Genomic DNA, 60948 nt, shown 5'->3' with positions numbered 1-60948 from the left:
TCTGCATCTACGACTTTCACACCTCTGGCACACAAATCACCCTCCTCAGCACTGCTTGGGGCACCTACTAGTGAGTAATAATCCATCATCCTCACTCTCTGAGGACCTGCTTTCTCCCTCAGCAGTAGATCCTGTCATGCCTGGGTGCGGACTGATTGTCCACCCTTTTTTTTCTGCAGTTCACCATTCACTGAAACTATTTACGAGGAGACCCAACGTCCTTCGACTTACAGAAAGATGCGTGGTTTTATTCAGGCTCCGTGCTCAGTGTTATTGGGCAAGGTTTCAAATGCTGGGCAGGATTATGATAAAGAAATAGCTGTACCACCCTATCAGATCCTATGCACAAGAAAATTGTAAGCGTTGACAACAGATCATGGTCCTTAAGAAGTTGTCACCCACCTGTTGATAGCTGCAATCTTGAATGCCTATTCTGATTAAAACTAAAGCTGGTAGGCAAGGATCTGAGGATCATAATAAAATCAAAACTGGTTGAGCAAGAGAAAATAAGACAGTGGTTTGCAGCAGATCCATTATAGCTTGGCCAAAGCTTCATTATTCAAATAATTTGACCTTTCCAACAAGGTTTCAGGTAGAAGGAGTTGTTCCTTATCACTCAGAAGTTAGTGAAAAATGTCCATTTCTTCCTTATCACTCAGAAGTTAGTGAAAAATGTCCATTTCTTCTCTCTTATCTGGAGGTAACAAGGATTTTTTCTCAAAATTCTTCATGAAGAGATAAATTTCTACAGCTAGAAAAGAAGGAAAAGAGCAGCTATTCTTTACTCAGTGTACAAATTTTTAGGCCTACTAGAAAATGCATTATTCCTTTGGTAAGCTCAAAAGTATGAAGAGGTAAATTTGATCTACCACACTCAGTTTGAAAACACAATCTTAGTTCAAGATGAATCCTGCAGTGCAACGTGAAACTAAGAGTGAATGCCTGTGCCATATTTCTTGAAACTGATAAAGGAAATAGTTCTGTTCAGACCATATTATCTGCACTTTTCAGGACACAGGAATTTTAGTAGATACTAATGAAAATTTTGTAACAAATTTTGCTTGTAAGATTTATCTCTGTGTGCTCAGCCTAACTCTTGCTGTGGTTTTATATGTATCAAAATGGTACTGTCTAAATAGCAGAATAAAGTATAATAGGATCACAGATTCATAGAATGGTGTGGGTTGGAAGGGACCATAAAGCTCATCTAGTTCCAACTGCCCTGCTGCAGACAGGGGCACCTTTCATTAGGCCAGGTTGTTCAGAGCTCCATAAACACTTCTGGAGTTGGACATCCATAGTTTTGCTAGGAAACCTGTTTCAGTGTGTCACCATCCTCAAGAGTAAAGAATTTTTTCCTAGTATCTAATCTAAAACTACTTTCTCCTAACTCTGAAGCCATTCCCACTTGTCCTGTCACTACATGCACTACAGTCCAAGCAGGACCTACAGTGTGGTCCTCCCAGTCCGTTATTTACTTACCAAACGGGGAAAAAACCCCCAGATAGTTCCACAAAATTATTAGTCTATTTCTTGAAAATTTGAGTGTGGGTTTTTCTGTTGTTGTTGTTTTGTTCTTTTTTTACTGTGAGACCAGGAATATTTTGCTGATAGTGAGCTAGTTTGGCAACAGAAGCGTAAATCCAGACAAAAGAAAAGTTTCCATTCAAATGAAAAGGAGGTATTGGCACTTTTGACACTATAGGCAATTATTGATAAGAGCCTTTAGGTAAGATGCAGGAATACAGCATGACAATGGATTCAGTAGGTTTTACACAAACCCAGAAGCACTTCCCCTTTGCTAAATCAACAATTTTAAAGAAGCACATACTAGAAAAACCTGCAAAAAGAGCATGAGAAGCAATGTTTTAGGATGATAAATAGAAATGCCAGATTTACCAACCACGTTGTTGAGAATAATAATTTATTTTCACATTTACAAGACAAATATGAATAATATTTACAAATATATACAAATATTAAAATAAGCTTGTGATTTCAAAAAAAGTCAAAGTATTTTTTAGCAGTACAGCCAACATACAGTACTTTTTTTTTAAAACTTGGAAAAGGTTCAAGAAATGAAGGAAGAGCAATTTAAGATTCACATAAGGGAAGCCATCAGAGAAAATGGTATTATGAATGTCCACATTTTAAAATCAAAGATAAAGCTTTGAAAAACCATAAAATCTAGTCTCCCTCATTTTCACATTAAAAGGGGCTTCACTCACCTCACTCAACAGCACTAGAAATGTTTTTAAAACCTTTCTGAGCAGGATGATTAAATAGTACAGAGGAATAACAGAATTAACCATTTTTCTGGATATGGAATAGCAGAAAGCATTCTCTTTGTGGACAACTGAAAAAACTTTTATGGGACATTTGCCAATTTGTATTGGGGGGTATGGATCACAATCTCTTTAGATTCTGCTTGCTTTTCTTAGTCCCAGGAAGCGGCCCTGGCGCAGAATTTTGTTTCACTGGTTTGCTGCTCACACAGTCACTGGAGCTGTGGTAGCTGCACATGCACTTAGTGCAAAAGTCAAAGCCACAACTTTCACGACTGCACGTTGCTCTTTGGAGGTAGGAGTCATACTTGGCAGGTGAGCCACAGCGATGGCAGGCTTTAAGGCTTTCAGTGTTTTTCAAGTTCCTGGCAGCCTGTTGGAAAAAGCACACACAGAAAGTCATAAGTAGAGGTAAATACACTTCCCTAACACTTCCCCATATGATCTGACTGCCACAAAACATTATAACTTCTCCTAATGTAGAGAGACATACTAAAAATTTAGCCTAAATCTTGGTGATGTAGTTGTGTATAGATGCATATATCGGAATTAAATTTTAGGACTGCTATTGATCAGTTGTGCTTTTACATTCCTAATGCTGCTAAGTCCTATAGAGTAGTATTACAGCATCTTGATTATATATTCCAGTGACATTTCACCATCTTCTCTTATTGCATCAATTTACAGAATAAGATTTGAGCATAAAACTTCTTTCTAGTTATGAAAATCTTTTGCTTACTAACAAGCAGTAACTTTCAATAAGCACTTTTAAAAATCTTATAAGATATAGGTGCAGGTCTGCCTTGCAAGTATGTGAAAAAAAGACAGCTTAAGAAAAAAAAAACAAGATGAAGGGGAAACAGGCTGTTTGCAGTTCTTAACAACTCCAGATGTGTGACACACTATAAATATGTAGTTAAAAAAGACATTTTCATACCAGGTAATTAGTTGGCAAAAAACCCCCATAGAATGATTAAAGGAAATAGTTTCAAGTTTTTTAAAAATTAGAAATGCACAAGAACTATTAAGTCTTTGATTTTTTTCCCTAACTGTCCATCAGTTTTGAAGCAAATTTGACAGCTTTTGTGATATTGATTATGTGGAAAACGTGATTCATTAAAAACCCATGGAAAATAACAGGAATTGACTATTTTTTTTAATATCTGACAACATAAAATTTAAGAAAAAAAAAAGTTCACTAAGTGAAATTCTTAAGGGAAAAAAAGAATGTAGGACATCCCAGTTATATCAGTATTCTCCACTTAGCTTCTGTTGTTAAAAAGTCTTACTAAGCAAAATCTGGCAGCCATACTAACAAGAATTACAAACACTTGAAATTGGAGACGCCACTTTCAAAAATACGCTTTACAGGTTGATTGCTTTCCAGACAACATGAGAGAAATTAAAGATTAGTGGAAATCACCACTCACCTCAGAAAACTCTGTGAGCCTGCTGTGATTCCTAGATACTTTGGATCTGGTGCTTTTTTTGTTCAAGGTTTTTGGTGGGGTTGCTTTCTGAATGGAAGCTAGGGACATTCTGTAGGGAATGTACTCTCTTGTTGCAGCATGCTCTGGTGCCTTAGTGACATTCTAATGAAAAGCAAAACAAAGACATAAATTTGGGAAGAGAACTTACCTTACGAGTTTTTTTTGTTTAATAGAAGTCAATAAATAATTTCAGATACTTCCTCTTGGTTTCCCATAATAAAGCATCGCACCAAGGAGTACTACTGATTTTACCATAACTTTCACAATCATTTCTGTTATAAATGCATTGGAACTGCTCCCTAGTTGCTGGTTCAAAAACTAACCAAGTTCTATTATGTAATCCTACTTTTATATTAACAGTTATTTAGGCAGAGCACCTAACATATACATCATAATTTTTTAAAGCAAAAATCAGTTTTTCCAATTCTTCATGGTGAACAGCGGTGCTTGAAGCATTCTTCGTGAAAAATAAACTCCACCCCCCAATTTTCCAAGTTGCCAGTTCAAGTTAAACAAAAAAGCAAATAATAGTATGGAAGAAATCAAAGTTTATGGATGAATAATCAGTACGAATGTTTCACCCTGACAGCACTGTAAAATACTCGTAAAACTCAAACTGGTTATAACCTTATTCTGCGGCAGATCCTAAGCCTTTGTTTGTTCTGTCTCCCATCACTCAAGAAGGAAAAACACAGCTAGTGTTTTGAGAGTCCTGACTTAATAAAACACTAGTCTGGTGTGGATGGATCTAGTATTTTTATTTCATAGGACAGAGGCATTAGGAATAGCTCATAGTGCACAAAGCTTTTCAGTTTTCTGTAGCAGGCATGGTGGACTTCAGAGACTACTGCTATAAACAGAGACCCTGATTCACAGAGCCAGCTGAGTGTTTTATCTCAGTCTTCCTCCCTTCTGAATCAGTGAGGATGCTGAAGCATGCAAGCCTCTGCTGGGACACTCTAGGGCTTGCCCAGTGGGCCGTGCTGGAAATGACTCTTCATGCCTTTCTCTGTAACACAGGACCTTGTGGAAGCTCTTAAAACATCTGTATCTCTCCTTGGGTCACCTTCTCAGTCAATCTTCCTTAGGGTGCCCGAAGTCACTGATGTAACTAGCCATGCTTGAGACAAGGCATCCTAACAGGACAAACTCAGACACTCCAGTGACAGTTTTCAACCTAAGAAACTTTTCTGTGATCTCTTCAGCATAGGAGGAGACCTGAAATAGTAGAAAAACACTGATGGTTCAGGGCATAAACTTACAGAAAGGTTTTTTGCAGCTCTGCTATACATTTGGAAAATCCATTTATCTTCTTGTAGAATCTTCTGCCATGTTGTGCTGACTTTGGCAAAACTGAAACAACAATACAAATATATCAGTTGCCTCCTAGAAAAGGGATTCATTAAATAGCAAGAATAACTGTAATCATTTTCTTTTATGTAAAGATAGAATATAATATGTCTTTAATTTGCCTTTTCGGGAAGAGACACATTCTCCATAAGTATCATGGCTTACAATGTCAGTTCATGTTTTAATATATTAACACATAATACTAAACATTGAGTAACTGTCACAAGCCCCACATCTAAAACATTAAGGCATCCGATTAGGTTTTTTCCTTTCCCAGTGAAATACAATGACATCAATATACTTACTTTACTAAATCCACCTCGCTGAGATGCCTTAAAATATTTGCTAATATATGTTTCAGGTTCTTTTGGAAGAGTTCAGCAAGAATGTCTATTCTATCCAGCCCCATTTTCTTTCCAATTAAGTTACAAAGTTCAAATTTTCCCCTAGAAACAATTCTGTCTATAGCAGCCCAAGACTTGAGATTTCTTTTACCACTTTTTTTCAAAGTTGAGCAAATCACTTCTTCATAATGAATTACTGGCAACAGGGTCTTCTTTGAAAACTGTTCTTGGTTTTGGTTCTTCACGTGACATTGCTCTGGTGTACCATAGAGATTCCCAGCCAAAGGCAAACTATCCTCATGTTCTATAGCATCAGCATAGTGAGTACTTAACAGAGAGGAATAACCGCTGTCCTCATTAAGCTTACTGCTTTCCATTGCCTCCATTTCACAGATACCTTCAAGTCTCTGAGTTACTTGGTTATTTTCTTTGTTATGCATGGGTCTTTTTCCATTTTCAAGGTCTAGATTTCTGGTGGCTGCATGGTATGAGTCACTAAGGAGTATTTTCTGATGTTCTTCTGCACAGTTTTTACAAAAGCTTTCCTCATAATTCAAGGGGCAGGATTTTTCCAGTCTTATTTTCTCCACAGGACATTTCAACCCAGCACGAAGAGACATGCAATCAAAATCACGTTTCATTTTGCAAGAGCGGTTAAGGTTTGATTTCATTTCGTTCTTTGTATCCTGCAAGAAACAACAAGGGCAGTATGAAAACAAAACATAAATAGATCACAGATACTTTTTTTTCATAAAGAGTCCACCATGCTTCCCTTCTGCATCATGGATTTTACACTTTCATCTGACTCTCTAGTGTCTGAAACACAACTAGTGGAAATAAGGATTTGAACAGCCACTGATCAAATCTATGTAAGACTGACCCAAAAACTAGTTTTATGATGCATATAACTAGGGCAAAAAAACTGACTGGGTAATTTACTTGGTCACCATTTCACCAGCAAAGATGAGCAGCCACACCAGTGCTTCCACTTCCTACCATAAAGGTAGCAACATAGTCTAGTCAAGACACTAGTCAGTGTCTTGACTACTGCAAGTAGTCAAGACACTGCAATGGACACCAGTGGCAGAGGGTCCATGAGTGACCGCAGGCCTGTGCAGGTCTGAGAAGCCTGAAGTCTGCATGTAAGAGGCAATGCTGCTGTTGCAGCCAGATATCTGGCATTTTTGAGAAGGGAGGAGGCTGGGTGGCACAGGAAAGGCTTGAGTGCTCACATGTGTGAGTAAAATACAAAGAAAAGCGGCCATCCTTAAACAATGGCCAGAGTGAAATAAAGGTTTAAGCATGATTTAAAGAGGGTGGGAGATCGATAGATATCATAGAGGAATTGAGCTTTTCTTGCCCTGCTCCATTCCCCTCTCCCGCGAAATGTGGTGTTATCTATATTAACAATTGCGGGGGGATGGGCGAGGGCTGAAGCGGGGTAGGACGTAATTTCTCCGCAGTTAAATCTTTAGGAAAAAAAAGTTTCAGCATGCTTTGCAACCCGTAGCAAATAGAAGATCCCCGATATGAGTAAGCATTTTAAAGGTGTTAAGCACTTCCAGCACTTTTGGAAAGAAGCACGAGAAAAATGTGTTCCATGAACGACTTAGAGAAAAAGTTCTTTCTTTGTATCTACGTTTGGTGGGAGAAAGGAGCAAATAGGCTTATGGCTTTGTATCGTGTGAGCTGGGGGAAGAGATGCAAGCCCTTCCTAAGCCCCCTCCCCGTCTTTTCCTCTTCCCTGAGAACGATCAGAGAGACATTTGGGCTGAAATCCTGATGATTTGGAAAATGTCCCCAAATCACATTTCGGTCCACCAGGGCCTGCCCCGACCCCCGGAGGAGCGGGCTAAGCCGCGGGGCCCCGCGGCGCTGTCAGGCTGCTCCCGCCCGCGCTCAAGATGGCCCGCCCTGGTCCGTGCAGATGGACCAGGTTCCGGAAGGCTCCGCCGTTCCCCACGGCCCCGGGAACTTCACCCCACGCCTTCGGGGGCCTCCCCTTTCTCCCGCAATGGAGGATTCTCCCTGAAATGGTGGTGGCGGGGCGGGCAGGAGCGCGCAAGGGGATGCCCTTCCGACGGCGTGGCCGGCGGGCGGGAGACAGCGCGGCGCGGCGCCTCCCCGCCCGTCGCTACCCGCCGGCGGGAGTCGCGCTGTGACCCCCACCCCGGCCCGGCCCCGGCCCCATCAGTGCGGCGAGCAGGCGGGATCACCCCACACGCGGCTCGTTGGCGGGATCGGGGCGCTCCCGGGCCGCCAATGCGCCACCGCCCCTTCCCAGCCCGTCCCGTCCCGCTGGCGGGATAGCTGCGGGGCTAGACTAGGAGTGCAGTGGGACGGGGCGGCCGGCAAGAATCCCCGTCCCGAGTCCGTCTGGTCCCGCCGCAACGCCGCCAGCGTCCGCACAATCCCGCCACCACGTACGCCGGCAGCTCCCGCCACGCCAGCCAAAGCGCCTTAACCGCGGAGCCTTGACCGCGGAGCCCCGCTGCCCCCGATCCGGCCCGACAGCGAAGCCCTGGCCGTGGAGCCCCGGGGTGGCTCCCGGCGGAGCTCGCAGCTCGCCCCGCGCTCACCTGCAGAGCCGCGCCGGCGCCGCCGCGTTTAGTGAGTGCGTCCCGCTCGCGCCGGGAGCTTTTTAAAAACTTTAAATTTGGTATCCAAAACCGCGACAGCCAATGGCAAGGCGCCGGAGCGCCGGACGCGGCCAATGGGCGGCGGGCAGGCGGCCGGGGCCAATCCGGGGCGCGGCGGGCGGGGCCGGGCCCGTCCCTCGCTTTCCCTCCTCGGCCGCCTGGGGTGGAGGCGAGTGGCGCGGCCGCGGCTCCCGCCCGCCCCTTCTTCCCGCCCTGCGGCCCCGCACCGCCATCGGTCCCCGAGGAACCGGCGGCTGCCGCGCCCCGGCCCTGACACACGCCTAAGCGCAGCCTGGAGCCTAGCTACATCTGCGTCTGCTGGTTTAAATGGACGCGCCTCGGATCTTCCCATCACCCTGGCACGCTCCGAATGTGCAAAACTCCTCTGCCGGGAATTACTCTCTCCCGCACTGGAGATATTCAAGAACAGCCCGGATGCAATCCTGCGCCATGTGCTCCAACCTCCCTTCCAACATGACCATTCTGTGATTCGAGTCTGGCGGTGGATCTGGGCTCCTCCCCATTAAAGAATTGTATGTATTTTATATATGACCGACGCTATCAGTGGCTGCAGAGTGAGCGGGAGCACTACTGGGAGCTAGGATGACTGGACCCCAGGGTAGGGGTTCCCACCACTGCTGGAAAGGCAATCTGCTCACAGCTCAAGGAGGTCGCATTTGCAGAGACAACATCCCTTGCATTAAAATTAACACAGAGCAAGCGGGGGACTTCAAGTCTTTACACAGTAAAACTTGCCATGACAGGCCAAGGAGGACAGTGAAACCCCCCTCTGTACAGCACTGTCAGGCACCAGGTTTGAAATACCTCAGCCTCCTGCCAGAACTACGTGATGTCTGTTCTTTCTCACACTGATCAGAGCCTGGTCACTTGCAAGGCAACAACACATTTCACGTTTGTTCAAGAGCCAGATGAGAATAGGGAGACAGGATCTGGCCAGATAGGCTACACGCTGGAAGATCAGGGAAGGTCTAGGGTGACAAAGAGCTAAACAATTACCTAACTTTCATGCAGTAGTCCAGTGCGTAGACCTGGTCAATGGCCCTTACTTGTTTGGAAGAATATGAAGTTGAACAGCAAACTCCATCTATCACTTGGCATAAGAAGGCCTAGCTTTAAGTCACATCAGTAGCACTGTCACAAGTGCTCTCTAGTGTTCCATTTACAAAACTGATGTGGTAAGAATGAAGACTTCAGTCCTAGTTTCTGCTCCAATAGGTATCTAATTATTTTACAGAAAAAATGAGTGTTTCTTTTTCCTTTTTTTGTAAACCAGTTTGGAGTTACAAAACTTCAAGTAAATACAGATGTAGGTCTCATGCTTACCAACAGGAAAACTGTATGCCTCATCTTATGCACACAGACATTGCTCCATCTGAAGCTAACGTATGCATCTTAAAGACTTGGAACTTAATCATAGTTACCATGCAGTGTTTACTAGAAGAAAAAAGCTGATAAAGGTTTCAAATGTTTTCAAATGCTGTTAAATAAACAGACAAAACCAGTAAGTGCTGGTCACAACACACAACTTTTAGAAGATCAGTAACTTGGACAGTCAATTGAAACCATAAAGGAGAAACTGAAGTCAAGCGGATACTAAAATATCAGCCAAACAATATCGTAACAATTATTTTCATTTTTGACTCAAGAACAGAAACATTTGTTCCAAAACCAGTTCATATGATTCATCACTCAGCTTCCACAGCTTTTTTTTCTTGAACAAGGGATATTCCTAAACTTGTTTTGTGTTTATAAGTAAGGGCCTGAAGGCCTTGAAAACATGACAGAGATACACTTAGACTCCTTTTCCCATGACACATGTAAGTGATTAATAAATATGTGGATAGGTAGAGTTGGGGTCCTTTATTTAGCACCTTTTTTCCAAACACTCAAACAAAATCGGATTTTTTTTTGTACTCTCAAGTAAGCTATTTCACACTGTTGTGTGATGGTTAAGCCATAGTTTAAATGAAAACTGGAACTAGAAATAACTCCTTTTTTAATGCATGCATACCTTTTGAGAGTGGTGTATCAGTTCTCCATAAAAAAAAGTTAAAAACTGCTGTTACTTCTGGTGCAAATTAACTTTTCAAAAGGACTACTGCAGGAATAATGTCTTTTATGAAGAAAATAAAGTCATTTACTCAGCAAGTAAGAAAACTGTTTAATATTCATGAGGAAACAAGTCGCGATGTTTTTCATGATTTTAAAAGAAGTTCCATTTTCTGTGTGGTGCTCCGAGAAGCTTCTTTGCAGACCAAGGCCTACATCTGCTGTAATAGTCTGAGAAAGAACAACGTTCAAGAGAAATTTTTTTTTTCATTTTCTGAAATAATTTCCATTAGAGATTCATAATCAGCATATTCTCTCAGAGTTTGTATCATTTCATCTAGCATTTCTTCCCCTAGCATGAAAGACTCAACATGATGCACTGATCTGCTTATTCTGTGGTCTGTAATCCGGTCCTGTGGGAAGTTGTATGTTCTGATCTTCTCTGATCTTCCTTTAGTCCCAATCTATTGAACAAGAAGAATCAGTTTATCACCATCATCATCTTACAAAAATGATGAAATATTGATTAGGCATATAAAGCAAAAGGTTTCTCTTCCTCACATGACTATACAAAATTTATTGTAGTTACATAGTACTCAGATCACTTCAACAGCTGCAGTAATTGTTCTCAAACATGTAAAAGAACAAATTTGGTATCTTTTTCTAATACTATTCTCATGCTGGAATCCAGTCTGTTTCACTGGATCTCTAGGATTTACATACTACTGAAATTTTAAGTCTGGCTAATATATGACCTTTGTTGCTGAAGTAAAATGCAATATTGTTGTTTAGAGAGCTTGGGCACTCCACAAATTTTTCTACTCCAGAGTGGCCTAGTGGAAGGCATCCCTTCCCATGGTAGGAGGGTTGGAGCTAGATTATTTTTAAGGTCCCTGCCAACCCAAACCACTCTGACTTTTTTTTTTGCCTCATGTAAATCCTTCCTGGGCTCCTGCTGCTCTGTATTTCCATTTACTACTTGTTCAACCAAGATGTTACCCTAAAAACATTTGCTTGTACAGAATTATAACACAACTAAATGAAACTTACTTGAATCTTTCGAGCACTGTTTCTCTTTTTGGTTTCTTCTTCTAGTTTGGCGCTGTACAGTTTAGCATATAGCATTTGCATAGCCTTCTCTTTGTTTCTAATTTGGGATCTTTCTTGCTGACATTCAGACACAATCCCTGTCAAAAATATCATGACATTTAACACTTAAGATTAACACATACTAAAAGAGCCCTGCAATTTCTGGAAGATTTTTTATATGTTACATTAGGCTGTTACATTTGGACTGGGAATGTAGAAATCCAGGTTTATTAATGAGTAATGATCCATTTTGGGAGAGAAGTGTATGCTGAATTGTACAGGTGTTTTAAGCCATCAGACAAGAATTTTAATTCAGTGGAAATTTATTTCAGCTGGACAACAGATGGATAATGAAATAAAAGATACGTGATGTGATCTTACTTACAAAAGACACCTTCATTAGTTGTAAATTTTGGCCACAGTTCCAGGAAACATAGGATTTAATGAACAGTAAAATATGTAAGATAGTGAGTGCTTAGAATATGATTAGAATATAAAAAAGTGGGCACTATTTTATTTAAAAAAATAAAAGGGTATGCTTTCTCATCCCAAAACATACAACTAAAGCTAAGAAACAAAAAGCCCAAAAAAGGAGCAGGGAAAAGAAATACAGTACGAGCTAACCTGTTATTTGGATTTATTAAGTGGCTCTGGTAATTTTAGAGGATGATTTTATAAAATTACATAGTATTACTTTCTGAAAGACTTATTTATAAACAACATTTTGGATCATGGTAAAGGTTTATAAAAAGATTTAGGATGAGAGAAATAGGAGTAACAGGACAATTTTAAGGATAAGAGGAATGAAGAAGGGAAAGGTGGAACAGGAAAAAGTAATGAGCTAATGTGAGGTATAAACTCCCCTGTTAGCTGTGTATAACTGCAAAAAATTTGCAATACACCTTGGTATTTCTGTAAAACGCCCTAATAACTGCCATCAACAAAAACTACGATCAATTGCTGGTTTCAGTTTGTTGCTTTTTTATCCAAGCATACAGGCAATCCAAAACATTTTTAATCTGGGGTATCTTTTTTGTCACCATACAGTGAATAGAATTTTAACCTCTCTACTGCTTGGCTTCTGCTCTCCTAGGGTGATGCAACAAGTGTAGAATGGATTGATGTTTTAAACAGATACAAGGAAATTGGTGACAGAAATCTGGATACATGAAGATAAAAAGTGCTTGGGATTACCCTGAAAAGCCTTACTAATGTTTGTGGTAGAGAAGAGGAAAAGTTAAAATGCAATGAAAGTCAAGAAGGCTGTTGTGAATTGCTCAAAGGGAAGTAAAAGGCTTAGGAATGGCAATAAAGAGCCCCCATAAAACTGCTAAAATCAGGTAGTGTTTGAGGGTGTATCTTATCCCTGCTATGTTCCCTAACCTGAGCCAGAGGGATGGGCCTCCTAATTATGTGTGTCATCTACGGGAAAGGAGCCAGCAGACAAATGGGAGCTGGCATCCTGAGTATAGACTCTGCAATTAAAAGTAATGTTGTAATACAGAAATAGCATAATTTCTCTTTTGGAGACTAGACAAAAAAATTCAAATCATTAGATTTCAACCTACGCCATTTTTCCAGTGTCATTTTCATTACTTGAAAGCTAAATAGAATTTTTTGATATAAACTGATCTGAATGCTTTTAGAGTGTCATGTTTAATAGCAAAATGAATACCTTACCTACTGAAGCCAGTAGTCTTCACTGCTAAAAACTGGAATGTGCATAAGATGATGCATTTAGAGTAATATGCATAGATATGAAAACTACATAAAGCCTCTGCTCCACTGTTGTCCAGGTTTGAAAACAAACCCATTGTTTCGAAAGAAATTCTGACAGCAATTTTGGAATGTAGATTTTGTACTAAGGAAAGAATAAAGCAGCACCTGTTGGAATGTGAACTATCCGTACAGCACTATCTGTGGTATTGACATGCTGGCCTCCAGCTCCACTGGCTCGCTTTGTTTCTATCCGTAGATCTTTTGGACTAATTTGCAGCCTCATCTGTTGTGGGAGACAGAAGAAGAGAAAAAAGTACTTTATGTTATTTCTTTCTAGACAGATATCAAATATGCACATTCAGTTTTTTTTAGAAGGCACATTCATGCAAGATCAAACTTTTGAACATTTATGGGTCCTAGTTCAAATTCTCTTATAAACATATTAAGAAATCTTGGTAATCAGATTGGAATGCATCACAATGGAACCGCAGAAATCAGCCAAACAGTAACTTAATGCATAACTGTTGCTTAGCACTAATTTTTCTCTCTTCTGAGAGCTCTGCATCCTCTTCCAGGAGAGTTAACCAATATTTGAGCTTGATTAGATGTTTTTTAAATGAAAAGGCAGAGATTCCCTTTTTTGCTTTTGGAGTGGAGCAACAGTCTCTGTGAGGAAGGAGCAAGACAATTTCAAGAAAGTTCAGGAAGGTGTAACATCTTTGACAATCATCCCTGTGATAAAGATAAAATAACAAATATGACCTAGATTAAAATTAAGACTAAAAAGGCAATATCAAGAGAGGAAAAAAACATTGCTCCTGGTAATGTCTGTTATACTAAAAGATAAATATTACCTCAGTGGGTTGGGGTAATATTGCAACAGTCATTGTGCTGGTGTGAATGCGTCCTTGTTTTTCTGTCTTTGGTACCCGCTGAACACGATGCACTCCTCCTTCAAACTTCATGTATTTGTAAGCCTCAACACCTGCTATACTGGCTACTGCATGTCTTAGGCCACCTTAAATACAGAAGAAAAACAGTTGTAAATCTTTAAGGACTGCTGGTACTATGCTGTTATACTTCAAAGAGTGTATTTACACACCACTGCCATTTGTCTCTTAAAATGACGAATTTACCATTTAAACACTTGGGCAAAATTATGTAAAAATGCAAGAAAAATCTTAATGCCATACATATTTACTCACACACTACCTCAAAAAGGAAAGGACTGTCAAATTCTCTTTAATAGAGTCCAATTAAATTTTTTATATATTTTATATACACTTATATATGTTTTTTCCTGGAGCAAACAGAACAGAGGTTCCTGCACCTCTCACCAATACGTCCAGCAAAACACTTGAGAGCCATGTCCTACAAATATTGAACAGTCTGGAACTTGGAAGTCAAGCTCTTAGCAATCATGGATTTGGGACAGAGTTTGTCACTCTGCTAGTTCATGACATTCTTGATCTTCCTTGTTTGCTGGTGTGCAGAGAAGTGACGGCACTATAAATGAATGTAACTTTTCACCCATTTTTGTTTTTAATGCAGCTCAATTCCCAAATCCCATTCTCAGCACAGTGGAAGGTGTGCCAAGGGAACGACTGAAGAAGACACAGGTGGCCTTGAAAGAGTATTGCTCTTTAAGCCTTGCAATATGAAACCACAGCTGAGGAAAGAAGAGGCACATACTTCTCAGAAATACCTGTTTGGGCTCTCTCTCAGAATAAGAAACTCAACCATAGGGACAAGAAAACAGCTCTTTAAAAAAAGGAAAACGAAGACAACATGGAATCTGAAAATGCCCTGCACAGCAGGAAAAAATAATCTGCCAGAACACAGGCCAAGTTGTTCAACTTCATGGACGTATTTGTTCACTCTTAACTTTATTAAAATATGTATTGGTTCACAGTCATGTTTATGAAAGACAGGAAGAGGCCATTTGGCTTTCTCTTTCACATCATTTTTGTACAGTGCTTAGAATAAGATGACCAAGAAACTAGTTCACATGACAGGTATTTAGATCATACCGCTTTAAACTGACTATTACCAACACAGGTTTATTATTAACTACAGCCAAGTCTAATGAAATTTTGACAGACTTTTACCCTGGCAGACAGGTTGTAGGCTTGTCAAATTCTTGTTAACTACATGTTTGCCCCTTTTGTATAAAATGTCCCAATCTATCCTGATATCTGATTTACTCAGAACTAGGGAATGAGTTTGCACTCATTTTTTATGTGGCATCTTATACTCAGATTGGGGAAAAGTCCCACATCTGTGTCTCTGCCTACCACTACAGAGTGAGAAGCAGTGGAAAAATACTGACATGTGAGTTTGGGCTTCAACATGTGCACTGAATCTTCAACATGTTATTTTTGCACAGTGGCATCCCATGGGGCAGGTCAATAAAGTAATTTAAGAGCAGACTGTAACCTGTATTTCATTGCAGCTTTATTTAACATTCACCTTGTTCACACATACTCACCTTCAGATTTCAAATTCAGGAGTTCTCCAAAATAAGGGAACTAATTAAGGGCCCCACTCTTACTCAGCACAGCCCAGACACTTTGAACCTGAGGGTTCAAGCATCCATTTCATTGGCCGTGCCATGTATAGTGCCCCTACCTCCCAATTTATTTCCAGCATCCGTTTCTTCTAATCATAGGACAATACGCTGAGTCAGACCTGATTTACAACTATTTCATAAAAGGGCTTTTAAGCCAAATCAGCAGACTGATCTAATTAGCATGGTGGCCTCAAAACTGCTAGAGCTGAGAAAGAAAAAACATACAGCTGGCTGGAATGTGAGACAGGCCTTGCTTAAGCTGACTAAAACTGTGCTCTGAAGGTAAAGTGTATGACATTGCTGGGGTTTGTTTACCCAATCCAAGTCTTGCATCAATAGAAAGGGCAACTCCCCTCTCCCCCTATTATGTGAAAAATTAAGACCCAGACCCTTCCTCTTTTCTGTTTACACCCATCTAACCTGTACAATGTTTATTCCATTTACTTTAAAAAAAAGAAAGTAAGCAGATTTTTGTTGGCTTTGAAGGCTGAACTGGTTCAGCTCCTGGCAGTGTTTGCCTGCTCATGAATGGGGATGAAAATGACTTTGCTATTTCAGCAATAAGATGCACTGTAACGTGAAGCTTCTCATCACTTAAACTGTAAAAACCATTTACTTGGCACATGAGCTTTTAACCATATAGGAAGTTTGTTAATATTAACAAATCTAGATAATAGAAAAAAAGGAATTCAAAAGTCATAAAATTTTTAAAAGAAATATATTAATTGAATCACTAACAGCCACTCTAGAAGAGAGCCTGAGTTCATGTTCATCAACTTGAAATAAGATACTTAAAGAAAGTTATTCAAACAGTTTACAAAGACAACACTTTTAAAAATCAAATTCTAATAAAGATTTTAAGAGCTGTTACAGATGAGCTATATCCAAACATCCCATTCCCTTATATTATAGACGAAATACTACTACACATAAATTTAAGATATTTTAGGTTAAACTTCAAGAATTGTTTTATAAAACTGAGTCCTCTATGCCAATAGATCCATAATAAAAACTAGATTTTTCAATCTTCCACCAACCTAATCTATAAATAATAAAACATTAGATAACTAAGTAGAACAGTGTCACAAAATAAAGTTAAAATAATCTTTATTAAAAAAAAAGTGAAACCAACATATCTGTATCACTTTCTAAATTTCCTTCTGCTAAGCACTTGTCTTTCAAAAGTTTTAAAATGTAGAAATGAAATTACTAAATGACTAATTTTCTTTGTAGCACCCCAGTATTTTAATAGTTTTTCTGAAATGGAGTTTCATGCCCAAATACAGAAGCTGAAGAGAACTGTACTCAGCTCTTCAAACAATATTCCACTTCTAAAATTAAGATAGTGCAAATTAGCTTCCTTTACTTAGGAAATTAAAATATCATATGAATGAGTGTTTCAACTTGAATTAAGAAGTTACAGTATTTTCATTACTGACCTATTTCACTGGGGAAGTATTCCAATACTTCAAATTTCCACTTTTTATAAGCAGCATATCGTTGATACATATCAAATATCTCCGAGGTGAACAGCATAGCTTCCTGCCCTCCAACTCCAGCAGTTACTTCCATGACAAGATCACTCTCATCTGTTTCTTCTGAAGGAATCAAAAGCAACACTATCTGTGAATACAAAAGCACCCAGCTAAGACTCCTCTCTGACACTGTCATCCACACCTGAGACAGTGTAAAATGCCAGACAAGTCTGTAACTGATCTAGGCTGTGCTCTCCTGTCCCAAGGACAGGCTCCAGCCAGGCAAAGATGTGTAAGGGTGATGCTGCATTGCAGGAAGGCTCCCTGTGTCTGTTCACGGTCACAGGAGCTACACAGGCCTCTGTTGAGAGCCACAAAATGTCACAGAAGTTTTTAATCCATCAGGAGCACAGTGAAGATAAACCATAGGATACATGCCTGTTCTTGCAAGACAACTGAGCATCTCCCTTCTAATCAGATTCCCCTTTAATTCTATCTCAACTGCAGAAATAAGAAGGTATGGATGTTCAGGAACACAGTCCTTCAACAACAACACAAATGTATTACTTGTTTATTTATTTTAAAAAGAAGAGCCTGGTTTGCAGAAGAAAGATATACCAATACCAAAAAAGGATCAAAATTTTGCATGCTGGATCACAATTCTGGATGATTTGCAAATGCTTTTAAATCCTCCTCCTTTACTAGCATTAGGTGGTTTCTTTCCACAGATGACAATTTCTTTTGGCAGAATCATAAATATTTACAAAACCTATTTATAAAGTGACTGTTGCATTGTTGTTGGAGGAATAAATGTGACCATATCAGCTTCTACAGTAATATTAAGTTAAAACAGTCTGTTTACCTAAAGATTTTTGTGGTTCAGTAACATAGATACTCTGTAAAATTTATATACAGTAGCAGCCTAAAGCAGTTACATAGTATTACATTTTTTTCAAAACCACCAGTGCCTGATACGATGTAAGTTTAACATTTCCAAGGGCTAAAGAGTTGGACATCCATAAAGGTACACCCAGACAAGAAAAACTATAGCACTTACTTAAAAAGATACTTTGATTGAAACATTTTCACTGACAAATAGGCACTTGCTTACAGGATGTCGTTATGTTCATTTTCATTTTTCTTAGCTAACAGACACTATTTGAAGACAGTTATAACTAGCACAGAGGAGGAGGAGAAGAACTTATCACATACATCTTGATGAGAATTATAGAATGGTTTGGGTTGGAAAGGGCCTTAAGTATCACCTAGTTCCAAGAAGACAATTTGGCTTCATTAACTTAAGAAAGACAAGGTAACAGGGGCTTTACAAGGGGATCTAACCTGATGTTTCAATTCAGCTATCTCTTCTTCACAGGAAGCAATTTCTGTTTCTGCAAGCTTCCGGAAATCTTCATTCTCATCTGAAATGTTTGAGTATGGTTAATCCTCAGACTTACATCAGTGCCATTCTGAGAAAAACTTCTGAAAAAATAACCACATGAAGAAATTACTCTATCAAAAAAAAAAAAAACCCAAAAAACCAAAAACCAAACCAAACAAATCAAAATCAAATTACCCCACAGCCTCTCCCTCTCTCAAAACACTAAACCTGTCAGAAAAGCAAATTACTAATACGATCTGTAAAGAAGATTCTAAGTACATATTAACTATTTTCTAATCCTGTGCAGGCATAAGACATGAGAAAAATCTGACGTAAAAGAATTTCCACTAAAACACCAAAACCAAAATCCAATCCAACCATAAAACCCAACAATTTGTGTGCCGGTGGTCAAACAGCAGCACAGGTTGCACAGATTGATTGTGAATTTCCATCCTTTGAGACACTCAAAACCCAACTGGGTCAAACCCTGAGCAACTTGTGGGTGACCCTGCCTGAGCAGGAGGGTGGACTGGGTGATGTTCAAAGGTCCTCCCCACACCAGACATTCTGTGGCTCTAAAAAACTATTTTCTGTATTTCAGTGTGGCAAGACCACAAAGAATTTAAAGAACACCAGTGGCTCCAAAACTGGTACGCCTCGTGAAAAGGACTAATACCCCTATCACTGTATGCAAAAGTCTGTACTACAGTCCTAGGGAATATTAACCATGTAACGAATGGTTAACTGATCCTAAAGGATTCCTTTACTACATTTTAGTTTTCTAACTGCCGTCAAAACGAAGTTTTACTTTGGGTAAAAAAAATAATCCATTATTTGGCAGAACTAAAAGTGTGCAGCTACTGACACACAACAAAGTCAAAACACAGTGTGGAGACAGCAGATACAGGTGCTGACGTCTATGACTGCCAAAACGAAGGCAGGCAGGCGGACTAGGCTGTCTTGGCAGCAAGGGAAAGATGGATTTTAAAAAAAAGCTCCACCAAAACTCTAAAATTTTTCTATCCCCGATTACTTATCTTTGTTTTAGATGAAACAAGTTCCAGTATCAGCACTTCCCACACCGGCGGAAGTACTTTCCCCACTCACTCGTACCCCCGACCTCTGCTCGGGCTGTTTCTTTCCCGCCGGAAGGCCGGAGGAGGCCGCCCCGGGCTCCCGCAGGTGACACGTGTGTCACCGTCACCCCCCGCGCGGTGACACGCGCGCCGCTATCCCGCCGCCGGGCGCGCCCAGCCACCACCCCCCGCAGGTGCGCGGCGCCACGCGCCGGCCTCCGCCCCGCCCTCTCGGGGCCGCTCGCCCAATCGCGTTAGCGTATGTAAATGAGGCGCCCTCCGCCCGCCCCCTCGGGGGCCGCTCCCCGGTGACGTCACGTACGCAGAACAAGCCTGCCGCGCGGCCCGTCCCGCACCTCTGGCCAGCTCCCGCGTGTCCTGCAGCTCCCGCTCCTTGTCGCGCAGCTGCCGCACGCGCGCCGCCAGCTGCGGCGCCGCCCCGCCCTCGGCTCGCGTGCGCGTCTCCAGCAGCCGGCGCAGGGAGGGCTCGGCGAACAGCTGCTCCAGGCCGGGCCGCGTGCTCAGCCCGCGCCGCGCCGGGAGCGGCCATCCCACTGGCCCTGCCCGGAGGCTCCGAGGGGGTAGAGCGGCGGATCGGTATCCTTGCGCCGCGCGGATGGCTCGCGAGAGCAGCCGCATGTCTGGCTGGGGCGGAGCGCGGCCGCCCTCCTGCCGCCCGGGCGTCCCTGCTGTGCCGGGAACGCCTGAACGCCCTTCGGCACCCTCTCTCCCGGGTTTCCGGAAGTTGCCGAAGAGGCTCGGCGCTGGCTTTGGGCGCAGTCGGAAATCATCGGGGCTCCGGTGGCGGAAATGGCCGAAGGTGTTCGGCTTCCCTCGGCTCGGGCTGTCCTGCGGTGGGGTGGGCGGGCTCCGATTGGGCAGCGCTGTCGGGGCGGGGCTTCGCCTCCTGCCTCCGGCTGAGCGCCCCGAACGCCCTCTGCAGGCCCCGGAGCGGTAGGGTTTAGTCATTCTGAACCAAAAAAGAAAAAAAAGCCTCAAACCCCACCAAATCTCCGTACCCCAGGCTTATAGCAGGACTTCTGAGCAAGAGCCTCGGGGATAGTGAGGTTTCTACCGGGGCGGTTTAAAGTCTAGACAGGTGAAAGTGAGATTGGTGGGAAGTGGGAGCTGGGGGTTTAGATGTCCAGGTGGTTACTCTTACAGGCCTTCTCCCTCCAGAAGAAATCTTTAAGAATTAAAGTATGCCGAGACAGAACATGCTAATATTGTGGAAGAATGGCCCCACACTGAAAGCAGGTGCAAAATTAAGCATTTAGAGAAAAATAAATGAATTGTCGGAGGAACAAAAAAAGGGCAATTCAAAGTGCCTTCATATCAGAGATTAGCGGTGAGACTAAAAGACAACTCATTTACAAAATACAGGTCTGAGTACAGTGTTTTACATGTATGTTTCAAGTGAGAAAGCAGTGAGGATGTAGCCATTTAGGAACTGTGTGTTGTGGGATGATCTGGGCAAATCCCTCCTGAAATGCAGACCAAGTGCATATTACCTTGTTTTAGATAACATCATTAATGAGATTCTTGGCTGAACTCGAAACAGTTTCAAGAATATATTTTATTTTAAAGTTGTGCAACTATCCATAAAATTTTATTAAGCAATATTTTATATTACAGTCATTGAAGGAGTCAGAGTTGTGTCCTTGCCTTCCTTCTGTCCTTGTTAATGTCTTACCAGAACTAGGCAATCATATCTTACAACTAAATTGCACTGTAAGAATAACAGTTGCTTCCTTATGAAACATTAGTAAATTGTTATTTTCACGAATGTAATATCAAAAGCAAGAGTAATTCTTGAAAACCTAAGTAGTTTTGGTAGTCAGAAAAGAATACTTGGAAGGTTTTGTTCCATGATGGAAATCCAAAGGCCAGTGCGCGAATTTGCTGTTCAAAATATTAAACATTAAAATTAATGGGTAGATAAAAATGTTTTTCTATGCTTTTAAGTGCACAACTTTGAATAAGGTGTATTGGTAAAATACAGTGTAGCAATAATTTGTAAGTAAAAGTCACACTGGAAGATCTTTGTGGAGAATGTACAGTCTGTGTGAGTTGTCTGGCACTGATAAAAACCAAAGGCCATCACTTAGGAAATCTCACCCACCAAAAACTTCCTTTGTACCCACTACTGTCTGCCCATGAAGCTCCTTGAAATCTTCTTCCAGAAGCATAAAGGAAAAATCACCCAATTTATGCTTTAACAGACAAAATATTTTGATGTTCTGTAACAATGTATGAGAGTCTAACTGCTGTGTGAGCCCTGCTTGTGAAGAGACCTATGGAAAACTCAGGAAACTTAGAGTAAGGGGTAATTCAAGACAAAGCTTTTGAGGGAAAAAAACCCCCCAGTCTGAGTCAGTGACTCATGGTCAGCCTTTGAATCGCCTGAATCATATCCCTGATTTAAATGAGAAGGGTGGATTTCCTCAGGGTAAGTTCATGGATAAAGGAAGGGGCAAAATCAGGCTTTTGGTATAAAGTTAAAATAATATGCAGACACTGTTTCTGTCTAGTCTTCAACTGATTTGGGGACTATTATTGCTCTATTCTTTCATCCCACCAACCTTGGTTGTACTGTTGGCAGAAGTATTCAGGACATGTTTGAACAGGGCTGATGCTTTGTCACTGCAAATGTACTCAGTGTGTTGGTGAACAGGATGGGACTTTTGTGGCTGTATCTGAGTCCCAGGATGTGCTACAGGACTTTTCTTGGGTCTCTTAAAAAATAACAGCATTATAGGCTGAGAAAAACCCTTGGAAGTTTGGAAGTTGCTGGTTAGACACGATTCAGATCAACTTGGAGGAGACATTGCAGCTGTCTGCCTGCATGCAACCTTAATTTTTTGCTTTTTTGAATTTGATAAAGGGTCAGGCTCTGCTGGCTGAGTCAACAATGCCAGAAAACAGGCTCACAGACATTGTGGAAATATAGACTTTACTCCTTGTCGTGGAGAGAGTTGCTGAAGTTAGAGACTTTCCTGTATCAGCTTTGATTGCTTTTGAATTGGTGTTACAGAATACTTCTGCTAAATGGCTTTTGCAACCACTTCCTGTGTACAGAAGTTGTGGGTTCCTGAGCGGGCTCACAGCTTGGTCAGTCCAGCAAGCTGCTCTTACTGAAAAAAACCCCCACCTAATTTTAGATATTGGCTCCACAGACATATGCTCCTTGTAATTGCTGCCTAGGGAATCAATCTGGCACGAGAAGACACCTTAAACCCTGGCTGTTGAAGCTAGAGTCTAGGTCTCCTTTATTTGCTTGGTTTAGACCACAGCCTAGCAGCACTTCAGCATGCTTTTAATTTAAAATATCGCTGTTACTGGCTGAAGTCTGGTTTGTGTCCACTTTCTGTTGTCCTGCTCATGGACTATGTGGGCTCCACAGGTACTCAAGTGAGTTATGGACTGGCTGTGGACCAGGACGTGCTATGACCACATTTCCATAGTACCATGCCATAGCTGTTTAACCTGCAGCCCAGCCACCTGTGGCACCGACCTGTCTTTTCTTCACCAAACCTCTAGTCTCCTTCATACCACATGTGCCTTCAGGCTAATCAGAATGCTCATGATACTGTCTGTGTGTTTTGTTTCATCCTGGGTATCCCAAACTACTTTCAGCTCAGTTATGTGAAAGCTGGCTGTAAACAGCTAAGTTGAACACGTGTAACATGATATAGATTCAGTTTCTTTGCAGCCTAAAGGACAGGAGGGTACAGAAGTACACTGCTTATTTTTGGCTCTTTGGCATAAGGCTCTATTTGACAGGAATTTAAAACACGGGGCAAAAGTGACAAAAACATAACTCACTTTCCGTAGTGCATTCGCTATATACATTCTCATGAAAAACTAAAATACAAGTTAAATACATACTTGTTTTATTCCAAGCTATAGAATAAGTGTATTTAGGCAGTTTTTCAAAGTGTATTGTACACTGCATGCACAATAAATCAGTTTAATAACTTGATTTTCTTACAATTTGTGTTCAAAGAACTGTATGATAGGCAATGAGATCATGTTACTTATTGTCCATTTGGACCACATCCATTTTTGTCATAAAAAAATTTGGGAAACCCAAACCGATAAATGAAATGTATATTAAATGTTTTAGTATGAGCATTTGCTCCAAGAAATAAATTTTACATTCTATGTTCAATTTGTAAATCCCTCCCAATAGAGGATTTTAGACAATAAATTTAGAACGTGATTTCATTGCAGTATTACACTGAAGATTGGTGTAATATTTTTCAAAATGATGTCACAGTTTCCAAATACAGATTTTGGAACCTTATGCTAGAAATCAAGGTAATATTTTAGGGCCTGCACATCTAGCTTTAAAACTGTCTTGAAAGGATGACTTGTCTGTGTTGACAAGAACTTCTACCTGTGTGAAATATCTTATAAAGATAGCTCATGATTAGCAGGTCACCATCAAATAGTAACATTAAGAATATTCAAGTCTACATTTTTCAAGACTTATGCATGCAGTTTTGTCTCTTACACATTGCTTAATGTGTGCACTAAATGTGTTGTGCCTAAACCAACAACCTGAAATTACACTATGTAAGTATATACATATATGATGCTGTATATGTTTAGTACCAAGTAAATATAACTAGTCAAATGATACTAGACATATGTAGGACCATAGTTAAATTCCAATTAAGAAGAAAGCAAGAAAAATTATTTTTTTTCCTAACAGCATTTCACAGTAGAAGGAGGCAGTCCTTTCTCACTGAATTTCCCCCCCCTCAGGTTTTGTAAACATCATAGCTCATATTCTATCAGTATAATAATTGAATATTTTATTCATAATGGTAAGTAGCTAACCAACATGAATAAAGTTGTCGTAACACGGTAGCACTTTCAGACAAAACAGGTATTTATTAAAAGAAACATTTATAAATATTTTGTCTTGCATTTTAAACTACATTTTCATAAATAACAATATTTAAAAGTGCTGAATATGGTAGGATAGTCAGCAATGCCACTGTAAACAGATTTATTTTTCCACTTTGCAGATTTTTGTTTTAGATCCCATTTTGTCAAACACTACAACAGTTAAAATATTTGCATAGGGAATAGAGAATAGCCCTTTTAATCATCTCCTGAATTCTATATAAATTACAAAACCAAATGAGTTTAAGAAACAGTTTGTTAAATTGTTCATATATATATATCCAAAAAAAGCACACAGATTTCAAGTAAAAAGAATGACTAAAAAATTCCCCAAACCTGCTATCTGAAGCATGTTCAATAAATTAAGAAAATGAGAGGTAGTAAAACAAAGGGAAAAAAAAGAAGCCCCAGAAGATAAACTAAGACCTGCATCCTCCCAGTTACGGTGTCACAGCAGACCTGCCTTGGCACCGGAGGCTGCCCGCAGGAAGTAACTGAGAGATTGGAGCCAACTGTCTTCAGGCCAGATTCCACTCAAGGACACAACTGCCAGACCTTTCAGGCCAATCAAAAGTCGTGGCCTTGTGCCATGTGTAGTCCTACGTAAGTGAGAAGAACCTTGCCTGTCAAGTCTTAGTATGGTTGTATGGTTGTCAGTATTAAATATATATATACACACACACACATATATATATATATATATTTAACAAGTGTTCAGAGCAATTTCTTGGTATATCTTTAGCATTTTAAGAGGGATGCTAACACTCATTTTGTTTGTATATGGTAGGTATGAAGATGGGCTTTTTTAAACTTCCAAGTCACTATCTCTTTAAACATCAAAATGTGTCCTGAAACTGGACATTCTTTGATAAAAAGACCCAGCAAACACCTATTAAAAACACCATGGCAGCCTAGTGATGGGAGTACTGTGCTGCCTTAGCTCAAATTAAGGGCTCAGTACAGGAATCTTTACCCAGGAAAAGATACCCATTGTGTTCCTGTAGGCATTTTGCTTGGGTAAGATCTGTGGGTATAGAAGCCCTTGAAGTTTGGTTTAATATTACTCTCCAAACCCCTCGTTTTCAAGGAGTTGTTCAAAATCAATGAGGCTAGAAGCTAAGATAAGTCTTCTTTAACCCACCACCTCATAAAACAATACTTCATTTAAAAACATTTTTACTGGATTTAGCTTTGAAAAAAAAATCTTACAGAGCAGATGCAGTTCATCAAAATGTTCTAAAATGCTCTAAAATGCTACATGTAGGCAATCTTTATTAAATTTCTTTATTCAAAAAACTAAATTATCAAGCTTTTTGTGTTGTTTCTTGTTGGTTTCTTTTTTTTCTTAAGTACATAACATTATACAACAGTGTTAGAACTGGATAGCCAGTCTTTAATAAATCAATTACAGTATCTGACATCTGAAATGTACATTGAAAATCTTTGTTCTTTTAACAATAAAACAATATCAGCGCATAGATTGTGTCACCCAGAAATGGATCCCTTTAAGTGATTTGTGCTTTTTTTTCTTCTTTTATTTTTCTTTTTCTTTGACATTGCGAACTCTGTAATGAAAATGCCACAGTTTTGGCAGTGAACAACCAGAGGAATCCTCCGCTTGATTTAGTTTAAATAAACAGTGATAAATAGCTCTTTTTTCTGTACAGAAATATTGGCTTCAAAAAGTCAGTGTATTGTACTCAGCAGAGCATGTAGAGTAATGCTACACCTTAAAAATTGGCTTTTTAGTTAGTGATGTTAAAAAATGCAAGCCTCTTTCTGGTTTGCTGCATTTGTTTTTAGGTACCATAGGACTGTATTGCACAAAAAAAAAACTTTTTAAATACAGATATAATTTAAGTTATTGGATTAAATATTGCAACAACTAAGTGGTAAGTGAAGCAGTTTTACCTTGCACATGCAGTGTGAGGATACACAAGGAGACTGTTCATAAAACTACAAATACATCATTGCAATCTTGACTGCAGTAGGGTGAAAGAAGTGTGAAACAAATGTATTTTGGCAAATCCATTAATCCCTTCCCACACCATCTTGAGCAAGGAGGCCCTTGGTAAAAATGTAGACAGAGACCATAATATGTATTTTTTTTCTTCACAGTAGCCTGAGTAATGCTAAACTGTAGTTCTCCAGGAACCCAGCTCCAGATGTTATTAAACTACTTTTCTTCCATCCCACCCACCCCCCAAAAAAACCAAAACCAAGTTATTTTGTTTGAAAATTAAGTTTCAGAAGTAGCGCCTGTAATACTTTCAACAAGAGACTTATAAATCTGAGAGTTCAAAAACCTTGGAAAAGAGTCTCTGTGCATCAAGGTGTATATCTGGAGCTGGGCATCTTCATACATGTGAGGGCTGGGATCCAACAAGTTTCTGTTGATCACTTCTCTCACCCGAGAATCAAGACTAACCTGAAGAAGATGAGCACAGAATAATAAAACAATAACTTTGGAAAAGCTGTAATATGCATCTTTATTTCTCAGGGCTCCATGAAACATGTTGAGTTTATTGGTTATTCAAGTAATGCTCTGTGCTTCTTTCAGAACCATCATACAATTACTGTGCAATGCACAGAGACCATCAACTCTATTTCAGTTTTGGCTTGGTCTTTGCATCCATCTTAAGATCTGTACAATGAAATGCAGCTGTATAACAGATTAAATGCAGTGCAACTGCAGTTTTCCAAAAGGTATTGTTTTCCCTTAAAAATAATTTGTATGTATTTAAAATTATTTCTCTGAAATGAATGCTGAATTACCCCCATTCACAGCGCTGCCTTTTTTTTTTTTTTTTTTTTTTTTTTTTTTTTGATTTGGTGTGGTTTGGTTTGGTTTTTTCTGTTTGTTTGTTTGTTTCTTTGGGTTTGTTTTTTTTTTTTTTTTTTTTGGATGATTTCATCATTCTTATCTGTCTGCCCCAGAGAATTTTCTTCTGTTTTGTTGGGTTTTTTTCAGACACTACACTTATTCTTTACAGATTACCCAGAGATTTTTATCATTTTCATTGTGTTAATCTCCCCATTAATATGAACTATTTCAGATTTGTTCTTCATGTCAGGACTCTTCAACATCTGGTAATTCATGCTTTCAGGAGATCCTATATCTATATTGAAGCTGTTAGGAAGTTTCATTTTTAGCTTCTGATTTACTTACCATTTGTGATGAACTCCTGGGGCTGGGCAGAAAAGGACAGAATCACAGAACCACAGAATCACAGAATCACTAGATTGGAAGAGACCTTCAAGATCGAGTCCAACCCAGCCCTAACACCTCAATGAGACCGTGGCACCGAGTATCACATCCAGTCTTTCTTAAACACATCCAGGGATGGTGACTTCACCACCTCCCCGGGCAAACCATTCCAGTACTTCATCACTTTTTCTGTAAAAAAACTTTTTCCTAATATCCAATCTATATTTCCCTTGGTGCAGCTTCAGACTGTGTCCTCTTGTTCTGTCAGTTGCTGCCTGGAGAAAGAGACCAACCCCCACCTGGCTACAGTCACCTTTCAGAAAGTTGTAGAGAGTGATAAGGTCACCTCTGAGTCTCCTTTTCTCCAGGCTAAACACCCCCAGCTCCCTCAGTCGTTCCTCACAGGACTTGTGTTCCAAGCCCCTCACCAGCCTCGTTGCCTCCTGTGGATGCACTCAAGCATCTCAACGTCCTTCCTAAACTGAGGGGCCAGAACTGGACACAGCACTCGAGGTGTGGCCTGACCAGTGCTGAGTACAGGGGAAGAATGACCTCCCTGCCCCTGCTGGCCACACTATTCCTGATACAGGCCAGGATGCCCTTGGCCTTCTTGGCCACCTGGGCACACTGCTGGCTGATGTTCAGCAGCTGTCACCAGAACCCTCAGGTCCCTATTTGCCTGGGCACTGTCCAGCCACACTGTCCCCAGCCTATAACATTGCAGGGGCTTATTGTGGCCAAAATGCAGGACTTGGTATTTGGACTTACTGAAGTTCATCTTACTGGACTCTGCCCGTCCATCCAACCATTCCAGGTCTCTCTGCAGAGCCCTCCTATCTTCCAACAGATTGACACACGCTCCCAGCTTAGTGTCATCTGCAAATTTAGTAATGAAAGACTCAATGCCCTCATCCATGTCGTCAATAAAAATATTGAACAGAGCTGGTCCCAGCTGGCCCCAGGTGTCCCTGAGGGACACCACTAGTGACTGGCTGGACATATGCTTGGGATGAATGCCCAGATGATTTCAGAATATCCTTTAGGAATTTGAGTGAATGTACAGTTTATCCACAAAATGCTCTAAAACCTAATAAATTTATGTGTTCTGGATTAAATGAAATGGCAGTAGCAGCAAAGCCCACTGGGACCAGCAAGGTTTTTACTCAGCTAAGAAGAAAAGGGCTAAAATCGAGAGTAGATAAATGCCAAGAAGAGATCAGTTAAGATACTGTGATTTACACCAAGTTGCAATCTGACTCTACTGCTCTGCAACCATACAAAGATATTCTTGCTGTCTGAAGGATTGACTTCAACCCTGGAAAGCTCCATGTTTTAAGATACCTTGATATATGAAGGATGGTAACCAAGATGAAAACTCAGAATATGTTTGGATGCGTGAACCTGTGCTTTCATACATGGTGAAGTGAAGTCTTTGAAATGCTCTGGTGTGGTGTGGCACTGTGTGGTAGAGTACTGAGAAGTAAATACACATTTGCATTCTATCTTCAGTACCAGCTGTAGAATCTGGCATTGTTGGTTTGTTGGCATATTGACGTATGCTACTGACATAGCAGACAAGCTCTTTCTCCTTCAATATTTGCTGTCCCTTGGTTATCAGTCACAAGGCACAACTGTGAGGGACCAATGGTGCTGCTCAGCTGGTGAGTGTGGGCAGGAGTACCATGCTATGGTAGTTTTGAGTGGCAGTGTTGCAGCCATGTGTCTTCAGAATGTGTTTGAATAGATTTCAAGCCCAGTCCATTGCATTTCTACTGCATAGAAAAGACCTACTAAGATTTAAGCAATTCTCCTGCTGACATACAGCACACACATTTATATCAACAAGACCAGTTTTTGTAGCTAATTGGTTATTCAATATCAAACATAATAGCTGAGATAAAAAACCCCTCAAATATGGCAGGATAGTGGGGTTTTAAGCCACTAAGCATAATAAAAGTTAATTGCACTTAGAGAATGTGCAAAAAAACCAAAATTAATTATGGAACTGTTATTTTGCATTGTATTTCTTCAGTGACTCACTAATGCCAGATGGCAAAACTAGTTGGAATTACTAAAGGTATTTTCTTGCTAAACAGATGAATACAAAGTATCTGTTTAGAACACTAAGACCTTCTGCCTCAATAACTTCTTTATTGAATGAGTTATGCTAAATATTTCAGCTCATATGCCAAAAGGTAACATCTGGAAAGGGATGCCTGGATGAACAAAAATTTTTCAGTTCCCATGCTGTTCTAATGCATTGCAAACAGTTCTTCTTTGCCTCCTAACATTACCAGTGGGGGCAGGAGCAACTGGATTGATGAGACCCGAACGCATCCAGTGCACCAAGTTTGTGAAAAGTTTTGTTAAACTTTAAGTCAAATAATGCTTAGTTAGTGTTTAGATTTGATACGCTGATTGCTCTTGGCTTAAAAAGACAATTGAGCATTCATCACATACCTCTCTGGTAAAAATACAGTATTAGAAGAAAAATTCATTATTACCTTGATGTATTGGCAATTGTATGTCACTCCAAAGCAAAAGTAGATACTATGGCACAAGAGAAGATAATGGAGCTATAAATCACTTTTGGCTTCATTCATATGAATGAAGTTGCAAATTACTACTGAATGCAGTGAAGAAGTAAAATGTAGGAAGCAAGGTCCAGAGTGAGCATATATTAGCATAATGCCATTGAGTAGAAATTCAAATGCAATGCACAAAGACAAGGAAGAGAAGATAAAGGTACATGATGTGGCCTAAGAAAAACTCTTCTATAGTGCTTATATATTTATATATATCCCTTTGTATTACAAATCATGGTTTGATAGGGATGCTTTTTCTTTACTACAGGTGAAGATAATTTCAAAATTTTTCTATTTCAGTTAAAGAGTTGAATAAAATCTTATATAGTTGCCTAGATATTATACATTTCATTAGATAAAATATGTCAGCTTCATTCTTGGACTCTCATATAGGAATAACCAGCAGAAATTTGGATTTTCTCCCAGACAGTTGTAGCAGCAGATAAATCTATAAAGATTCTGTTTTAAACTTAATTTTGGTGCTCTTTCTCCTGAAATCCATTTGCATTACTTACTTCCTCTCACTGTCACAGATGTAGCGTTACTAAAGAAGCAAGCCTACTTCTCAGCTTTCTTTTACTGGAGTTTGTCGAGCCTTAGAGAGAACTTGGATGTGTTGTGTCTGGTAATGCTAAATGGCCCAGTGCCTGCATCTTTACTGTTTCTCTCCCTTCCTTTCTTGAACTAATGTTCATACTAAGACTTTCATCTGACAGACTTTCAGACGCTCACCTGTCAGTCCAATGTTTAACATTTCTGCACTGGGATAACAGAAAATGCAAATATAGCATTTACAGCTTTACCTCTTTTGGTGATAGTATAGAAATGTAATCTTCATATATAAGTCTTGCTTTTTCTTCAATAACTTTCTTGTTCTGTTCCTTCTTTAGATCTTCACATGCAAGCCAGAAAAGCAGGTTCTCCTCACTATACTCCGTTCTGAGAAACTCTCTGAAAAGGTTCCTCCCAGCTGGTGTTTTCATCATCTTGTCAAAATTTTGAGCCCAAGACAAAATTTCATCTGCAGTAGGGTTTTGGCTGCAAAAGCAAATATCATTACAAATATGCTTCTATTTTTGTAACAGTGTTTTCATGCACTCATCCAAAAATTCTCTGTTCAACGGCACTTTATTCCAAAGCGAAAACTGGAAGCAACAAGGCTTCAGCAGTAACAAGGGAATTTTGTTTGCTCTTGTGCATTCATTATCCCAATAGCCCACTAAATGTGTTTAATGTTATGAGACATGCACTTTATACTTGTGTTTTCTGATGGTGTTCTTAGCCATGTGGCTCAAAGAAAAAATCCCCCAACAGCACTGAATTCCTGCCTCTGCAGTTAGAAGAGATTCCAGGAAGCTGGAAATAGACTCTTGTGAGGAGTTTACATGACACCTGATGTCCCTGCCTGCCTCTGATGGTGACTGTACACAATCTTGTTTGGGAAGAACAAGAAAAAACAAAAAGCTCTTGGCAGCCAAAAGCATACTAATGAGGCCAAACAAAGTACTAATTCAGAGAAGTTTTAAATTAGCATATTTCTCTGTGCTTGTACCTAAGGGTTGCTAAGCTTCCCTCTGTTTCATGCTATTGATCTGAATGATGATCTTTTGGCATGAGATGTGATGGATTTTGCTGGCCAAACTGGAAAGAGAAGAAATGGGGAAAAGTCCTTACTTCCATTTCCTGAAGGAAACTATTTGTAGCTTTTACCAATGAATCACTGTAAGTGATCAGAAGACTTACTGGTGTCACTAATCCATTAATGTACTAATGAATAGCTTAAGAAAGTACTTCTCCAGATTACTTAACAACAAATATAGTTTCAAACTTAATTTTGAGCACTTGCCCTCTCCTTCCTGACCCACAAGAGCTTTACTAGCTCTTGTCATTAGCTTCTGTGTTACCATGATGCACAATAAGTGACATTTGTCTATATAATTTCTGTTCAAGTCAATTTATCAACTCCTACTCTGCATGCAAGGCAGACTGGATGATGGGAAGCTAGTTGTGATAAATAACAAATTGTTTAACTGGTAAGTAATTATAAACTGAATGAAAAAGTTTAAACACCGATTTTAAGGTGAACAGTCCTCTCAGGACTCTGCACTCTCCTGTGCGGAGAGTGCAAAGAACCTGCTGAGGTGGATGGGGCTGGCAAACAGCCTGGGCTCCCTTATTGTCTATTGGGAAGCTTTCTTCACTATTGTATTTTGTAGAAATTTATGGTATTGTCTTCTCATAAAAGACCATGATTAGCAATAAAGGCAATGAGTTCTTTGGGTTGTTTTTGCCATCATGTATGTCCTTTAAAGTTTTAATTTCCTTCTTATGGGATTAGAGAACTCAGGGCCCCTGACAGATTACCATTCCCCTCCACACAATAAACATGGGCTCAAGCTTTACACAGAAGTAGAATCTCAAACTTTCAGTGTGTTTTACCTAGGTTGCAAGGTATTGTTTATTGTTTAATTCTGGTGAAACCATAGTTCAAGCTGTTTTATGAAAGGTAGCCATGTTAAAAATCTGGTCATGAAGTACACTTTTGACTATTATTTTTTCTTCTTGTCTGGATAGACAGGAAAAAGTGCTGTCACAGGTAGCAGAGGCTTCTTATAGAGACCCACCTATGGAACAGTTCATGCACCTTGCATTTGTCCCCGTGGTCCTTCCCCACAAATATGAAACTGTAAATAAGCCTGACTTGCTGTCATTTCATTGTCAGGACAGATTTTGCTTCCTTTTGTATAGAATTTTTGGAGGAAAAGCAATTGAAAGGACATTTCCAAAGAATTAAACCCAAGACAATTCTCGATATTAGTTAAAGACAAAACACTTTTTAGGTAACAGTTTGACCAACTTACCATTCTTCTATGACCTGGATACTCTCCAGTTTGGTTGTATGTGTTGGTCTTCCTGCATTGTCTCCTCTATCTTCATTCCTAACAGTGAGGCTGCAATGTAGTACAACACTTTATTTTGTCTAGAGAAAGTTAATTTAAAACAATGACTATAGCAATGCAAACTCTTAAAAGATATAGACCTATGTAGGGTATCTTTTTCACTCTAAAATTTTGGAGAAAAAATTTTGTAATGACTTTTCCCCTGAACTGTGATGAATATTAATTTACCATTAGCACATGCAGTTTTTTAGAAGCTCACAGTTTATCCACTGAAAGATGGGCAAATACTCAGAAGTCACTTTTGGAGTAATTTCACTTAGTTAACTGAGAATACTAGCAACAGTAGCGGGGGGATGAATATCTGATCTGGATATTGATGGGGCTTTGATGCCCCACCAGTTCTGGATAGTTTTTCAGTCTTTATGAATGTTTCCTTTTCTCTCTCCAAGATACAGTAGCACTAGATGGCTCAGATACAGAATTTAGCATGTGGCAGCTCCTTATGATTTCCTCTTCTGACCTAAATTTGTTTTCCATTCCAAAAAGTAAAACGTACTGGCCTGTGAGAAGAAAGGCATCCATTACCCTCATATTACCACAAGCAAGGAAAAGAAAGACTTCATTTATGCAAGGATGTTTTTAGTGGATTTTTTTTTTTTTTTTTGCTTCTTTTTTTAACTGCTAACTAGAATCACTTATTTTTCTGCAAATATCTTTTTAATCAGGTTTGCTGTAGTGGTAAAGACTTCCTCTATGTGTGTTCTGCATGAATCTTCTGAACATAGTATTGTCAACAAACCCACAATTCCTGATAACTACTAAAGTAAGTTTTGAGTGAAATAGATATTCATATGGAAAACCTGGTTCTGATAATTAAGCTTAAGAAGTGGAATGTAGTAAGGAGATGGAAATTTTCTTTCATCAGGTGTTCCCTGTGTGTCCGGTTGAGAAAAAAGCAACCAAGCAAAAATTCCCCCTTCCAATCTCAAGAGCTCATATTTTGAATATTAAGTATTCACCATACAATGATGCTCTCACTCTAAGTGTTGCTACAAAAATATGTTTGTAGCATAAAGCTTCTCCCTCCCCCACTGATCTAAATAACTCCTGCTCAACTCTAAGAAGAAATCCCAGTGCTGAGACATCTTTAGCACAAATAATCTTTCTTTACAGGTTCTCTGCATTTATGAGTTTCTTCAACACTTTTTTTCAAGCATTTGGCAGAGCTAATAGGTATTCTCAAATACCCTTCTGAAAACTGGAAGTTTAAGCTCCCAGGTAAAGCAGAGCACATATTAAGACTTAAACATTACAAAGATGTACACTTGCAAATGAAGCTCTTTGATACTGGTTGCTCCTTCACTTACCTGCCAAGACCTTAGTTCAGGCCCTTGGTCCTGCTTCCCCTGTTACAGCGTAGGAATGCAGCTCCAGTGCTGCTAAGGTTGTTAGGATGTCATCAACTGCTGCAGGAGAAACAACACATCCTGAACTCTGGGATTGGCAGGTAAAAAGCCTTTCCATCTCCTCTGACCTGTTGTTCGTCAGTCTAGAGAGGGAGCACCCAGGAAAGACAAAAAGGATTTCCATACAGAGGAGGAGGAAAAAAAAAGGGACCATCCACTTTCTTTCTGTCTTGTAATCTTTAAGTCCACACATGTAACTTCTTAGGGTCACCTTGCATCTGGCCAGAGCACAAAGCTGGAGTGAGGGAGAAGCAGGGAAGGCACAAAGCTCTCTCTCCCTCCCTCCCGCCTTCCCTCCTTTGCAGTCCATAGGTAGAGCAGCATTTGTCTTCTCTGCTGGGTGCAGAGAGCAAGTTATCCTTTGGTTCCACAGAAGAATAGCACCATGGAAGGAGGAATCAGCTTGTGTAGGTTGTGAATGCAACAGGATGTTCATTTGAGTCTGTCTAAAAGAGAATGAAGCTGCCTGTTTTCCTTCCTCCATTACATGAGCAGCAACTAAGCTGGACTGAGATAATTTACTTGTCAGGCACTAGACATTCAAGGTATGGATGCAGAGTCTTACTGGAAGTAGAAAGTGACTCATCTGTGAGCAGTCAGTATACACTCCTAACTTAATTTGTTTTCTGGGATCAAATACTGTTTGCTTTGCTCATGCAAAATCTCTGCTAGACTTGGGGAAACCATCATGGGTTGATGAAGAGCAAACAATGGATAGTGAAGTCGTGAGTGGTGAATAAGAGAAATAGGAATAGGAGCAAGAAGGCCATGCTGACTTCATTGCAATGTTTTTTTAATCAAAGGAATAACTAATAAACAGTATGCACTTTTATATTCTAAAAAAACCCCCAAAATAACAAAACAAACAAAAAGTTCAGATTGTGGACCTGGAACATAGTGCACAGTTTTCTGTTATCTATACCACAGTGACAATGCAAGATACACACTTGGCCCTGATTCCGTCATCTCACCATTCATAACTGGAGTTTAATGTCTGAAGTTAGTCAGGGCTGCAAAAGAGAGAACACTCCAAAGACAGAAATGTCACACTGGGTTGGAATACATTTGGGTATTGCATTTAAAACTGTGATACTTTTGTAAGGCATCTTGGCCTAAATTCTGCATTATGTTTCCTGTGACAAAACTAGCACTACATTTCAAATTTTATTTATCTGTATCTGTCAAGGCTAGAGTTCCATCAGATATGTTACTTTTGATATATTTTTTCCTGTGAAGGAAGCCAGCATTTTTATACTGAAGTACATTCAATTCAGGCATCTTCTGTTTTCACTCAAAGAACTGGTTCATGATCTTTTAGAAAAAGAATTAAATATTTAAGCATTTTTGACTGCAAAGCTAGCTTGAAAGCAGCCTTTAAGTAACTGATCACAATAACAGATTGCTACCTTTTAACTTAAAATGACAACACTGTACTGCTCTTTCCTATGTTGCTATATTCAGCTGTAAACACCCTATCTGTTCACATTTCTCTGTGGAATTACAAGAAATCTGCAGCAGCAAAGGTGTTCTGCATACCTGGAGGTGATGTTCTTGATACATTAATTCATCATTGAAGCTAGCTGATTGTGTCAGAAGGATTATGCTGTATAGTGTAATACTAAACAAACTAAAAGTAGTAGGTTAAAGATTACCAAAATTATCTTAGTTAAGGCTTTAAGAAAAGGAAATTGCTGATCAAAAAGTAGTTAAATGAAAGGGAGGTGCACTGGAGCGACATCTGATGCAAATTGACATCTTTGATGCTATTATTATTTTTTATTATTTTTTAGTTATGATACACCCAGCAGATATCTTTAAAATTTAGACATGCAAATTACCCATGATAAAAACTCGACAACACTACTAATGCCTTAAAAAGGGAGAGTTTGGGATGTCTAAAGGCAGAGTTTAAAGGGAAAGCACTAGCATGAGTTTGTTCTCTGTTCTTATGGAAGATTTGTTCTGCCCACTTCTATGCTGATTTTACTCTGGAGAGTAAAAAATACTTCAGTGGCCTGAGCTCAATGTACCTTTCAAATACATCTCGGGTTCCTGACTGCTACAAAACCAGTAAGTGTCTTGAACTACTGCAACACTATTATTATGAGTAATTTCTGTGTGCAGTGAAGGTATTTCTATTTTGCAACTTCACATGCTTTATAAGTAAATAAGTTAATGATCAGGGACTACTTGAAGAAGTGCACGTATTGAATAAATGACCACAAATAAGGATAAGCGTGTCTAGATTTCTAGCTCGTGTTTTTGGGGGTACTGCTCGGATTTAGAAAACTAATCTTTATTTAGCTGCTATTATTTGGCTGTTAATGTTCAAGTTAAGCAATTAAGTAATTGTTCTGTTGAGTAATTATGTAGCTAAATCAGTATTGAAGCACCCTGTTGCATGAGGAGATAAAAAAGTCAAGCTGATTGTACAGAATCATCAAGAGTTGAACTAATTTAAGAGCAAATATCTCACTGACTCTTCCTCCAGGTGTTTCTAGTTGATGGTTTTAGCCTTTTTGTAAGTTGCATCCCTACTGCCGCACTTACCTTCTACTGCATTAAGAAACTGAAGGTAATTTAGAGTTTGGACCTGATCTTTCATTCTCTGTATATCCAGTAAAAAAAAAGATTTAATTGGTTCCCAAGAGTCATGTTCTCCTGTACCACTAGCCTATATCTGGTGAATCAGTGAAATTACTGTTTTCACTATGGCAAGAAAACCATGCCATTGTGAGAGGTGCCAAGGATAATATTCTCCCCATGCATGGCTGACACCAGGTACTATTCATTCAGGTATTTTCTCTGTTATGTGCCTCATATGCAGTATATCATCACAGTATTTTGCGATTATGTCTGGCACTAATGTGACTATTAAAACCTCTTGCCTTAATGGTGTTTTTTTGTAGTGCCATGCAGATGAGTAGAAATCAAACTGGGACACTGTGAACTAGTTTCATAGGCTATTGGGTTGGCCATTTAGGAGATCTGTGCTCAGTCCCTCTTTTTTGGCTGAAATTTGTAGTCTGCTGGGCAGTAACTGCATTTTAGGCTGGACCTATTTATGTCACAAAGCAGGGCCATGAGCCCTCAAGTCACAAATATAACAGAAAAATCTTCTTTATTCTAGGCCAAAGGTTGCATTAAGTCAATTGCCTCAGACATAATCTGAAGGTAGAATTTTGTTTTCACATGGAAATCAATATTCAGATAAGATTCTCCAGATGACTGATGTTCTGACAGGTTTCCTTCAAAGATCAACCCTTTGAAAGAATATATCTCACTGGCACTGTACTTCACCGTATCCTACTCCTAGAAATTTTTATTATCATCAGATCAAGTGATATAATATTTTTAGCTTTCTTAAAGATCCACCACAACTCTCTCCTCACAAAGTCCTCAAGAGATCAAGATTTAATTATGATTTTAAAATTACATGATGCAAAATGATCTTTCCCCAAAAGCCTTGAAAAACACAAATTGCCAAATTTACCAAATAGATTCAAATAGGAAATACCTTTTCTCTTCTGATTGGAAGAGGAAAAGCCTTTAAACAAACAAATTACTGCACATGAAAACAAGAACATATGTTTAGTGCATTTTCCTGAAACAGGGAAAAAGTAGTTTTGAAAACTCTTAGTGTTGGTGCCCATCTTTGTCTCAATCTTTTGCCAGCTGGGTAAATACCTTCACTCTTCAATTCAAAATGGGCATGCTCCTGCTGATTTCCATGTTCTCTGATTCCTTTTCTTTTATTACAAAGGCTTGGCTTAAAATATGCTAAATGAATGATTTTTTTTTTCTGGTTTTATTTCAGATGCAAAAAACTTTTGGTCGTAGTTCAACCTGATCCAACTGTCTTCCATACTGTGGTTCAACAGTCAGTCACTGAAAAATCAATTGTTCGCACAATTCTATTCAGAAGCTCACTCCTAAATGCTGAGGCATGTTCTGTTAATTAGATGTGGTCCCAATATCCCATATGCTGTATGATAATGGAAAAGACAACTGGGATTCTCTAATTTCTTTTATGAAACCTGATTTAACTTATAACTCAAAATCATTTTGTCACCTCGTTTTATTCTGACAGCTGGAATATTTAACCTTGATGTCACTGAATACTAGTCAGGACTGTGTTTGTTTATGCACAGAGGAGAATGATGATTTTGCTACACTGTGCAAAGCAATAATGAAAAATAACTGCAATATTATTGTGATCCATTCATAAAAAACAATGCAGCTATGTTAATCTCAAATCACTGTCTTCTACCTCCCTTTTAATGTCACAAAAATAACTATCAATGAGAACAAAATGTTACATGAACCATATTATCCAAGGATATCTCTTTTTTTGCAAGCTGAGTAAAGGGTAAAAAACTTGCTTCTATGAAAGTTAAGAAAAGACTTCACTTTTTTCTTACAGTTAGTGAATAATATCCAGAATGATTATTCTGAGAAAAACTGGACCTAGAATCATTATTTTTATGAGGAGGTGATGCCTTGTACTAGACATTTTCATAGGCTCAGATAAACTTGCAGTATATCCTTCAAGTCCCTGGCTGTATTAGAGAGAAAGGGGATCCATCTCTTATCTGACCCTGAGTTTATGTCCTTGTAAGAACAGCAAGACAGACTAAAGCCCTACAACTCTTCCACTAACACCAGTATATTCAAAACTTGACCCAAATCTGTGGCAATAAATGAATTCTAGAGTGGAGGCTTGCATGGATGCCTGGAGGTCTGGAAGGTGAACACAAGTGATATGCAGCAAGCTTGTTATTCCCATATGTCTGCCTTGGTAGTCTGTGAGACACTTTGGAGGGAAACAGTGGTCAAAAGCCTATGGAATCATTTGCTTAAACTGATCAGAATGTGGTCTTTACTTAGTCAGCAGAACATAATTATTTTACACATAAGAAACAGATCAAAAAAAGTGAAAGTTTTTTTGTCATTCGTGTCAATCCTAGTTCTTTAACAAGAAAATTATTTATAGCTCTTCACTGAATTCAATAAAGAAATGTAGGATATAAAACTTCGTATTGAAAACAAGTTAGAAATTTATGAAAAATAGCTGTATCCTACTCTGAGTAAAAAATTGTCTCGTGCTTAAAACTAAATGATAAGATTGTGTTTAGCAGACTGACATAGGAAAGGAGTTTGTTGGGGGAAAGCCAACAATTACCATAAGGCTATAATCAGCCCACTTGGCAGTGTCCTCTGAAACTATAAACTCCTTTCAAAAAGTCCAGGTACCTGTGGTGCTGTGTTTTCTGAGTGCCAGAGTTACATTTGCCTTAGGTGATAAGTTGGTGCAAGAGGCATGTTTGATCCAAATTGTTTTTAAAAGGAAAAAACAAACAAGCATAGATTCCAACTTGCACTCAGCTGTTTTAGAGCAGAAAAAAAATATGTGTTTGCAAGTTGAATTTATAAATGTGACATCTGATTCTGTGAGTCTTATCTCATGTAACTAAAAACCCCAAACAATTTTTTATGTTTTAATAATGCAGGTATTTGCAAGTTAGCCATCCTAGAGATTTTGTATTACAGCAAAAACTCCTCCAGTATTTCAAAGCATTGGTGAGGGATAGAATGTGGAGTCACAAACCTCCCAGCTCTTTGTTCAGGTTACAGTCTGGTCTCTTTGTTTTAGACTTTAACTACAAGAGCTGCAGTAATAACTGGCCTGTTTTTTTTTTTTTCTCATAGGTCACAAAAAGTAAGATAAAATAAGTGGTTTGTCTCTTCCAATGGCTAGAAAACCTACAATTTTTTCCTTTCCAGTATTTCTTTGTTGTATTTTCCCCCTCAATTCAGTTTGTACTGTAGTGTGTGTAGTGTTGTAGTTCGTATTTTCTCCCTTTTTCATCTCTGTTTGAAGAGCACACAGCTGAGAAACAGTCTGTAACAGACAGTTGGGCACTTCTATGTGCTATGAATGTGCCTTCAATGAAAACGCTTAGGATCCTCTGCTCAGGATCCAGTAATATTAAATGCAGGCAGATTTCTGGGTCCCAAATGCACATTTCTGCATACCATAACTTCTGTGGGCCAAGCAGGACTGCAAGTGTAAATTTTCTGGTCTGATTTTTCCTACCCAGGATGGATACAGAGGCTGTTTCGCAGGCCCTTCCACCAGGGTTTTACGGAGAATGCAGCTGAATAGAACTGAGTTTGTGCTTTGCACAGATTTGGCAGTTAAATTTAATTTTACTTCTGAATTGGGTTTCTAACAAAATAGTATTTGTGGAAAAGTTTAATGATATTTCCTAACTGCTTTTGATAGTTCCAAAAATAATTATCATTACAGTTTAAAATTAAATAATTGGTTGTCTTGGTTTTATTCATTGTTAGTTACCACTATTCTTACAACTCTTTTGTGAGTAATTCTAGTTAATGTAATAAAAGAATAGATTTAAATGAAATATTGTGCTTAACTTTAGGAAGCTCTTTAGAAAAATTACATTCTGTCATAGCAGATTTCTTTTCTAGTAGGCTTTCTGATTACAAGAGAAGAGACTTTCTATTAAGAAAACAGCTCATCAGGAAATCCAGCAGCTGTAATTCCTAACTTCATGATACATAGAGTATTTATGAAAGCCTCACCTCTCAGAGTCCTGCAAACAGCATCTCCATTTTTCACTCAGAATTGTGTTTATATTAAGAACTATGGAGAGAAGTGTGAAGAACAATGCCTTACAGCATTAAAATCCCAATGCACAGCAAAAACTGCATTTGTCTGTTGTATTTAAAGTATCCTTGCTTCCCTAAAACAGTTTTGAGATTTCTAGAAGAGTAGCATTGACGGTATAGCTGTGGAATGTGTGGACACAGGAGTGGAGACGAAGTCAAAACCCCTTGTGCCTGCAGATGGGTATCTTGGCCCGTTCACTGTCTTATTTCTGACACCAGTGCTGTAGCAGCAATCCAGGGTGACTGAAAGAACCATTCTCCTGTGTTTGTGTTTTAGTATTGCTCTTGAAGTGCTATTTCAGCTTTTCTGTATGAAAGGAACAGCTTTTAGCCCTGTGAGACATTTAAGAGTTCAGAAGGACTTTAAATACACTTTAAAATACTACAGATTAATAGGGTCCAAATATTCTTCCTTGTGCAAACCTGGACTAAGTTCTGTGAGTTCTTCTGTTCAAAGGTTTATGATAAGGCCAGATCATCTATGTTGAGAGCTATGAACTTCCCCATGAAAAATAAGAAACTTCTCAGTTCATTTGAGATTGTGTCTTTCTGCCATACTTCAAATGTGGGGGAGAGTAGGTTAGATTTCTTACTGGTTTTCAATTGCTGTGCTTTCTTAATACTGTGCAGCATTCTGGTCAGCTTAACTGGTCAAAAGTCAGTATAGATTCAGTTATAAACCATAAAAGAAAAAGGACATAGGTGTAAATCACAGTTTAAGATACCTGGAGCACCTCAGGTTATTAAGGTCTAGTCAGTTAAGACGTTTAGCTCTGTCCTGATAGTATTATGTTGTGCTATTCCTCAACTTGAGTGGAAGCAGAATTGAACCCAGATGATCTACTGCTTAAGAGTATAATCATCCCTTTGTTAATGGGAAGTCTTGGCCAAGATTTTGGAGTTCATGTAAGATCATTATATGAGGTTATTAAATTGCATCCCACATGGCACCGTGAAGGTAGATCGTCCTTACTGAAATACAAGTGCCAAACTAAAGTAAGTCATAGAGGGATGTGCTCGGTAGAGCAAGTACTTAAAAGGTTTTAACAAATCTGCAGTTGTTTCACTCTCTTCCCTTTCCTGTAAATTTAATATTTTAAAATGGAATAGATGTAAAATCTGGTAATCCTTTCTCTTCATAAGAGACAGTCAGATTAACAATCTCTTTATAAAGCCAGAGTTACATTTTCCTTATGTATTTTCCACCAAAGTTGAAATTAGTGTATGTTTGACAGACAAATTGTCAAATTTTCCTTCATTTTTCCTACATTTTCCATTTGGACCCCATGAAAAATTTGAAAGCAAAGCCTAGTAGAATTAAAAATCTACATGTCAATACATCTTGCATCATAGATTGATATTTGCCATGCAATCTTTAATGTAAGTTTTGTATTGATTCTTTTGTCTCTTAGAAAATGTTCAGAAGTGTATTGGTAATGGAAAAACTAACCTGCTGGAAAACCCTTGATAAAAGGGATTTTCTCCTAAAATATTCAAAAAAAACCCCCCAGAAATGTTTTGCAAACATTTAAGAACTGAGTTTCAACCTTAAAACTGAGTTCAGTGCACTGAGTTCAGTGTTTCCTGATGTTCAGAGGAAACCTCCTGTATTACAGCTTGTTTTCCTTGCCTCTGGTGTCCTGTCACTGGGCACCACTGAAAACACCCTGGCTCCATCTTCTTAGTTCACTCACTTCAGATATTTATACATATTGATAAGATCCTTCTGAGCCTTCTCTTCACCAGGTGGAACCATGACAGGTGTCTCAGTCTTTCCTCACAGGAGAGGAGCTCTAGTCCTTTAATCATTTTAGAGGCCCCTTGCTGGAATCTCCAGTACACCCAGGGTTCTTGCAATGAAGAGCCCAGAACTGGATATGGTGCTCCAGGTGCAGCCAGTACGGCCACAAACAACGTATTTAAAAAGGGACTGCAATTGAGGAATATACTGGGGGGCTACTTAAAGTAGTTCAATTATATTTACATTTCAGGATGACTTCAGAGTGAAGGAGAGAACTGTTCTCAAGGTCAATGAAGGTTAAATGTTATGTGAAAGAAGACTGGTCCTTTAAATGAACAGCCCTGCTGAACGTGTTGTTTTCTTCCTCTGCTCTTGTGTGACTTATTTAATCTTCCTACCTGCAGATATTGCAGCTCAGCAGGAGCTCAAAGGCAGATGGAAACTACCAGTGTGCACTGTACTTGAACTTCTAAAATAAAGGACAATATCTCCCTCAAACTTAGATTAGCACAAAGCAAAATTTGTAACTGTGCAAGAGAGGAATAAACTAGTGGTTTAAAGCAATCTGACTTTCCTACTTACAATATTATGTTCTTCTGAAAATCTATAAGAAAATATACTTTCTGCTGGATTTTACCTTAAAGAGATTATATTACTTTTACATAATGATAGCCACAACAAAAGTAATTACAACTTTTGTAAACTGTTAGTCCTTTCAAGGATTTTTTTTTTTAAGATTCTTGTTCTCACATGTGGAATGTAATTTCTGTACAGGTAAGAAACCCAAGGCTTGCCAAAGTTTGCTTACCAATGATTTCTAGTGAAATTGCTCTAGCTTTCTTCCATTAGTTTAGAGATGGTTTCTGCTTCAGGCAATATTCATCTCAAGGATGTATTTCTCTTGTCAGGTCACCCAACAGATCACTAGTCTGGCTGCCAGCTTCATTCCTTCCTTCAGTATAATGTTATCATTCATATTCCATCTTGTATGATAGATACATTTAATTACTAGACAATCTGCAGTGTCCTTACTCCTGGCTACAGCTATTTTGCAGAAAATTTTTTCATATAGCTGAGACAAAAGTGACAGTTCTGTACTGTTCAAAGAAATGGAAGTTGTATCCCTTCAAAGGGTAGCTACATGAATAAAAGCCCTCCAAATCACTAGCAAGCAAGCCTAATGGTCTCAACTAATTCTGATAAATGAGCCTAGTCTCAGTTTCTGTAGTGGCATTTTCTTTATTATTCTTGGTTCTCAGATATTAAAGTTGGAGCAGCAGTAAAGAATTGAGCTTGAATAGGGTCACTACTTTGGTAATGTAGATAGATTCCACAGATTTAGATATAGTTTCAAAGTGGGAAAGGGATGCCTGGAAACACTCATACTAAATTCACATTTTTCTTTTCATAAGGTGTTGCAAAGTAATCCAGTTAAAGAGAGCTTTAGGAAATTTCGAAGGATAGTTCCTACTATGATGTTTATGAACACTATATTTTGTGAAATGAGCCCAGACTAAACTAGTTTACGCTTATCCACATCACAGTCAAGTAAGATGGGAGATGTCCCACTTTACATTCTTCCAGATAGCAAACAGGATTGAGAACCTCTATGTCAGTCTATATATATTACAGATATCTGTTTTGTGGGTGTTGGTTTCCAAATTTTGTTAGACAAGGCCCTCAGCTGGGAAGCATTTTCAGCATGGATGTCAACAAGAACTGAAATTACCCATCCGTTCATAATGGGTGCTCAGCATCTGCCAGTATCCAGCCTTCAGCCAGGTATTTCAGAGGAACCAGAGCTGCCATCTAGACAAATATATCTGCTATGGTATTTTGAAGGATGACTAGACAAGACTCATATCTTCTTTGCCTTTCTGACTCACATAATGAATGCCTGACCCACTTTTCTAGTGAGAGGATCTCCATCTAATAGGTGCTTTCTACTAGGGGTCCAGACTAATTTCCATGAAATATTATCATTTGTTCTCTTTAAAGCACTAGACATTTATTCCTGTTTTAACTGGCATTTTAAACCACTTTGGAATTATACACGGTTAAAAAATAAACCTATGCGAGATGGAAATTCTGCTGCTGGCAGATTTTAGTATCCTAATTTTTTTCCTCTTTTGGTTTGGAACTACAGGCTGCATTTATTCTGGCAGATAAAATGGTCTAGGAGAGTCCTGAGATTGACTGACACGACATAGCTCCAGTCCACTAAAGCCCATACTCAAAACAGGGTTTCTGCACCTGCCACAGGCCATTGGCTGACATTGCACTCTGGCACTGGCCAAATCTCTGCCAGGGAGTGAACACTTGCTAACAATTTACTGTACAGGCTGACTGTAGCCCATTCGACCTGGGCCCTTCTTAGTTTGCTTAGTGGTATAGACACTTCTCAGTGTGTTTAATTTGAATAAGGGTGTATTGTTATTGTTTTTGCATGCTGAATATTAAAGTTTTTATTATTCCACAATGAATAAAGTTCAGAGGGTTTGCAAGGGGACTTTGGCATATTTAAAATGTCGTCATTTATCAACATGCCTTACTTCAGGTGATATTTTGATCTCAGACCCATTGTGACCTTTCACATGCTTCTCTGTTTATGTGGTTTTTCATGGAGTTCTGAGTTAATGCATCTTTGTGTAAATATCTAATTGAAGTTTTGTCATAAGAAAACCAAAAGCAGCCCAAACCCTATCAGGGAAGATTTCAAAGGCCCCAAACTCCTAATATCTGTAAATCACAGCATAAGCTGGACTCAGGCATTCTCAGCACTCCTTACTTTTTTTTTTTTTTTTCCTTTTTTCCACAGCAACACTCAAGCTGTGCTCTGGTGACAGAAAATCTGTCATGACATTACAAGTGTTTCTCCAGCCAGTGTTCCACAGACACCAAGCTGAACAGCATTTTGGTGCAGGCAGGTGGGAAACGGGTATGAGGGGTGAGGGAGAGCCAAGATGCTGATGCTCTGAAGCAATCCATCTCTTAAACAGTCTCAGGGGAGGCCTGAAGCTGATTTTCACCAGTGAAGTGATTCTGCCACTGCTTTCTCTCCCTGCAGTCTCCTCAAGAGCAGCTGTCCCTGAATACACTCTTGTGTACCGTGCCAGGACAGAATCAAGATCATTTTCTAAAGTTAACTAGATTTAGTCTGCTCTCTCCTTCTAAGGAGCTACTGTTGGTGTCTTTTGCACCACTGAATTAGAATGAGCCTTGCGTAATCCCAAATCCCCTCTGAGCATGTATTTGTTCTTCAATTTAGAACTGCAGTTCTGATTTTTTTTACTGTAATTTTCTTTACAGAAATTTTTGCTGGAAATGAGACTATTTTCTGAAGTTAGAACTGATCAGGGGTTTGTGTCTTAGTAGTACTACCCACAAAGAAATCTGCATTTCATTTGTGAATCTTCAGAAACATTTATTTAAAATTTGCTAATCTATTATGTTTACAATCTACTCATTCTCTAACCTGCTTGTGTTATCACAGATGGGGAAAAATATCAGTAAACACATGACCCTTCATCTATTCCTCAAAATGAAATGAACTTTCAAATTTAAATTATTAAGAACAAAATCCTGATACTAGGAAAGCTTGGCACAGAGAGCCCAGGGCTGGTTTTGATGTTAATGAGGATTCCACCACTGGCTTGTGATGAAAGTTAACAGACCAGCTGCAGAAGAAGCTGTTGCTCCACTGTTCACATTAGCCTTCTATTTTTATTATTTTATCATGGGGAGAAACAAGTTTTCCTCATACCTTTGAAAATAGACACATCAGTTTGCATGGACTTAGTTTACAGTGCTAAAAGTTTTTTCAAACCAGGGCTCTTGGTTGGAAACTAATTTAGAATTATTTATATATGCTGAACATCTGTTTAGTGTCTTGTGTATCTTTGTGCTTCCACCATGATTTCATGGTAGACTGGCAGCATCTTAGTGATAACTGCTTTGCACCACTTGCAGTGTGTAGCTTACAGCTTTCTCACAGAGAAGGACATGATTTTAATTTACTTTACATGTCCCAGAAAGCAATGGCCTGCATCAAATCTACTTCTTGGCAAATTTCCTGTGAAAACCCCTTTCTGCTGTGGGAGCTGGTGGCTCACTGTCCTTGCCCCTACTCCAAGGCTGTGCAAGAGCTTGTGCTCCCACAGGAATTTGGAGGTAGGTGGCAAGAGGCTAAGATGAAGTGAGGAAGACAGGTGATGAAAAGGAAAAGGTGGTGCATTAGCTTGGATTAGGGGATTTCTTAGCTGCTTTTTGATGAGGAGAGGTGAGATATATTTGATTAATTCAGAAGAGGGCTCCATAGTGACCAAGGCAGCTTCTCATGAGATGCAATAGGTTAACTTTAAGCTTCCTTTAGTTATTTTTACAGTAACTTTTTGTTCTCTGTAAATGTTATTTCTAAAGTCCTTTTGGTTTGCCAGTAACATCTTGTTTTCCTGCATTCACATCTTACTCTCTAGAAGCAGGAAATATTATAGACTAGTAGTTGGGAGCAGTTAGCTTATCTGTGAGCCCACCTACCTTTACACCTTGTGGCAAAGAAATATGCCCCCCTCTTTTGAAAGGCAGCATTTCACATCTGCTTCACATGGAGGTGCAAGGAGTGGTCAAAGCTGCCTTTACTTGCCAGCTCTGGAGCTTTGGGAGAAGCTGTATATTGAATCACATATGAGGTAAATTTGTGGTCTGGCTCAAGGAGAGAGCAGACTTCCAGGAATTATTAGGCTGACACTGACAATCTGGCCCAGTGTCAAAGAAGGGTATAAGCCCAGAGGTTGGCAAGTCAGGCTGTGTTGCCCCAGGAGAGTTGTGTAAACAAGCATGCATGGAGCCACCTCTCTCCAGACTGCCCTGAGGACCTAAACTTCCAAAAGTCACTTCCCCTGTCTTAATTCTAAAGGAGAAAGAGCTTATTAAATTTCATACTTATTAGGAAGACCTGCTACCCTGCTCTGATTTTTTTTTTTTTTTCGGTTTAGAGATCATCCCTTTTTTTTTTGGTTTTAAAGGGAAAAGAAATGTTTTACTTGGGCAATATTTAATAAGCACTGTTAACTTAGAGAAGTGTGAGAAAAAACAGCTTGACAAGCTATTTATTTTTAGTGTGTATTCTGCATTCTGATTATTTTTCCAAATGCTGATAATTTAATTCTTTTATTTTAAGTATCTCAGAGAACCTTGACAGGCCCATTTCTGAGGACTAGATATGTGAGTCCTCAGTCCGCACTGACCCCATGGTGCATTCCATCAACAACAGGAATGTCTGCCAGCTTTCTCTCATGGGCTCAGCACTGAGAATATGTGGATTTAAAGACAAGGTGATTTAAGACTGATTTTCATGAATATCATGTTCAGCAGCTTTTGTGACAAGCCAGGTATTGGATTTTATCCAGCTTTACATACTACCCATCAAAGAACTAGTGCTACTTCTCTAAGAAAGCAGTAGTGCTGCCCACTGCACTCTGATAATCAGATGATACTGTCCCATAGCTGCACAAAGCATGAGTTCCTAAGCCTTCTCTCCCTCAGAATAAATTATTCTCCAGGAAAGAGATGGAATGTTTTCATCTTTGACCTCTGCAATAGCAAGTGGTAAAAATGTAAGGGTGTTCTGTGATATTTTAAAGTATAAAAAGGCTCAGATTGGAACATCTTTTCCCATTAAAAAATTTTAAAAATATCACCTTCTATTTCAGTAAAATAGAGTACAGTAGCCTGCATTTCTGTATTCTGCACTGGAATAAAAAAAAATCCTGATGCAGTTTTCCATATTCCCTTTTTTACAGATGTGATATTTTGAAAAGGGAAAACACAGAGAATTGAGTAGATCTGTTTTAGATGTGTTGTCCTATGTGTTCAGGGAGGAAAAAAGAATTAAAAACAAAATTAAAAGACAAAATACCTTTTTTAAAATCAGTGCTTTTGTTTCAAAGGTAAAGTATTTATTTTCTTGCCAGAAGCTTTAACAAAGTCCTGGAGGCTGGGAGACTTTTTTGTACCAGTACACCTCTAGTCTGCTCCTAGTCTAAAAGTTCTGCTGCAGACAGGCATGGGAAGAAAGATATGGGATTTGTTTTCAACATACTTATGAACATGTGACTACAATTTATTGCATTAAATTGTTTTTTGTTTCCATCCTTTCTTTGCTTCTCTGTCCCTCAAACTTTCTACCACTGTTAAATAAAATAAAACAGCCATGACTGTAGTCCCTAGAAAATATCTTGTATAGACTTATGCAAAGCCTTGACACAATTTTTTGATAGCAAACTAACACTGAGTATGCCAGGAAAATGTTGTTCTTCTCAAAGTACTAGAGAGGTGGGAAGTGAAGAAAAAAAAACAAAACAAAACAACATTTTTCTTTTTTTTTTCTTCCCATTTAGAGCACACTGTTTTTTTAGGAGGATAACACTGAACTCCATAAAGAACAAATAAAAATGCAATTCAAAATTGTTCTTAGAACTGTGTCTGCCATTTCATATTCATGGCACAAGTGACAGAAATATTTTCTTGTAGGGCCAAGTAAACTGTGACACTCTTGCAAGGAAAAATATTCCCTTTAATAATGAAAAATATTTGTATAGCAACGTCATCAGGAAGACGTTTCAGAGTAACTCAGAGCAGTCATAGACAAGTTATAAGAACTGAAGAAAAAGGTTTCTTGCCAAGAGCAACTCTTGTTTACTGCCAAGATGGCAAATACCTTATCTTCCCTGGAATCTCTTGTGCGTGGGAAACTCTCTTCCACAAGTCTTCAGCAGTTTTAATGGTTACATTTTTGGGTAAAGGCCTTTCAGCTCACTCACTTCAGTCTAGCTGCAAGTGAAGCTAAGTGATCATCTTCACTTATCCCCTGCAAGCCTTGTCATGTCCCCTAGACTGCCATGCTGCTAAGTTCTCTTGCAGGGAAGGTGTCAGATCCCTTCTGAGCCTTCTGTGTACTGTAAAAGGAGACAGATTATCGGGCATCAGTGTCCCACAGTTTTCAAATTTGCTGAGCACCTTATGAAAGGAAGAGGGGATAAAAAGATATGACTCCTGCTCTGGGTAGGAGACAATGAAGGAAGCAAAATAAAATCGGCAGAAAAGCCAGCCTCCCTGTGCTAGTGCCTGAAGAGTTTTTTTGAAGAATGTAATTTACAAGTGTTTGCAAGAGAACAACTAGCTTTATATCTGCTCAGGAAGCTGGAGTAATGGTTTGCTAAATAGGGTTGGGGGGGTGAAATAGCAGGCTTACTCCTCTAACCTTGCCAAACTGAGCTCAAAACTATAAAGTCACAGCCCTAAGTACTAAATGGGCAAGTCTCTGGAGAAAGAGTAATTGTGGAAATTATGAACTGTCATGTTAGAAGACTTACTGCAAATTTTGCAAGTCTCAGGCTACCCAAGTCATTGAAATTATGCCTTGTAAGGAAGCACATTCTTCTGTCCTCTATTGAAATGGAGCTTTGCAGAAGCTTAAAACATGGGGTGATTTAGTCCAGGACCATAGGTACATGACTGGTACTTGTCTGTTAGCCACTTTAATTTAGCAGTCTTTCTGGAATCAGTGCCTAAGGTCAATGTCTGGTCAGTGAAGAGAGGAAGATCTAGAGAAGGTCTTCACAGGGACGTATTATCTGCTTCTGTTGTAAGAGGACAAGCTTTTCCTGCTGGGAACTTCAAAAACACTTCATTTTTTTCCACTGAGGAGGACTAGTGTTTCCTTCACTACTTGTACTCAGAAACAAATTCAGAGCTTAAACTAGTTGGGCAACATCATGAGCATACCCATTAAAATAAAATAGCCATCTTAATAGTCCTGTTAATCTCCATTCTTTTTCAGTCTGAGCAAACCTTGGTCATAAGTCTTGCTTTGTCCCTGTAAACTGAGCAATTTACTGTCCTGACGATAATCAGTGCCAATAGATGTCCTGAGTCTGGCTGAGATGGAGTTAATTTTCTTCATAGGAATCCTTACAGCAGTATGTTTTGGATTTTTGACTAAAACAGTGTTGATAACACATGAATGTTATAGCTGCCGCTGAGCAGTCACTGCACAGCATCAAGGATTTCTCTGTTTCTCACATTGCTTTGTTCGTGGACTGGCTGGGGGTGCATAAGAAGCTGTGAGGGGACACAGTTGGGATAGCTGACCACAACTGACCAAAGGGATAATCCATACCAAATGACATTGTGATCAGCAATAGAAGCTGTGGAATAAAAAGGAAGGATGGAGGTTGAGAGCTGTAGCATTTGTTTTCCAAAATCACTGTAATATGTGATGGACCATGGCTTTCCGGGATATGGCTGAACTGATGGGAAGCTGTGAATGGATTTTTTGTTTTGCTTTACTTGTGCACACAGCTTTGCTTTATCAATTAAATGCTTTATCTCAATGAAAGAGTTTTGTCTCTTTCACTTTTCTGATTCTCTTCTCCATCCTGCTGGTGAGGAGTGAGTAAGCGTCTGCTTGAGGCTGAGCTACATACAAGGCTTATCCCATAACAATAGAGAAGTCCTCCAAATAATTATCTTTTTAAAAGATATATCAGAGAAAAGATATATTAAAAGAGGTTTTTAATAAGATGTACAGAATAATTTCTTTAATTTTTTGCTCTAAACAAATGTCTATTCTATACTATTTCCCCAAACAAAGGTGTGAATATTTGCCTATGCTCTTGTGCAAACAGAAGACTTAATGCCTGCTTTTATTTTAACATAGGGTAGAACAGAAGAAAACAAGCACCATATGATTCACAAAAGATATTTTCAGAATTCTAATGATTTATGTGGATATAGGAACTATTGAACTAACTCATTGAACAGTAAAAAGAGAATTTTTTTACTAAAATCTGCACATGCTCTTCCCATTTCTGCGACTCGTGAAGTTGAGGCAATAAGCGGTTAGTGATGTAAGAGCTATCGTCAGTCACACACAGGTGGGAAAACTAAAGAAAATTCTAATCTTAGAACATTGCCTTCCCCATTAACGAATCCAGCAAGATTTCCAGACAGGTATTTCTTGAGAAATTCTTGTCACTCAAATACAGAGACCTGTTGAACTAGGGAAAGTATGTAATTACATTAGGTCCAGAGAACCTGTTACAATTGTTGATTAAGATTTTTATAATAGAGAACTATGCTAGAAAATTGATTAGCTAGAATCCCCTATATATGAGAGAATAATAGTTTGTTACTTTTTAAAAATTTTATTTTTGTAGGTTTTTTTAGTGTAAACAACTGAGACAAGAACAGTAACATGTACTCTTCCCAGACAGTTCTGACTTACAAAAGAAATTTGGCATCACAATCAGTTACTTCATTTTAACTGAGATTCTGAAACACTTCATACCGCATTTTTCAAAGTTTTGTCCCATCTTTCCTCTAATAGAGTTTCCACTACAGAATCATAGAAGATAAAGCTGGAAAATACTTATTACATCACCTTTTCTGTCTCTTTGATTTTAGCAGACATGAGTGATGTAACTATTCCTTCGATCACTTATTTGACTTAATCTTGGAAACTAGCTAACAGGATTTCTCCATGCTCTATCTAATCTACTTTGCAAAAAAAAAAAAAAAAATTCTCAACCTCAAGTCCTGAAAAACCCTGAAAGACAGTAAAAACAATTACTAAAGCAGCTGAAGGTACATCCTATGTTTTAAATCAATAATTACTCTAATTTAGGCTTAATATGCATAAGCTCTTTACATATATAATGGTATTGCCTTCTAAGGACTGGAGGCACTCAAAGGGTCACAGGTGCTTCAAAGTAGAGTATCATTGTCAAATTTAAGATTCCTTTAGTTGCAGCATGCTTAAAAAAATGAAATCAGTAGTCATTAAGACAACTGATTGTTTTAGAAATTAGAATGATATTTTATTGAATACTATTCATAGTATATGAACATTATTCATATTTTATTATGCAAGGCAAAAGCCAACCCTTGCTGTGCATGCACAATGATGGGCTTTATTTTCATTCAGGACAGAGATGTTGTATTCGGAGTGGATAATTCCATGAAAACATAATCTCTGGGGTTGATAAAAATAAGCACAGTGCTGGGAATTAGTAACAAAACTCAAGAGCAAACACAAAACGTGGTGTGCCCATGTATCAACCACAAAAGCAGATCTAGTCACACATCTCAGACAGGAAATAGTAGAAGAGGAAAGGTACGTAGAGAGACACAAGGTAGGTGAGTAAATAGGACAGATAAGGATAAATCATGGTCTGGGTCAGTTTCTGTATCACAGAGATTAAAATAGAGAAGCCTGTGGAAGAAAAAACAGCTGAAGGGAGATATGAGAGTGCTCTGTAAAATCTTGACCATCCTGGGAATGATTAGTCACTGTTCTTCACATAAGAACAAGGAAGAATCAAATGAAATTAGTTTCTAGTAGGTTAGCACAAATAAAAGGGAGTAGTACTTCATGGAGTGCACAGGTCCATTGTAGGATTTATTGCTAGAGGAAACCCTGGATGCCAAAACTTTAGATGACTTCAGGAAGTTGCTTCAGAAAATGGTTTGACAAATTAAGGAAAGAAAATTCCAGCAAGGTCTATAAACCACACAGATAGGAACTCTGGGCCAGGAAATCCCTAAGTTGCAGATTGGCAATGGGTGTGAGGTGTTTTACTGTGGGTAGTTTGAGGAGGTGCATATCTGCTTGTTTTATCCTTGTCTTGTGGTATCTGATAAAGGTCACTTCCTGAAATAGGATATTGAGATAAATTAATCTCTGGCCTGTAACAGTATAGCTGATATTGTGCCCTTGTCCCAGAGCAGAGAGAAAAGTGACAAAACACCATCTCTTCACTTCCTGTTTAATACACTTCCACCTATTTCTTGATATGGATTGAACATACTGCAAAATAATTTGGTAAAAATTGAGCTCTGGCTCATCCTTGCTCCAAATATATTCTGCCTTCAGGTGAAACTGGAAGTAACAGCCAAGGCAGGTCCATACTGCTACTGCCTCCAGGATGTGGCAGTATCTTGGAAAAAACCTCTCATTTGGCACCTAATGCATATATGCTGGTATGTATTTTTAAATATACTGAAGCAAATAGACTCAGATTTTAGACTGGAGCCAGAAGGCTGATTGAAGTGAAAATAACACAGATACACGAGGAATGGTCACTCCAAAAAAGCTGAACTGTCTGGTTCATATGATGCAGAGTCTCTGAACAGTACTGCATGTCATTTACCTTATATTTCAATACTGTGTTCATAAAAATAAGAAGTAAAGATGTGATGCATCTCAAGACACTGATAATTTAAAGCTGTTTCTGAAACTGACTTTAAATCTTTGACTTTACAAGTGAACTCTTTGTTGAGGAAAGGGACAGGCAGCCACTAAAATTATGCCACTCCATTTAAAAGATAAATTGGAATTTATTTATAGAATTTATATTAGTAATATAACAGGACACCATATAGTCACATTTATGACCATTTCCCTTTTATTCTCCTGAATGCAGAGAACTGCACTATCAAAAGTACAAGCAGAAAAAAAAAGTTTTGAATGCAATCTATAAATATTCATTATTGAATACAAGTTTTACACCTGAAATTTCCTCATTTAGTTATGGTTTAAGTAGGATAAACATAGCTTGAATTTACTATTCTTTCCTCTTCCCCATCACAAGATATCCAACCAAACCAGGGAATATTTAAATTAAAATTTTAAATGAAAAGTTAAATTGTGTCTCATCTCCCAGAGGTTAACATGTTCCCAGTGCTTTCCATTCTCATTGTTTACCTGTGGTGGATATGGAAGTAAATATGCTACAGAACATACCATGAACAGCTGCAGCAACAGCACCAACAAAAGCAACATGTGTTGTTGGGCCTTTGGTTTCCAGGTGCTTGAGACACAGCTGATGTTCCTTCATTTTGTGACTGCTGCCTCTTTCTCATTTCAGCTACTTCAGTGCCCAAGTGGCTATAAGAACACAGACATAAGAGATGTACAGAATTACTACAGACCATCATAAATCACATTCACATTTCTACAGCAACATCTGATGCAACTGGTTCTCATAGCTCATGGCAACAAAAGAACTTGACCATCAACTGAGCCAGCCAAGAAATAGTTCCATTGGGTTAAAAGCAGTTTCCAGAAGACCACATCTCAACTACAGGCTTACACTCCTGTGTTGCTGGATCACACCCATCCTTACTGCTTTGGGTGGACTCAGAGTGCTGTTTACATCAGTGTTTTTAACAGCAAGCCACACAGCTTTTCAACACTTGAGAGAGACTGCCTTGTCTCTTACCAGAGGACTATCACAGCTGTTTCCATTGTACAAAATATACAGCTAAAAATACAGCAGGATGGTTATTCACCTTAAAAACGAGCTGAAAACTGACTTTTTTTAACTTTTTGACTTCTTTAGCCTATGCTGGACCAATGAAATTGATGTGATATTATATTGAGGGCAGCTGTCTGGTAAGGGCCAAGATTTGTATATGTCATAATTGAGAGGCTTGCTACTTAAGAGCTATTCTTGGTAAATAAAAAAAATAATAAGTATGTATTCATAAAATATTTTTCCATCTTTGAGACTATTTTCTGATCACAGATCTTCTTACTCATTGCCAGTTTTTCCTAGGTTTTATTAGGCCAAGATTTTTTTCCTCACAGTGACTTAAAATATGCTTCTGGAAGTAGTATACCATGCATTATTTAGTCTTCAAAAGAAGTTAAACATTTACTGCTAAGTTACATTATTTAGGAAGGTTTAGATGTCAGGGTCCTTCTGACGACTCACATCTTTGTACAACAACTGTAAGTTTCTCAGAGTAATGTCTAGTCCAAACACATAAATTAGAGTAAAATTTAGTCCTTTTGCCTTTGAAAAAGTACTAACAGATTACTATTTGGAGGAGCTTGGTTTGAAACAGAAGCAGGTAGAGATGGCCTGGTGTGAGCAGCATGCACTGTGCTCCACACTCCCAGGGCATCCTGCTACAACCAGGAGTGCTTGGGAAAGGCAAAATCTGTTTGATTTGCCACCTGGGTACACCATACACAGACAAACAAGAGACATGCCACTTCTTCTACATGCACTCAAGCAGCATCTGTGAGAGTTTTCATTTACATGGTTGCTTAAAACTCCCGAGGTTTTTATTCTGCAATGGTGTCCTTCTAGACGGCTTACACACAACCACACACAGCAAGAATACTAAGCTTCAGAACTCACACTGGTGCTCTAAAAATCAAGGTTGGTGGTTATTTTGGCTTCTTGCATAGCTACCTTTTCCATGTATACTGTCACTGAGTAGAATCAAGTAATTTCTGAAGTGTTAGAACAAATCAAACAATGATTTGACTATCACTGGTAGGAGTGCCTGCTTATGCTATTGACATTACTTATGGTTTATAGCCACTCTTGAAAATTAAAATTACATGCAAACAAAACCCACACCTTTTTTTTTCATGTCAGATGCAAACCTCTGGTGTTTACAAGGGAAGTTCTGGTGTAACTGGATAACTGCCATATTTTTTCAATAGATAGGAAAGAAAGAAAATTGTTGAAGCATTATATGTAGCTCAGAGAGTGACAGCATCAAGTCTCTTTCTCCAAATTACAGTGCAGAACTTCTGCTGACTGTGCATGATGCAGTTAAATTATTTCATAGATAGCTGTGTCATGCTGTGAACTGGTATTTTTTTCAGCAAGTGCAATGACTATGGTTAAAAGAATTAAAGCCAGATATTTTCAAATGGAACTTTTGTTTCTTTTAAGTAACATAGTGATTCTAGAAATATTTGTACAACAACAAAAAAAAAAAAAACCCAAACAAAATTTATTATTTTCAGAAACCAGTAAGTTACCCATATTTAGGCATTTGTTGGGCTGTAATCCTAGTCATTCCACCTGTGTACCCAAAGTCAAGAATTTTTTTCACCATTTTAGCTATATATAAAAAGATGTACTTTGGCTAGAATACGTGGCATTATAAATAAAGGGGACACGGTGAAGGTTATCCATTCAGACATGATGATGACAGTTGGCGACTTTGCTGTAGTTTCACAAAAACTTTACCACACCACAAGATGCTGCTACCACTAAAATAAATGTCCATCTCCCTTTTCTCCTGCACAAATCATGGTCATTCATTCCCTCACCTGAGCTCTCCCCCTTCTCTGTATTGGCAGCAGCATTTGTAGAGGTACCTGGTGAATTTGATAAAAGAATAAGCATGACTGAAATTTAATTGAGAGGGAAAAGAAAAAAAAAACAGGTTTAACTTGCTTCAAGTGACTTTCTCATTTACCTTGGAAAGATGTGAGCACTTGGACAGAGCAGGGGAGAAAACAGAACATCAGGGAGGCAAGGAGAATGTAGGAACCATTTTCTTCCATTCCTGCTCACACTGCCAGCAAGTGATGGTGAAATGGGTGGGAATTATGCAGCTGCAGAAAGATAAAATCTGCAACTGCAGTTCCCAACACACAGAATATGGCAGAGAGGGGCAATCAGAAGTGGGGCTTCAGGGGAATGGTTCACACCTTTAAACCTGTCCAGCAACCTCAACCACTGAGAAGTCTCCAGCATTCATCTTTTGGTATGAATTACCATGGCCAACTGTTTCAGAGGTTTGCTAGTCTGGTAGTACACAGAATTGTGAGGAAATATGGCTCTCCATTGTAGATCATTTCAGGAAAGCCAGTCTAACCAGTCTTTAGAGCAGAGCTGCTTGCTTTGCTATGTTTTAACAGCTCTGGATTATGGGGAGGCATGTAACCCACCCCCTTTCTGGCCATGCATTATTTGGTGAAGGAAGAGGGCAGTCCTTGACTGCAGGTAAAGTTATTAAAAAACAAACAAACAAAAAAACCCCCAACAACCAACCAACCAAAAACCACAAACCCATTATAGAGTCAGAATCATAGAAGGACCTGTTTGGAAAGGACCTGAAAGATCATCTGGTTCCAATCTGCCTGCTATGAGCAGGGATAATTTCCACTTGACCAGGTTGCTCAATGCCCCATCAACATGGCCTTGAACACTGTCAGAACTTCTCTTTGCAACCTTTTCCAGTGCCTCACCACTCTCACAGTAAAGAATATTTTTCCTCTCACAGTAAAGATTTTTCTTCCTAAGGAAGGAAGAGAGCAAGAAAGAGTGAGCAGCATTCCCAAATCCTGTATGTACATCCAAGGAGATTCTGGCTCTAGCACAATAAAGCACTAATTGCAAAGCCAGCAAAGTGCTGCAATGGGATCTATTTTGAAATGGGTTGTAAACACAGATAATATACAGTGGGACTATCCTTATCTTCCAAATATAATGGGCAAAGATCTTAGTGGCATAGTGGGAAAAAGTTGTATTGAATTTATTTCAGATTCTCTCCTTTCCATGGCTGACATTGGTGTTCAGTCTGAACCTTGCTGTGTCTCATGGTACAAAAGTGATTTTGCTTGGCATGACTGCTCCTCAATAAAAGCATGAGGCTGAAACTCCAAGCAATGGCACAGTGTTCTCACTGAATACATGAAGTGCTCACTGGCTTAACCGGCGGCTGAAGTCAAAGTCATCAGCCCTGTTCTTCTGTTTATTTTCTCTCAGAAAGCTTTAAGCTGAAGTCTATAAGAAATATGAAAAAAACCACCCTGTGATGCAAAACTAATACATTTACTGAGGATGTAGTTGGATGGCTGGAAACTTTAGTTTCATGCTTATTTTGGTTGCATTTCATTTTTCATGTTTTATTTGCAAATACCAGATGCCATCTACGCAAAACAGTAATTGATTCCATTAGATTATTTAGGATGCAGAAGCAGGAATATCTTAATTCTTGACTATATTTAGAGACCGAGTAGACAGAAGGTTTATATTTGGTGCCCTGGTCCAAGGCATAAAAAAGAAATTTAGAATCTTTGATTCAGCAAGTCACTCTGCTGAGATGAACAATTTTTCTGAAGTGTGAAAGTTAGTACAAAATTGTGAAGGACTAGAATGTTGTGAACTGATTCTGAGTAGACCTTCTCGAATAATAGTACAAATAGTACACACTGTCCCCAAGATCTCAGTTTGCCTTTTAGCTTTTTCACAATTTTCATTCTTCCTGAGACCCTCTAGCTTGGAAAAAATACTGGGTGATGAAGGTGGGCCTTTTGTCCAACGGAATGTTTTTTCTCCTTGGTACACTACATATGATGTCTCAGACCATCACATCATCACATCACATCACATCACATCACATCACATCACAGGTATTAATTTCTTCTCTTAGTTTTGCATCTGGTTCTTTTCCTCCATTTGGTGGCATGGTTTACTAACTGTGTTATGATTTCCATTTGCACTGATAGGAAACAGGAATAGATTTGAGCTTGCTTGACTGATTCATTCTCTTGGGGGTTGGTTGGTAATATGGCCCTTTGAGCAGTCACATAATCATGGAGGATTTCATTTGGCAGAACATCTGGTGGCCCTACTCTGTAGCTGAGGAAAGGAACCCAAGGGTACAGCAACTGTTTACTATACCAGTTATCAGACAGGTGACTCTTATAAGCTGCAGAGCAAGAAAGTCTGTGCAACCCTATGTGTTATCTTCAATCTTGCAGTGCTGGAAGATTAAAAATACTAAAAAACCCTTAGAAACTGGGACTAAGGTTTCCTATTAGTTCTGGAACCAATGGCATAAGGATCTATTTCTGTGTTTAGATAGTGTAATTAACACTTATTCCACTGGGTTCCCAGGAGTAATTATTACAGAAATCTTCTTGTGTGCAGAGCACTATCTTGGGAAGACTGCTCAAAAGAAATAAATCATGGAAGAATTATTTGGTTTATTAAATTTATACCTGGGAAGCCCTATTGCATACAGACTGCAGTCCCTTCAAATTCCACAGAGTACCTCTAAAACATGAAAAGGAGGCAATGTCTGAATTGTTGCACTTCCCTGACTCTCCACCTCCTGTAGAATTTGTGCTAAGTTTTAGATAGGTTTAAAAGTGCTTTCCCCAAAGATTCCCAAGGCGTTGGACATGGCAAAAAACACAGGCTGCACCATTTCAATCATTTAACTTGATGTCACTCTTCTGATGAAAAGATTTTTAAATTTTTTTCCCCTGGCCTCAAAAGGCTGTCATTACAATACTGCAATTTTCTGAACTTTTGGCACTGTTCCATCTGGCCCTCTTTGCTTGTTTGGGAGCCTCCCCTTGCACGTGACCCCCCTGTAATAATTTCTGTCCCCCTCTTAGCATCATGAAGGCATTCCCTGGAGAAGCTCCTGTGCTATGAAATCAGAGAAAAATCTTGAAACTCCACAGGGGATTGAGAAGAGTCTTTATTCTATCTTCTGGAACCATTTTCTAACAGCTATTTTGAAAGAGAGAAATCATATAAGAGTAAGGATAAACACACCATTTTATCCAGAGGCATTTTATCTTTGTTGCAGGTACGACACATAATGGCTAAGATTTTGGGACAGAATTGGTGCAGAATCAGCTAGAGCAATCTGTCCTTTTTCAAACTTTGCAATAGGCAAGAAAGATCACCTTGCAAAAGAAAGGTGCAGTCAATGACTTAAGGATATAAAGGGTGATTTACTCTGCAGGCAAGAAACTTAGCCCTTAAAATATCTCTTTTTTTGTGACCTATCACATCAGCTCTCATGCATTGCTTTACTTCTTTTGAATTTGAAAATAGAAGGCCAAAACCTCAATTGTGTAGTTTTAATAAATTCGTACCTTATACCAGTTTATTTCAGACCCAGATGTGATTCTATCAATCTCTTAACCATACTTGTTTTCAGTGTCCTAACTGGCATTCACTTGATTCCTAACAAGGATTGTTTTTATGTTTAGGGATTTTGAAAGCCTTTAAAACCTAAGTATTAAGGTAGATAATATCCATTTAAGACCCCATCCAGGCTTCACTCTAAGAACCAAAATGTAGACTGAGGAAAGCTTTGAATCCTGTGGATTCAAGACT

General features: G+C 39.0%; 3 protein-coding genes across 6 annotated transcripts; all 3 read right to left on the bottom strand.

Moving 5' to 3' along the window:
- Positions 1-1870: 1870 nt before the first annotated feature.
- FBXO5 (F-box protein 5) lies at positions 1871-8129 on the bottom strand. The gene is made up of 5 exons (XM_066179071.1): positions 8049-8129; positions 5431-6155; positions 5038-5128; positions 3716-3877; positions 1871-2658 (listed from the first exon to the last, which is right to left on the bottom strand). Exons 2-5 carry the CDS (start codon positions 6138-6140, stop codon positions 2407-2409), a joined length of 1215 nt encoding a protein of 404 aa, XP_066035168.1. The 5' UTR covers positions 6141-6155; positions 8049-8129; the 3' UTR covers positions 1871-2406.
- A 1445-nt stretch (positions 8130-9574) lies between these two features.
- Positions 9575-20245, bottom strand: MTRF1L (mitochondrial translation release factor 1 like). 3 transcript variants are annotated; one of them, XM_066179072.1, is made up of 7 exons: positions 19844-20245; positions 18372-18451; positions 16995-17178; positions 13841-14004; positions 13152-13269; positions 11229-11365; positions 9575-10642 (listed from the first exon to the last, which is right to left on the bottom strand). In XM_066179072.1, the coding sequence occupies exons 1-7, from the start codon at positions 20124-20126 to the stop codon at positions 10427-10429; spliced, it is 1182 nt and encodes a 393-aa protein (XP_066035169.1). In that variant the 5' UTR covers positions 20127-20245; the 3' UTR covers positions 9575-10426. The 3 variants fall into 3 exon arrangements, with proteins under 3 accessions (XP_066035169.1, XP_066035171.1, XP_066035170.1); XM_066179074.1 differs by lacking the exon at positions 19844-20245 and adding an exon at positions 19532-19536 and having other exon boundaries at positions 9671-10642; XM_066179073.1 differs by lacking the exon at positions 19844-20245 and having other exon boundaries at positions 9671-10642; positions 16995-17153; positions 18372-19447.
- A 6225-nt stretch (positions 20246-26470) lies between these two features.
- On the bottom strand, positions 26471-55017 carry RGS17 (regulator of G protein signaling 17). 2 transcript variants are annotated; one of them, XM_066179069.1, is made up of 4 exons: positions 54798-55017; positions 33056-33145; positions 30998-31232; positions 26471-26829 (listed from the first exon to the last, which is right to left on the bottom strand). In XM_066179069.1, the coding sequence occupies exons 1-4, from the start codon at positions 54989-54991 to the stop codon at positions 26641-26643; spliced, it is 708 nt and encodes a 235-aa protein (XP_066035166.1). In that variant the 5' UTR covers positions 54992-55017; the 3' UTR covers positions 26471-26640. The 2 variants fall into 2 exon arrangements, with proteins under 2 accessions (XP_066035166.1, XP_066035167.1); XM_066179070.1 differs by having other exon boundaries at positions 33056-33133.
- Between the last annotated feature and the right edge of the window lie 5931 nt (positions 55018-60948).

Source organism: Chamaea fasciata, unplaced genomic scaffold (assembly GCF_029207755.1).
Source record: "Chamaea fasciata isolate MVZ Bird 193981 ecotype frontalis unplaced genomic scaffold, bChaFas1.0.hap1 SCAF_3, whole genome shotgun sequence".
NCBI classification, from domain to species: Eukaryota; Metazoa; Chordata; class Aves; order Passeriformes; family Sylviidae; genus Chamaea; species Chamaea fasciata.
Note: the sequence above shows the minus strand (reverse complement) of the source record. Positions and strands in the feature narration are given on the sequence as shown.

Coding starts and splice junctions, on each gene's coding strand:
- FBXO5 (XM_066179071.1), bottom strand. CDS start 6,140: ATGAAATCAAACCTTAACCGCTCTTGCAAAATGAAACGTGATTTTGAT. Junction 5,129..5,430: donor AGCGAGGTGGATTTAGTAAA/GTAAGTATATTG, acceptor TTGTTGTTTCAG/TTTTGCCAAAGTCAGCACAA. Junction 2,659..3,715: donor GGCTCACAGAGTTTTCTGAG/GTGAGTGGTGAT, acceptor TTTTTCCAACAG/GCTGCCAGGAACTTGAAAAA.
- MTRF1L (XM_066179072.1), bottom strand. CDS start 20,126: ATGCGGCTGCTCTCGCGAGCCATCCGCGCGGCGCAAGGATACCGATCC. Junction 11,366..13,151: donor GATAGTTCACATTCCAACAG/GTGCTGCTTTAT, acceptor TATTTTTGACAG/GGATTGTGTCTGAATGTCAG. Junction 10,643..11,228: donor ACAGTGCTCGAAAGATTCAA/GTAAGTTTCATT, acceptor CTTGTTCAATAG/ATTGGGACTAAAGGAAGATC.
- RGS17 (XM_066179069.1), bottom strand. CDS start 54,991: ATGATGGTCTGTAGTAATTCTGTACATCTCTTATGTCTGTGTTCTTAT. Junction 33,146..54,797: donor TGTTGCTGCAGCTGTTCATG/GTATGTTCTGTA, acceptor ACTACATTGCAG/CCTCACTGTTAGGAATGAAG. Junction 31,233..33,055: donor ATCCAGGTCATAGAAGAATG/GTAAGTTGGTCA, acceptor TTGCTTTTGCAG/CCAAAACCCTACTGCAGATG.